At 44.5% G+C, this 72,089-nt stretch overlaps 2 protein-coding genes across 2 annotated transcripts; one reads left to right on the top strand and one right to left on the bottom strand.

The window, feature by feature from the left end:
• Positions 1-63,104: 63,104 nt before the first annotated feature.
• On the top strand, positions 63,105-63,568 carry LOC141126721 (histone H3). The gene has a single exon (XM_073612685.1). The coding sequence runs from the start codon at positions 63,128-63,130 to the stop codon at positions 63,536-63,538; it is 411 nt and encodes a 136-aa protein (XP_073468786.1). The 5' UTR covers positions 63,105-63,127; the 3' UTR covers positions 63,539-63,568.
• Positions 63,569-64,729: 1,161 nt separating this feature from the next.
• Positions 64,730-65,671, bottom strand: LOC141129635 (histone H1.5-like). Its single transcript, XM_073617728.1, has one exon. It carries the CDS (start codon positions 65,541-65,543, stop codon positions 64,881-64,883), a length of 663 nt encoding a protein of 220 aa, XP_073473829.1. The 5' UTR covers positions 65,544-65,671; the 3' UTR covers positions 64,730-64,880.
• Between the last annotated feature and the right edge of the window lie 6,418 nt (positions 65,672-72,089).

Raw genomic sequence — 72,089 nt, 5'->3', positions numbered from 1 at the left:
CTGTTTGTGAGCCTGGGCTTGAGGCCTGAGACCGCGAGCTGCCTGTGGGGGAAAGAGAGTCGCTCCCTGCGCTGGCGCCGTTTTGGGCACGATCGCGGTCTTTCGGCTGGAAGAAATCTTGTAGTTTCTTCAGCTGTGCTGCGTCTTTCCTCTTGCGGGTCATCTGGGCGAGTCGGCGGTGGTGTTATGCAGTCTGTAAAGACAGATAGTGAGTCGGTGTTGTCCCAATAGTCGGTGGTTCCCTCAGCTGGAGCGGAGCTGCGGAGTTACACAACCATTCAGCTGTGCGGTAGCCACGCCCCCCCCCTGCGTTCGATAGGATTCACTGGACGTACCTAGAACAAGTTCTGAACAAATTTGGTTTTCATGGCCAGATATATCAAGCCATTATGGCCCTTTATACCCAACCATCAGCACAAGTTTATGTATCAGGCACACTATCTACCCCGTTCACGATAACAAATGGTACCCGCCAGGGTTGTCCTTTATCGCCCCTAATTTTTAACTTACTGATGGTACCCCTGGCAACCTACATTCGCCAACATCCAAAAATTAAAGGGATCACAATTGGAGGTAGAATGCATACCATTAGCTTATTCGCGGATGACGTCATCCTGATACTTACCGATGTGAAGTCTTCCCTGGCCTCGGTTCACCAAACCCTGCAGTTATTTAACGCGATCTCATATTACAAAGTTAACGAAAACAAATCGTATCTATTGGGATTAGGCCTATCTGACACTATGAAACAACATATAAGTGATCATTTCCCATACATGTGGAACGAGAAAGGTATATCATATTTAGGTATTACTCTCACATCTACAATCTCCAATCTAGTTAGAGAAAATTATAACCCATTCCTGCAATCTCTGAAAGCCAAACTAGATAAACTAAAGCGGTTTGAACTATCTTGGACAGGGAGGTTAGCTGCATTTAAAATGCAAATCTTGCCACAATTCTTATATCTTTTCAGAACTTTACCTATACCGGTTCCTAAACCCTTCTTCCAACAAGCACAATTTGAGATAGATAGGTATTTATGGGTTGGGAAAAAAGCACGATGTGCATTCAATAAACTTACTAAAACCAAACAAGCGAGGGGAATAGGTCATACAATGATTAAAGATTACTATGTGGCTACCATATTGGCTCAGGTGAAGGATTGGTTCCCTTCCCATAATAATACCCTATGGACAGAAATAGAGCAGTCTCAAATCAAAGGAGGAAATCTGTACAATTATCTAATTACCGGCCCACACCAGTTACATAAACCATTTTCTCATTCCCCTACCATTCAAGCTTCGGCCGAAGCATGGCATTATCTCCTTAAACATATAACACATGAAGGAGCTCAAATTCCATTAAAATTCCCAATTAATGCTCTAGAATTCATTATACCAGACATATCATTAGCTAACTGGGGCTCCAGAGGAGAAATACTACTTGAAGACCTTTTAATTGGACCTTCAATTAAAACATTTAGAACACTACAGATCGAATATGATATCCCAGAATCTGATTGCTATAAGTACATCCAAATATCCCATTTATTGGGGAAAAAAAGAAGTGACCTTTTTACTTACCTACCCTGGCGAATTGTTGCCTTTCTTACACATAATAGCACAAAAATCAAAGGAACAGCATTGTTTTACAAATTCCTACAGAATAAACATTCTTTCAGTAAAACCACTAATATAACAGCATGGGAGAAAGACTTTGGGAAAGATTATACAGAAGACCAATGGAAAAAAGCCCTTAATGTCACATATACGTCTACAAGAAGTGCCAACCTATGGGAATTGCACCACAAAATACTTCTGAGGTGGTATCTTACCCCTTATCGCATCTCAAAGTTTGCCCCGGATGCCTCACCGGAATGCTGGAGGAAATGTGGGAAGACAGGCACACTTTTACATGTGCTGTGGTCATGTCCATGCATCCAGAGGTTTTGGATGCTTATATTTCAGATGATAAAACAAGTCACAGGTGTGGAAGTGGCGGGTTCCCCGGGTATGGCACTCCTTTCATTGGAAATTGATTCCATTCCAGCGCCTTTTAGACCACTAGTATCACACTTACTGATTGCAGCTAGACTCACTATAGTACGTCACTGGAAAAATATTGACCCACCTCCCATAACAGAAACCCTACAAATAATAAATACACATAGGATGTATGAAATACAATTCGCTTGGAGTCTAGGTAACCAGGCAAAAATTTCTAAAATATGGAATCCCTGGCTAACATGGTACCCACACAACATGGGTCTCAGATTTTTTGGGAAACGTTAAATAAAAATCCTATAGTTTGATACGCTTATCTAATCTTTATATATTGGCTGCTCAATGGACATACTATATTATTATAGGTTTATCTCAGTTAATATTCCTTATATCTTCTTTCATATTTTTTCGTTTTTTTTTTTGTCAAGTACAACTCTAATATCAACACAATGTCAAGAGGGAATACAGTGTAAACAATTATGGATTTCCATTAATACGACTCGACCCACATGAAAATCTTTGTATACTTCCAATGTCTGTGGCAAAAGAGGAGAAAACAAACAGGGTAGTTTTGTGGCGGAGTGTGACTCCCCGCTTTCCTGGACACAGATAGCTCCCATGTGGGGTGTCCTGGGGGTGGGGGAGAAGCATCCGGTACCGACATATAGAAACGTGGCTACAGTTCATGATGTAATTATAATTGCAAGAATATGTTTACTCATATCTCATGTGTACCCTACTCGACAAAAAATGCTGATTACAATGTACTTGAATATTCTTCCTGTTATCCTTGTAAATCTTGTTAAAACTTGAATAAAAACATATTGCAATTAAAAAGTTGAGTGTGAAATGTGGGACAGATTGCCTGCCAAGGGAGATCCAAGTCCTCCTCTTCCTCCCGCTGTTTTGCCTCAAGTGCCCTCTCCATTATTCCACGAAGCGTGTGCTCCAACAGGAAGACAAGAGGGAAAGTATCACTGATGCATGCACTGTCACTGCTCACCATCCTCGTGGCCTCCTCAAATGGTGGCAGGACAGTGCATGCATCCGTGATCAGTAGCCACTGGTGTGACAAAAAAAGCCAAGCTCCCCTGACCCTGTCCTGGTGCCATACTCACACAGGTACTCATTGATGGCCCTCTGCTGTGTGTGCAGCCGCTGCAGCATTGCCAACGTCGAGTTCCACCTGGTGGGCATGTCACAAATGAGGCGGTTCTTGGGCAGGTTGCATTCTCTTTGAATGTCAGCCAGCCGAGCACTGGCATTATATGACCGGCGGAAATGACCACAGACTTTCCTGGCCTGCCTCAGGAAATCCTGGAAGCCCGGGTACCTGCTCAAGAACCGCTGCACCACCAAATTCAGGATGTGAGCCAAACAGGGAACATAGGTCAAGTGTCCCTGTCGGAGGGCGGAGAGGAGGTTGTGCCATTGTCACATACAACCATTCCTGGCTGAAGCTGGCGTGGCGTCAACTACCTCTGAGCCTGCCCCTGCAGAGCTGACAGTATCTCTGCCCCAGTATGGCTCCTGTCACCTAAGCAGACCAACTCAAGCACCGCATGGCATCTTTTTGCCTGAGTACTTGCATAGCCCCTTGAACGCCTACGGAGCAACGCTGGTTCAGAGGAGAAATCTGCAGAGGAAGAGGCCATAGAGGAAGAAGAAGAGGAGGGGGTGGAGGAGAGAGCTGTGGCAAAATCACCACTAGCATTTTGGAGGCGTGGTGGCGGAACAAGCTCCAACAATACTGAACCCTGTCCTGCATCCTTCCCAGCTGCCAGCAGAGTTACCCAGTGTGCCGTGAAAGCAAGGTAACATCCCTGTCCATGCCTGCTGGACCATGAGTCAGCAGTAATATGCACCTTACTGCTGACTGCCCTGTCCAACAAGACCAAGACATTGCCTTCCACATGCTGGTAGAGAGCCACAATGGCCTTCTGTGAAAAGAAATGGCATTTGGAAACCTGCCACTGAGGGTACCGCACATTCCATAAATTCACAAAAGGGGGCAGAGTCTACCAGCTGGAAAGGCAGCAGTTGCAGTGCTAGAAATTTGGCCAAGCTAGCATTCAGACGCTGAGCATATGGATGGCTGGGGTAGCAACTGGGGTAGGGAAATTTGCTTGCTAAAATCCGATGTTGGTGTACCGCTAGCAGATTGGCCTCAAGTACTTGGGACACCTATTTCTATACCTTCATTCCTCTCAGTGCAGGTTTCTGAAAGGACTGGAGGTATAGAAGGGTTGGATATCCCAGCTGATGAGGAGCAAGGAGAGGTCCACCTTGTTCTTTGATGTGGGTCTTTTAAGTGCTGTTGCCAACGGACTGCGTGGGAGGTCGTCATATGTCTGGTCAAGCATGTGGTGCCCAAGTGTCTGCTGTTTTGGCCACGCTTGATACACTTCAGACATTTGTTGCAAACAGCAACGGTGCGATCTGCTGCACATGTGTCAAAAAAGGCCCACACCAATGAACTTTTCAAAATATGCGGGGAGTCAGCAGTGCCCTGCATCTGCTTAGCTCTTCAGTGTGATGCAATAGTGTGGCTGCCCTTAAGCTGCCCCACTGGAGGGCATCCTACCTCGTTGGAGATGTGCCTCCTCCTCCTCTCTTCTATCAGGCACCCAAGTAGAGTCAGTGACCTCATCATCCCCTCCCTCCTCATAACTGGAGCAAACTTGGCAGTATGCTGCAGAAGGGGGAACATGACTGCCAGTTTCTTGACCTTCTTGGGCACCCTCTCTCTCTAGGTTGATGTTACTCCCTTCCTCAACCTGGGTACCATCATTGGAGCCTTCAAATCACTGTGCATCCTCCTGCAGCATGTACCCGACACTGTGGTCGAATAGTAAGGGGGACGCCTTTGTGCATGATGGTGGGGCTACGGAAGCAGTGACTGTTGACATGGAGCTAATGGAATAGGCCACTTTGGCAGCTGCATTGGCAGGCAAACTACTCTGAGCCTGGGTGACAGAGGACAAGGAGGATGAGGATGGCTTTGTTATCCACTCCACCAACTCTTCTGCATGTTGTGGCTCAATAACACGGCCAGCTGCAGGAAAAAAGGACAAGCGTGCCCCACGGCCACGTGCTGAGGATGCACCGTGTCCACAACCAGCACTGTTGACTGTAGACACAGAGCCTGCTTGCCCTCTTTTAGTGGCCTGTGAGCGTCTGCCTCTCCTTGGTGGCCTTCCAGACATGCTGTAAATTCTGATTACCAAAAAAAACTACACTGTATTGTGTACTGTGTACACCACCAGGAAAGTAGTAGCAACTGCACTAGGGGTGCACAGTACTGTGTACACCAACAAAAGTATAATAACAACTATGGGTACACTGTATGTATTGTGTACACCACCAGGAAAGTAGTAGAAACTGCACTAGGGGTGCACATTACTGTGTACATCAACATAAGTTTAATAACAACTATGGGTGTACTGTATTGACCACCAGAAAAGTATGAGCAACTGCACTATGGGTGCACAGCACTGTACACTGTGTACACCGCCTGAAGTATATTAGAAACAGTACACAGTATATCTGACTGTATATATATATATTACACTGCAGCTAACTGAATAATCTGCCTGCCTGCTCAATATGAATGACGCTCTCTCTCCATCCACGCCAATGATACACTACACAAGGCCGACGTGCAGGCGGCCTTATATAGTGTGGGGCGTGAACTTAGTCCCCCTGAGCCATGATTGGCCAAAGGAACCCTGCCTTTGGCCAATTATGGCTCTCTTAGCTGAGGGTGCTGTGATTGGCCAAAACATGCAGGTCATGGTGCATGCTCTGGCCAATCATCATACAGCAATGCACTGCGCTCCCGCAGTAGATTATGGGCCGTTACGCGCCGCTCAAATTTGGAGCGAATGGCCCATAATGTTCAGTTTTCGACGAACGGTCGAACAGCCATGTTCGACCTGAACAGAAAGCTTATTCCTAAATAAGAAAAAAAAATGCTTTAAGCGCTCCCCGTCCCGCAGAAGCGAGCACATACATGAGTAGCGCCCACATATGAAAATGGTGATCAAACCACAAATGTGAGGTATTGCCGCGATCGGTAGAGTAAAAACAATAATAATAATAATAATTATTAATAGTAATAATAATGGGGGGCGTGGCTTGCCTTGTGAGAAGATGGCTGCTTAACCCACTAGCTCCGACAGACCGAGGCCAAATTCTCAATTTCTCTGGGGTCTTCAGCTGTACACTCTCACACAATTATGGGAACATCTTCCCGCACATCCTCGGCATCTAGATCTCGCTCTCCGAGAGACATTCACGGACCTACAAGCCAGAATATCCCAGAGTTCTTCCAGACACAGAGATCTAACATGGCGGCATCTTCCTCAGCTGCGCCTCCCGCTCAGAATCTCGCAGGGATTACCCTCACCCCCACCGAACTACCTCCCGCTACTTCTGCTGGCACCCAGCCACCAATACAACAGCCGAGCCTAAATGACCTCCACACAGTAGCGGCCGACATTAAGAACACACTATTTGCGGCCATCACGGACCTACGCCATGAAATACAGGCCATAACGGGCAGAGTACTTGAAGTGGAACGCACTGCAGCACAACAACTCACAACTATCCGAAAAGTGAACCATAAAGTGGACACACATACCTTACAGCTTCGGGACCTACAGAGACATGTGGAGGACCTCGACAACCGAGGAAGACGTCACAACCTGAGAGTCAGAGGCCTCCCCGAATCCGTTGCTCCTGATCGGGTGCGAGCGACGGTGACAGAGCTGTTCAACCAACTCCTCGAACAACCCGGTCAAAAGCCCATTGCTATGGAGCGAATTCACAGAGCCCTAAGACCACGCGGCAGAGACTCTGATCCTCCGAGAGACATCGTGTGCCATATAGATGACTTCCAGACTAAAGAAGACATCCTTCGGAAGGCCCGCACCAAGACTCCACTACTGTATGAGGGTCACACTATTCATGTCTACCAAGACCTCTCGGCAATCACGCTCAGGCACCGCAAGGATCTTCGTCCCCCGCTTGATATGCTGCGAGCAAAGAAAATACCATACCGATGGAAATTTCCATTCGGTCTTTCAGCCTCCCATCAAGGTCGCACGGCCCTCCTCCGAGTCCCTGAGGAATTGGAAGACTTCTGCCTGACTCTGGACATCCCGCTCATAGAGGTTCCGAACTGGTACGTGGACTTCACCATCCCTACTCCGCACCGTCACCAAGCCAGAGAAGAAGCGATGGAGACGCAAGACACCCGCTTTCGGAGACGACGCTCGCCATCTACACCCAGATCAAACCCAGCTTTACTGTACCAGCAACAACCTCCGAACACCATGGCGACACCATTACCGCGTAGAGCACGCAGGGACCGCTAAGCAATCCTCCTGTCATGTATGCCTAGGATTAGCAGATAAGTGACTTTGCCTCCTGTTCCCTATTGCTAACCTTCTTTCCCTGCATGCATTCTCCACCCTGTATACTTTCATATCACCCCTGCCTGTCAGTATACCTATTCAGTGCCTTTCTTGAAAAACTACGTAGCACAATATAGACTCCTGTTACATACACGGTGGGGATACCTGCTCCAGGTTAGCTGACTGACCTATTATACGGCAGCCGCATCTCTCCCCTATACTTACACTAGTCTACACCAAGTGTGCCTTTCATCTCCCCATCTATATTAGGATAAGGATTCTTATATCATACTCCTATAGGGTCGCGGGTACACAATCCTCTTGGCATTACTGTACATGTCTCTCTGACTTTTACCTGTCCCCCTTACTGTTGAAGGGCCTATACCCCAGTAGACGGCTTGGCTACCCACCGATCCTTCATTTTGAGACGCACAGGAATCTCCGCTGTACCAATCACAGCGATATTTGACTGTTTCATATGAAACATGTACGGTACACCCTATATCTCCAGGTGCGTGACCCTCGCTCACTATGAGCCTTTTGCAAGAAAAGGGGGAGAAGGAAAAACAAAAAAATAAAAAACAAAAACAAAAAAAACAAAAAAAACAAAAAAAAAAAAAAATTTTTTCTTTATGACCGCCACGCAGGCAAACGTTCATTATATCGAGCGCCTTTCTGAAGCGGCGCCTACATAAAATATAATGTGTCGGTCATGCATAATTTGCTAAGAGGATTATTACCCCCCCTAGTTTCACCTCCAAAGTAACCCCCTCCCTAAGGCTGGCGCTCATACATGAACATTACACAGGCACGGCAACGCTTCCCTAGCTCAGTAATCTATTAGAATATAAATGTCTTTAAGCCCTCCTGGGTACCTTCCACCATTAGTCCCCGGCTTGATTTACATTTATGGTTGCTTGTTACTCTAGAGCTGTTAATAATTTACTTAATAATCTACCTGTTAATAATACTGTTATAAACGACGGGGTTAACTGCTCCAGGTTAGCTGACCGTCCTATTACACGGCAGCCGCATCTCTCCCCTATACCTACACTAGTCTACACCGAGTGTGCCTTTCATCTCCCCATCTGTATTAGTATGAGAATTCTTATATCATACACCTATAGGGTCGCGTGTACACAATCCTCTTGGCATTACTGTACATGTCTCTATGACTTTTACTTGTCCCCCTTAATGTTGAATGGCCTAAACCCCAGTAGACGGCTTGGCTACCCACCGATCCTTCATATTGAGACGCACAGGAATCTCCGCGGTGCCTATCACAACGATATCCGACTATTTCATATGTGACATGTACGATAGACCCTATATCGCCAGGTGCGTGACCCTCGCTCACTATGACCCTTATACAAGAAATGGGGGAGAAGGAAACACAAAACGAAAAAAAAAAAATTGTATGACCGCCAAGCATGGAAATGCTCATTATATCGAGCGCCTTTCTGACACGGCGCCTATATAGAATATAACCTGTCGGTCATGCATAATTTGCTAAGAAGATTACCCCCCCTAGTTCCACCTCCAAAGTAACCCCCTTCCTAAGGCTGGCGCACATACGTTAACAGTACACAGGCACTGCATCGCTTTCCGGGCTAAGTGAAATTGTTAGCATATAAATGACTTTAAGCCCTCCTGGGTACCTTCCACCATTAGTCCCCGGTTTGATTTACTTTCATGGTTGCTCGTTATTTTAGAGCTGTTCCTAATCTACCTTTTAATACTACTGATATCTTTTTGATATGTTGATAGTTTCTGCTCACGATACTAATCTCCGGTATTATGACAATGCAGAATTGAATTTCCGAAATATGATAACGGACTACACAACACTTGACACCCACAACTGTATTCCACTGCTCCCGTGCATCTACAAACCAAGACCCAAACCTCGTCCTACTACCAATAATACGGCCCAAGCCCTATTTCTACACACGTCCCAAACAGCACTGTGCTCCCCACATGCACCTGAACACACACCTGAACTGGCCCTCCATCTGTCGGTTCATCTTCTCACATAGACTCCTCTTCGAACATCAAGCCACTTCCCACACAGTGGTAAAATCTATCACTAGCTATAACATTTTAGTGACCTTCTTTTTACCCCACTGATCTTTTTCGGCTACTCCGCGTTTGCGGAAGATACCCTACTTGGACACGTGAGACGGTTCTCACCTGTCGCCGAAACCTACCCAGACCATTCCCATACCCGCTCACTTGTACCCCTCGATCCTCCACCCCGACTCACAGCACCAACTGACTCTATTCCTCTAAATCCTAAGCCTAATTTCCAGAACCTCTACTTATTGCTCTCCTCGCCCTCACCTCTAGCACAACACTAGAGACCACCATAAACTCAGTCCGAAGGACTCTGGTTACATCGATTACAATGGCTCCCACAAAGACCACTACAGACAAGCTCCCTATCAAGATCATCTCACTAAACGCGAGAGGACTTAATATTCCAGAGAAACGCTCCCAACTACTTCTTACTATGCAACGCAGCAAAGCGGACATAATATTCCTACAGGAAACGCACTTCCGCATGGATGTGATACCAAAACTACACAACCAATACTACCCTACTACGTTTCATGCCACGTCCCAAACATCCAAATCGAAAGGTGTCTCAATACTTATATCGAAACATTGCCCCTTCCAACTCTCAGACACACTGACTGACGTAGAAGGCTGTTACCTCTTCATCAAGGGGGTGCTTTTCGGCAGGAAAATCACATTCGCAAACATATATGCTCCAAACTCTCACCATGTAAAATTCTTCCGTGACATCACCAATACTCTCATTACATTCCAAGACGGCATTTTAATCCTGGGTGGAGACCTGAACGTCCCCTTAAACCCAATCCAAGACACCTCTACAGGTACATCCTCCCTCCCCTATGCTGCTCTGAAAGCCATCAAATCACAACTCCAATTGTTGTTCTTACATGATTCTTGGCGCTTCCTAAACCCCAACGGCAGAGACTACACATTTTTCTCTGCTGCCCACAATAAATATTCTAGGATCGATTACATGCTCATAACACAAAATGACCTAACTATCCTCCAGCACACGTCCATAGATCCGATGTTTCTCTCTGACCACCATCCTATCTCCATGACCATTGCATTTCCAGAAATACACTCTCGCCCACAATATTGGAAATTGGACCCCTCCTTGCTCACAGACCCGACAATACTGGTGGAGGCCGAACTACACCTTAAACAGTACTTTGCAGAGAACAAACCAACTGACACCTCCCCTCTTATCACCTGGGAGGCCCACAAATGCGTAATAAGGGGCGTCCTAATAGCGGCCGCATCCAAACGTCGTAAAGAAAAAAAACAACACCTTCTGGGCCTTTTAAACAGAATAAAGACCTTAGAAAAGGCTCATAAACGATCGCAAGTACTGCACACCTTACAACCCCTTTTACAAGCTAGAAACGAACTGTTAGAACTTTTAGGCACACAAATTAAACGTAAATATATTCTCTCCCAATGCGTATTCTACGAATATAGCAACAAAGCCGTACGGCTACTAGAGAGAGCCTTACAGGCCAAAAAAATGACCACAACAGTACATTCTCTGACAGATTCCACAGGCCGTAAGGTAACCGCTACCCCGGACATAGCCGAACAATTTGTCACTTACTATTCGCAATTGTATAATTTACCACCTGCGTGCCCATCCACAGAAGCGGATTCGAGACAACAAGCTATCAGAGATTTCTTGCAGCAATACAGCCCCGCTCCATTCGCAACTTCCTTAGTGCAGAAACTAAACAACCCCTTGACCCCTGAGGAAGCTGACATAGCGCTGAAACAAATGAAATCAGGCAAAAGCCCAGGCCCCGACGGATTGACTACAGGCTACTACAAAACATTTGCCACTTTCCTTACCCCCTTTTTTTTTCTCACAGCTTTTAATTCTCTTGCATCACCTATTGAACCCCCTCGAGACCTACTCGCAGCATACATAACAGTGATTCCAAAACCAGGTAAGGACCCCTCCGCAGTCACAAATTACAGACCTATCTCGCTGCTGAACGTTGACCTCAAGTGGTATGCCAAAATGCTTGCTAACCGACTGCTCCCTTTGCTCCCCCAATGGATAGATTTGGACCAAGTCGGCTTTATACCAGGCAGAGAAGCGAGAGACAACACGCTAAAGGCGCTCAACGTTCACCACTGGCTAACGACTCAGCAGCGACAGGGTTTTTTTACTATCCCTTGACGCAGAGAAGGCATTCGATAGAGTGGCCTGGGACTACATGTCGGAAGCCCTTCGAATCCTGGGCATTCCCCCACGTATGATGCAATACATACTCGCCCTTTATGCTAATCCCACTGCCAAAGTAAGAGTGAACGGCCACCTATCGAATGCCTTTGCGATCTCTAATGGGACGCGCCAAGGGTGTCCCCTCTCCCCAATAATCTTTGTTCTCACATTAGAACCGCTACTCAGACGTCTCAGATCAAACCCTGACATAAAAGGGATAGATATCAAAAGTCACACCTACAAAATAGCCGCGTACGCGGATGACATTCTCCTCTTTCTTACTGAACCTCTCATCACACTCCCAAACTTACTTAAAGACTTCCACACTTTCCACTACTTAACAAACCTGAAAATCAACTTTACGAAATCTGACGCCCTTAACATAACATTGCCCCCTGACCTATGTACACAATGCCAAACTAACTTTCCATTTAAATGGAACAATTGTTCCATTAGATATTTGGGTATCCAATTGCCTTCTTCACTATCTGATCTATATTCCACTAACTATCTCCCTCTTATACACAATATTGTGAACGATCTGAAAAAATGGTCCACTGGGCTTTTCACCTGGTTCGGCAGAGCTGCCGTAGTTAAAATGAACATCTTACCCAGACTCTTGTACTTGCTGCAAACAGTCCCAATTAGGCTCCCACCAGCTTTCTTTGCAATCTATCGAAGAACCTGTTCAAACTTTATCTGGGGCAGGGGGCGTGGCTAACCGCCGAGCAGTATGGAAGCCTGACTTCACAGCTCCTGCACCGATCGGAGACATCAGCCTCTAAAATTACTCCACCGGATCACAAAATGCATTCCTCTAACCCCCACATAGCGGGGAACCAGACCGGAGCATCCAGAAAGCGGAAAGAATACCGACAACCTAAGAAATTAACAGATTTCTACACAGTCACTCAGGCTGAACGAATCCAAGATGGCGCCCGCGGCGCCTCACAGCCCTCAGAGACACAGTTTACTGCAGATTCTTACACAGATCCGCCTGACGAAAATGATCCCTCAATCCTACCTCAGGAATTCTCATCAAGCTCCCATCCGCCATCAGGATCATCTTCCACCTCAAACAGCCCAGCCAAATTGAGGATGCGACTGGATACAGCTGCACAGGCTCAGGAGGTAAGGCCTGCACTAGATCAGCTACTCGCCCAGACACCACTATCCTCCCCTATAGCGGCCTTCCCCACATCTAATCAACCTGTAATTGACACAATGCTGAAGGAGATGCTGATCTCACTCCATAGCTCCCTCCACAATGACATATCCTCCATGTTCACTGCCTTTAAATCAGAAATGGTACACACAAGCAAAAAGATAGGCCAAATTGAAAAGCAGATGTCTATCATGACCGAAACGGTTAACGATTTAGTGGATGCCCACGATCATACCCGCGATGAACACCACTGGGTCAGAGCCAAAATGGCGGATCTCGAAGACCGTTCGAGACGCAACAATGTTAAGATTAGAGGCATCCCTGAAAACATCCTCCCAGCTGACCTGAATACATATGCGAGGAAACTCATTTCCACACTCCTGCCTGACTTACCACCGATAGAAACCATAATCGATCGAATCCATCGATTGCCAAAGCCGCCACACCTACCCTCAGAAGTCCCCAGAGACACCTTGATGAGAATACACTTCTTTCATGCCAAAGATATGCTGCTGGCACAATCCAGACGCCTGGGACAACTACCAGCCCCATACTCCAAGCTACAACTCTTTCCTGATATCTCCCAATTTACCCGCCAACAACGTCGACAGCTGCAGACCATTACAAAACCGCTTCACAACCACAAAATTCCATTTCAATGGGGATTTCCAACCAAGCTAGTAGTCACCAAAAATGGGGCACGGCACAACATCCACACAGTGGAAGAAGGCATAAAGCTGCTCCGGATCTGGGGCATCATCCCTGAAGTAGACCAGCCAACCCAGCCGTCCCATCCAGGAAACCCCCAAGCCCACGCTAAAGGAACGCATGCTAACTTCAACACCTGAACACCAGGTAGTGATGTTCTTAAATCATCATTCGCACTCCGATCCGGTGCCTGCTCCTTGCAGATAGTTCACGAACTTTACCCTCACATTGACCGGCAGTCCTACAGATTACTGCCGACCCTTCCTCCTTCACCCTACCAGACCTACTAACTGTTTCTCTTATCTCCTTTTTTGTCTGAGACCCGTTCCCTCTCGGAGAGCCTCAGTTCCTCAGAATTCGATCATCTTCAACCCACCATCCAGTCTGATCGACCTCATCAACAAGTACCAAGGATCTCACAGCTACTACGCTGACAACACAAAGAACTGTAAGTACTGACGGAATATACACATCCTCCACATCAATACCATAATGCCCAAATTCTTGTCACTGAATGTGAAGGGCCTAAACCACCCATCCAAAAGAGCTTCTCTGTGGAGCACCGCCCAAGATGCCCACTGTGAAGTCCTTTGTGTTCAAGAAACTCACTTTAAATCCTCTGCGGAGCCCCTCTGTACCAACACAAATTTTACGCACATATTCAAAGCATCCGGTCCAGAAAAGAAGAGAGGGGTCATGATAGCCATCAAGAACTCTTGCTCCTTCACTCTTCACAACAGTCTTATAGACACGGAAGGCAGATATCTAGCTTTAGATTGCACTCTGGACACCACCAGATACACCATCGTCACAATCTACGCCCCTAATCGGAAACAAATCCATTTTCTCACCAAACTGATGAAAAAAATTCACCGCTTCAAACAAGGTCACCTAATAATATGCGGAGACTTCAACATAGTACCAGACAACTCCGTAGACTCCTCCACTGATTCGCACAGACTACCCTCCCCGATGGGATCACTCATCAGATCCAATGACCTATATGACGTATGGAGATGTCACCACACCACAGAAAGGGACTACTCTTATTTCTCACCCCGGCATAATTCTTACTCGAGAATAGACTACTTCCTGGTAGACAAATGGACACTACCCAAAATCTCCTCATCAGCTATAGACACCATCACATGGTCTGACCACGCGCCAGTCTCTATCACCCTAGAAGAATCCCCAACAATCTCCCGAACTCGGCTCTGGAGAGCGAATGCCGCAATCCTTAATTCACCTACCCACGTGACCCACATCAGGACCTGCCTAGAAGAATACTTCAACTCCAACTCAGGCTCTGTACAAGACAACTCCATACTCTGGAATGCCCATAAAGCATTCATAAGAGGGATTCTTATACAAATTGGAGCCAGAGAGAGGAGGATGAGATCACAGCGTCTAAATTCACTGACTTCTAACATCAAAACTCTAGAAACCCAAAACCAATCTTCACCTAACCCAACACTCAAAAAACAGTTAGACACACTCAGACAAGAATTACGATCCCACCTCTTACAAACCTTTGAGAAAGCACATACATACTTTAGAGCGAAACACTACTCCACTGGCAATAAGGCCGGAAAAACTATGGCTAATAGACTAAAAGGTCACTACTCAAAAACAAAAATAACACATCTATTCCATCCTGCTACCAAACAAAAACTTACTGACCCACAATCCATTGCAGACGCATTCAGCCACTATTATAACACACTATACAATCTGAAAGACGATATCTCAGTCAAACAACCTTCCCTACAAGACATAGAATCATTTCTACAAGAAATCAAACTTCCCAAACTGACTGCAGACCAATTATCCGCACTGAACACCCCATTCACGGACTCAGAAATATGCACCATAATTACAACCTTACCCCCTAACAAATCACCGGGACCTGACGGCCTTACAGGCGAATACTACAAAAAATTCAGTACAATTCTAGCACCATATATGTCTTTAGTATTCAATGACGCTGCCTCATCCTCCTCTCTCCCTCCTGAAATGCTCAATGCTCTGATCGTCACTATACCGAAGCCAGGTAAGGAACCCACCCACGCACAAAATTTTAGACCCATCTCTCTTCTTAACCTAGACACAAAAATTTACGCTAAACTAATAGCCAATAGATTATTCAACTTAATGCCACTACTGATCCATAAAGATCAATCAGGCTTCACTAAGGGCAGACAGACATCCGATGCAACTCGCAGGATTGTCAACATCATTCATAATGCCGAGTTGACTCGAACGCCTTCTCTGCTCCTATCTCTGGACGCAGAGAAGGCGTTCGATAGAGTACATTGGAAGTACCTACAGGCTACTTTAAGCAAATTTGGATTTCAGGGTCCTATATTAACTGCCATAATGGCACTCTACTCTGCACCATCTGCTCGGGTGTACACATCAGAAATGCTTTCCAAACCATTTTCCATCACAAACGGCACCCGTCAAGGCTGCCCGCTCTCACCAATCATTTTCAACTTAATAATGGAACCCTTAGCAGAACATGTCAGACAATCTTGTAAGATAACAGGTTTTAGGATAGGGGATACGGAACACAAAATCAATTTATTTGCTGATGACGTTATATTAATGATCACAAACCCTCGCTCCTCCCTGGCTTCGGTACAAATGCTGTTGAAAAAATTTAGCAATGTTTCATATTATAAGGTTAACGAACACAAATCCTTCATACTAGATCTAGGTTTAGATGCGGTAGCCAGCAACATCCTGATGTCTGAATATCCTTACCCATGGGCCGATCATGGAATAAAATATTTAGGAATAACTCTGACGAAATCCACAAAAGGTCTATTTACTCATAACTATGTAGAAGCTAGGCAAATGCTCATTAAGGAAACAACAAAAATTTCTAAATTCGAACTCACTTGGACAGGACGCCTAGCAGCATTCAAAATGATGGCCCTCCCTAAACTCCTATACATTTTTCGCACACTACCTATCCCACTCTCAACAACATACCTCAACTCCCTCCAATCTATCCTGAACCAATTTATTTGGCAAGGAAAGAAGGCTAGATGCAGTCACTCTAAACTCATAAAACACAGATCTAAAGGTGGTATGGGACACATTGATATAAAAGATTATTATCTAGCCACTATATTATCTCAACTCAGAGATTGGTTTCAACCTACACCAACCACCCTGTGGAGCGCCATAGAAAACAACGAAACACCGGGCCCCAACCTCACCGATTGGCTATTCAGTACCCCTGTGAACAACCACTCCTTATTACAGTACTCCCCTCCTATCCAAGCTACCATCAAAGCCTGGAGAACCCTACACCACACCAGATGGTCACTCCTCCCGACCAAACCCCTTCTAATTCCTATCAATACCTTAAAACACCTGACCCCAGATTTATCCTTCCCACAATGGCTCTCTGATAAGATTAAGTACACACAAGACCTCCGCAACATCACGTCCACTAAATCCTACCCACAGGTCCAAAAAGAATACAATGCACCCACTAAAGACTTCTTAACATACTATAGATTAAAAAAATGCCTCACAACCTACCCATCCCTAGAAGGAGCACTGCCTATGAAACTATGGGAATTCTTCTTCTCTGACAACGCCAAGCCCAAGGGAGTCTCCCTCATTTATTTACTTCTGCAGGAAAAAAACACATTTTTCAAATCCAAACCACTCCTAGACTGGGAGAAAGACCTAAACCTACAATTCACTGATCACCAATGGCTAATAGCAATCAACTCAGTATATAAGGCAACTTCCTGTACATCTCTATGGGAATTGACACAAAAAACATTAATGAGATGGTACCTAACCCCGCAAAGACTTGCCAAATTTAATATCCACGCTTCACATGACTGCTGGCGTGGCTGCGGTCAAACTGGCACCCTCCTTCACATCCTCTGGACATGCCCTCACTTACAACAGTTATGGCTTGAGATACAAAACATGTTACGAGAAGTTCTCCATCTTCCCATCACTCTCACTCCACAGTTAGCGATCCTCAACCTGAACATTGATGAGCTACCCACACATCTCAGACAGGTGACTGTACACATCCTCCTAGCAACTAAACTCCTTCTAACAAGAAACTGGAAATCACACACCATTCCCCCAATAGCGGAAGTAGTTAAATTAGTTCATACACACTACACATATGAAACACTTCTATTACAAGGGTCACAACACCACTCTAAAACACTAGACCTTTGGAACCCTTGGTACAAATGGCACGCTACAAAACAATAACCGGTAACAGTCTTACCTTGATAGATACTTCACCATTACTGCTCTCCTCCCCCCTCCTTCCCTCCCCTTCCCCCCTACTTCACCTGTCCCCCCTCCCTCTTCCCCTCCCTCTCTCCCATCCCCCTTCCCATCCCTCCCCCACAGGTTATCACCTTTAGAATTTCATAAGAATACCTTTGTTACATGCTGTTAGTTAACATTAGTTACCTTGAACTAAACTCTCTCAATATCTACAGTTGCATGATTGGTCACCCAGCTCTTGCTATCATCTGTACAGCATGTCATTGCACTTACAACTGTATACCCATGTACTTTATGATGCATAACATGTAACCTATGAAAATGAGAAACTTTTCAATAAAAACTATTGAAAAAAAAAAAAAAAGAATTTCTGAGGGATTCAGGCCTCCCTTCCCTCAGGGCAAAGGATATTACTCAACTTGAAAGTCCCATCGATTCCTCTGAACTCATGCTGGCGATTAAAGACCTAAAAATGGGAAAAAGTTATTGAGCCTTGAGGATGGATCACTGGCCAGAGCTTGCAATGTATGCAATTGAGCTACTGGCCTTTCCTGCATCCAGCGTTCTATCTGAACGCACATTCAGTGCTGCTGGAGGCTTTGTAACCGATCACAGAGTGTGCCTGTCCACAGACTTGGTTGATCGGCTCACCTTCATAAAAATGAATCAGTCTTGGATCACCAGCTACCAAGCACCTGATGCTCTATGTAATTGCTAGTGGAGGAAATCAGATTGCAGAGTGTATGGGGTGCACACATTGTGGTTTGCAAGTTTACCACTGAAGCCCCACACCTCTATATGGAATGTTTTGAAGTAGTAAAAGCCTGACAGAGGTTGTAACCTTTCCTCTTGGTAATACAAAACTTTAACCACTTACGGGCTGCCCGTCCTTGTTATACAGCAGCTGTTTGAAGGAGGATATCGTTGTTATGGCAACAGTTAGCTGCCATAACCCCAGTGTCCCCATCTTCAGCGGGCCCTCCACTACAAGATAAAAGTGGTCTCTGCGGCAAATTCGCCACAAGCTCACTTTTATCGAGAGGGGCCAAAACGTCACTTCCGCCCACAGCACTTAAATGGCTTTTTTTTTTTTTTTTTTTTTATTACAATTTTTTTTTTTTTTTTTAAGTGCATTTTAGTCTAAATATGAGATCGGAGGTCTGATATTTAAGAGGCCCTGTCATGCTTTTTTCTATTACAAGGGGTCTTTAAGGTAAAATAAATAATAAATAAATAAATAAAACATGCCCAGTCCCGATGAGCTTGCGTGCAAAAGCAAACTCATACATGAGTAGCACTCACATATGAAAACAGTGTTCAAACGACTTTTAAAAAAGTTAAAAAAGTATTTTTTCCATCACACACACACACACACCCCCTCCCCCACCGCGGGAGACAGACGGGAAGGTGATGATCGGACAGGAAGGCGGCGATCAGTCCAAACAGGAGTTGCGTCTACTCCCGGCTGAACAGGAAGTGGGTCCTAAGACCTGATTGGTCCTCAGTCTCCCTGGCCAATAGGGTCTCAGTACCGGCTTCCTGATTGGCTGGGAGGAGAAACAGGAAGACATTAGCAAATATTAATTTGCTAATGTCACACAACTGAGTGGGTTCAGGTTGCAATGCTCTGTTCCTCAAGCCCACCTTTTTTTTAAGCCAGTTAGAACCTTAAGCCCGGGTTCACACCTATGCGAATTAGATGCGGCTTACACCGCATCTAATTTGCAGGACATTTTAAAATACATTCATATGAATGCATCTGGTTCACATATGTGCGTTGCATTCGCACTGCGATTTGCACAAACAATGTGTGCGTTTTCTGGGCATTGCGGTGCAGATTCATTGCTTTCTGAACATGGATTTTCTACTTCTCCTCACTACACCTCCCCCTCCCCCTCTCTCTGTTCACTGATCCTGAGCTAAAACGCAGTGATTCCTTTGAACAGGAGATTTTTTTTTTTTTTTCGATAAAGATTTTATTGTGTAGAAAAAATATAACACATACAGAAATTGTACAGAGAATCTTGCACAATTGTCACATAGCTTAAAAAACAAACAACATTGGATTCATACGTTTTCCAACAAAATGCTAGTAGGAGGTTGATCTGGAGAAAGATTTATGATAATGTTGGGAGCAAAAACATGAAACTTCTCAACAGGGTGTTATATTCCAGTGCAGAATTCCCCCCACTCACATCATCTTTCGGCGAGTATTAAGGGGAGAATTGAGCACCGGGCCAGTCCCGGGTAAGGGCCCAGGGGACGTCGAGACCCCTCCGGGCACAAATGTTGAGTGTCCCGAAGTTTCAAGATCGACAAGTGGGTGCCCTCATCTTGGGGCCTAATATATATGAGGCAACTGTACAAGGGTTGCAAACCAAGGAAAGGAAAATAGAGCAGTCTAAGAAGGAAGGAGAAGGGGGAAGGAGAAGAGAAAAGGGAAAAAGGAGGGTAGTGTTTGGAGGTAAGGCAAGTGGGAATAGAAAAGGATGGCTCCGGGGTGTAACCCAACCCGCCCCCCTCATAACCTGAAAGGGAGGCACCAACAGGGATGCCCTCTTGATTAAACGCGGTTATGTTTGTATGGAGGCCCGTGGAAGATACTGGCGGTATCCCTTAGTGGACGTGAAGTGTATCCAACAGGACCATGTAGCCGTGAACTTCTGAGTCCTATCCTGAGAAACATGAATAAGCTCTTCCATGTCTTTTGTTTTGGAAATTCTTGCAAACCATTCACCGATTGATGGAACAGATGTCGATTGCCAATGTTTTGGGATGCATAGTCTAGCAGCATTCACCAGATGCATCGCTAGGGATTTGTAGTAATTTTGTTTGGATAATGAGGTATGGTGTAGGAGATATTGGGCTGGGGTAAAGTCAAGAGTAAATGTGGTAATTTGTGTTATTAATTTGTGAACCTCCTTCCAAAAAGGTTGGAGGATTGCGCAGTCCCACCATATATGGAGCATAGTACCCACTTCCACTCCGCATCGCCAGCAAGTGTTGGGGATAGAGGTTTTAAATTTGTGGAGTCTTGAGGGGGTTCTATACCATCTGGTAGCTATCTTATACCCGTTCTCTTGTGTAGTGACATTCAATGAACCCTTGTGTATGTATTCATGGACCCTATTCCATTCCTCACTAGTTAAGGGTGTCGAAAGGTCTCTGTTCCATGAACTCTGAGAAGGTGAGATAGTAAATGTCAAGGGGTCATTAAGCAAAGTGTATAGAAGAGAGATGAGGTGTCTTTGTGGGGTTTTACGGTGACACAGAGTTTCAAACTGAGTGAGTTGTTTAATCCCGTGGGTTTGATTGATGTGAGATTCCAGGAAATGTCTGATTTGCCTGTAAGTCCAGAAGGAAAATGCTGAGGTTTTGGATATTTCTATGAGTTTTTCATGGGGCATGATTTTCCCGTCTTGATAGAAGTGCATGATTAAAACGTCTTCATGTGGCCATTCTTTCTGCAGGAAATTGGTGTGGGAGCCTGGGGGGAAAGCAGGGTTTCCTCTTAACGAAGTTAAGGGGCCCGGGATTGAGGCTAAGTTCCCCTTAAGTGAAGCCTTTCTGAATGCTAATAGGGATGGATAGATTAGTGGATGTGTCATTATTGGTTGTGGCCAGTGCTTAGGGGATAACCATGGGAGTAAGTGTAAAGGAAGATGTGATATGGCATTTTCCAGGGGAATCCAGGATTTCTTGAGGGAGTGGATATTCCAATCCGCTATCCTCGTGAGGTGGCTTGCGCTATAGTATTTGCCCAGATCCGGCAATCCTATTCCGCCCCTGGATTTAGATAAGGTGAGTCTAGAAAATTTAATGCGGGGGGGAGAATCTCTCCATAAGAATGTTGAGCAGATTTTTTGGTATGTTGTAAAAAAGTTAGTTGGCAGGGCTATTGGTATTGTTTGTATGAGATATAGTAGGCGCGGCAAGATAAGCATTTTAATCAAAGCTGCTCGCCCAAACCAGGAGACATTTAACGTCTTCCATTCTTTGAGGAGATTTTGGGTTTTAAGAAGAGCTACCTGGAAATTCAATGCGTATAGGTTTGATAACAGGGGTGGGATTTGTACTCCTAGGTAGGTGAGGGCGTTCTTTTGCCATGGAAACGGAAAGGATTCTTGACAGCTTGTCACTTCTTGGGGGGGAAGCGAGATATTCAGGGCCTGTGGTTTTGTGTGATTAATTTTTAAGTTGGATATTTTGCTAAAGAGATCAATTTCATGGAGAAGATTTGGGAGAGAGACACGGGGTGCTTGTAGTGAGAGCAAAATGTCGTCGGCGAATGCCGCTACCTTGTACTCTCTCCCTTTTACCATAATGCCCCGAATATCAGGATTGTTTCTTAATTTGTTGAGGAAGGGCTTGAACAGGAGATTTTTATCTCCCCAGTGAAACCTGAGCTTCAATTTTCACTGCACATGTGTGAAACCGGGCTTAGGCTCTAATCATGTGCTTAAAAAAAATGAAATCCATGCGTGCGGCACCCTGCATGTGGATTAGGGGCCGGACGCATGGATTGGGGGGGAGGGTCCCTGCACCCTGCATCAGCGGCCACCACTGGTGAGGGGCTCTTCCACTTCAGGGCATGCAAGCTTTTGCTGCAATAAAGAGGTGACAAATGATTGATCTCTTATGTCTTCTCATAGGAATGTAGAAAAGGAAGAGAGACGGATCTTCCTGTGGTACATAGTCTGGCAATTGTTGAGAAATGGTCCTGACTTTTCACTAGAAGGAAAGCATTTTTAGACAGGTTCATAATACAAGGAACATGGTAACCCTTTTGTGAATGACATCTCCAGAAATCAATCAAGGACATTGGGGTGATATTTGTGATTGTGAAGGGTGATATGGGGGATCCTATACCATCCTGTAAATATTTTGCAATTGTTCCCCTAGTATTTGGAGCAAATCAAGGATTTGGGAAAATGATGTGAGACTTTTCTTAAATTGATCATAAATTGTTGGAGATCCTCTTCCTAGCAGTAAAGGAGCTCTGTATTCTTGTTGTGGGGATGAAAAAAAAAAAAATCAAATAGTAGATATAAGGACTGGAGAATAGGGTCAGGGTCAGAACATTATGTAGTTTCCCATAAAAAGATAATGGCTGTGAAAAGGTTCTTGGGGTTGGGAGAGAAGATGCTAGGGTTTGATTGTAAGATTGGATTTTGCAGATTTCATGCAGGGTTTGAGGAACTCATCACAAATCAAACATGGATATAATAGCTCATCCATGTGTATTATGACATTGATCCAATCCTATAGAACTTCAGTATATGTGCATTGTACATGCGTTTATATACACCTCTGCACTTTAAACCACAAGTTGCAATGCTTTCATAAATGAGATGGTTATAATCCTCATACAAGAGGGATTGTATCTGGTGGTGACCATGGTGCAGGGTAATTCTCAATGTCTTTCTCAGAGGATCTCTGAGAGCTCTTCATCAGGAATTAACAGGAAGGGCAATATTGATAAACACAATATGCTGTTGAGCTCAAATATAATTTCAGAAGTTGTCCTAAAAGAATCTAAGGGGCCACAGGGGAATGAAAGCAAACCAATTGGTTTAAGTGAAGGGATCAAATAATAAAAGAAAAACAAAGAAATGCAGACACATTTTATGATGGAGCAACGGTTTTCACATGTCTGGTGGAGACTGTTCTAGTCTCAGCTGAAGGAGCTTATCAAGACCAAAGCACTATTTGACTTTCCAGCATATCAGGTCTGTGTGGTAAGCTGCTCTATGTAATTGTTAGTGGAGGAAATCAGATTGTAGAGTGTATGGGGTGCACACATTGTGGTTTGCAAGTTTACCACTGAATCCCCACACCTCTACAGAGAAAATTTGCACCCTAGAAACCCTCCATAAACAGTCCTTGACAACCCAATCCGCAACAAACCTTCTTGAGGCCAGAAAGAAACACAAGTAGATCTTAGAATCAAAAACTAAACTATTCCTTTTCTTTTGGAAAAATAATTTACTATGAACAGGGAGACAAGCCTGGCCACCTGCTGGCTAGGGCCCTAAAAACCACCATGGCCACACAGAACATTACAGGAAACCAGAACAAAGGGGGCAAAATTGACAGGCCAACTGACAAAATAGTGCAACATTTTCACAAGTGTTATACCAATCTCTACAATCTCCCAACTCAACACAGACCACCAGACTTACCGGACAATAGGTTCCAGGTGATACAAGAATTTCTGAGGGATTCAGGCCTCCCTTCCCTCAGGGCAAAGGATATTACTCAACTTGAAAGTCCCATCGATTCCTCTGAACTCATGCTGGCGATTAAAGACCTAAAAATGGGAAAAAGTTATTGGGCCTTGAGGATGGATCACTGGCCAGAGCTTGCAATGTATGCAATTGAGCTACTGGCCTTTCCTGCATCCAGCGTTCTATCTGAACGCACATTCAGTGCTGCTGGAGGCTTTGTAACCGATCACAGAGTGTGCCTGTCCACAGACTTGGTTGATCGGCTCACCTTCATAAAAATGAATCAGTCTTGGATCACCAGCTACCAAGCACCTGATGCTCTATGTAATTGCTAGTGGAGGAAATCAGATTGCAGAGTGTATGGGGTGCACACATTGTGGTTTGCAAGTTTACCACTGAAGCCCCACACCTCTATATGGAATGTTTTGAAGTAGTAAAAGCCTGACAGAGGTTGTAACCTTTCCTCTTGGTAATACAAAACTTTAACCACTTACGGGCTGCCCGTCCTTGTTATACAGCGGCTGTTTGCTATTACAAGGGGTCTTTAAGGTAAAATAAATAATAAATAAATAAATAAAACATGCCCAGTCCCGATGAGCTTGCGTGCAAAAGCAAACTCATACATGAGTAGCACCCACATATAAAAACAGTGTTCAAACGACACATGTGAGGTATCTCCTCTTAAAACATGCAACCTGTAGAATTTTTTAAACATCACCTATGAAGATTTTTAAGGGTAAAAGTTTGTCGCCATTCCACGAGCGGGCACAATATTTAAGCATGACATGTTGGGTATCAATTTACTCACCGTAACATTATCTTTTACAATATTAAAAAAAAAATGGGCTAACTTTACTTTATTTTTTTCTTATTTTTTAATTAAAAAAAAGTGTATTTTTTATTTTTAAAAAGTGCACTTGTAAGACCGCTGCACAAATACAGTGTGACAGAAAGTATTGCAATGGCCACCATTTTATTCTCTAGGGAGTTAGAACCCCCAAACATTATACATTTTTTTCTAAGTAATTTTCTAGCAAACAAAAAATAAATTATGTTTTTAACTTGTAAACAACAAATCTCAAAAAGAGGCTTGGTCCTTAAGTGGTTAAAAAAACAAAAAAAAAACAAAAACAAAAAACAAAAAACAAAAAACAAAAAAAAAAAACGTTTGGGCTGAACATTCACTTTGATTGCAATATGCACATCTTGTTTTTTTTTTTTTTTTTTTTACTCAATTGAACCTCTTTTTAACACTAACACTTTACGTTTTTAATCCCCCTAATGATGATAATACAATTATAAAAGCTTTCAGACAATGGGGGAATGATGGGAATAAAATGGTTTCCAGGATTGGCGATCATGTGTAAGTTCACCTATAAATGTGTAGATATTAGTAAAGGTGATAAAAATGTCCAATGCCCTAGGGACAATGTTCTACCTCTACTTGCTATAAAGGACTGTGTGCTGTCCGAGGTGATATTGTCATCAGATTTGTATGTAGCTGATACTTTGTGTTTATTTGTGTCATTTACCTATCAGGCAGCTTAGGGCTTTATCTTTGTACATTGATCTGCTGTTGATGATTGAAATAGATACAAATAGACAAAGATTTGACTGGGCTGATAGAGTAGATACAATGTTTCGTTTTCTTGCTTCTTTCCTCCGTTGTGTTGTGGTTTAAGAACACCACGATTTTTTTAACTTGTCTTTTCAGATAAAGTAACAATGTAAGGCGGGAGATTGTGGATCTTTGATTGTAACAATGTGTAAGTGCGGCATAAGTGTTTATTCAGCTCTGCCACCTTGTGGTGATTTCTGGTAGAACACTGGGGGGTGTGTGTGCAGTGCAAGGCGATGAATAGAAGAATGTATACAGCCAGAAAGTGGAGATGATCTCCGCAATCCATAGAGAATCAGGATGGGAATAGAAGGAAGGTTTATTCATCCCCCTCCCAATCTGACCGACCTACTCCTCATCTAAAGATCCTTGTTATTAGGATTATTAAACTCCCACTGCTCTGATTGGCTCAGATTTCAAATTCCTGGTTTCAAATTTTCCCGCTTGAATAGTGAAGAACGTTACAGACAAATAATCAGCCCCTATTATACCACCAAATCCGACAGAGACCTGAGATCATCAGATGAGACATTTATCCAAGAAATATGATCAATGCTTTATGTCTGAAATGAATAAGAATGGATTCTAAAGATCACTGAATAATGTAAAACATTTCTATATGTTCTCTTCTATTTCAAGTCCTCCGAATGCAGAACATGATAGTGAGATGACTTCTCTCATAGATCTCTACCTTTCTATATGATGATGGGAAATCAAGTATTCCACGTTTCATCATTAGATCTGTATAGGATCATGGAACTGACCTCTATCAGATATGTACCAGTTACAGATCCCCCCCCCCCATATAGTAAAACTAGAATAATAAATAAAAAGGTGAAAGGACTGGCAGAAATCATGACATTGACATTTGTATAATGAATGAATAAAACAAATATTTCATGTCTGAAGAATCAGATCTGTCCCCTCTTAGAAACATGGATAACATTTTGCTGGTTTCTAGTTACAAAGTAAATGAAATTCTCTGCAGAATATTGGATGGCCGAGGCTCCTTTCTATCAGTTTTCCTTACTACCAAATGATAAAATATTCACCAGAAATATATTATAAAATGAAAAGATCGGAAGTGTAGGTCAAAAATGATGTATACAAGACATTATATATGTGTAATCCTTGTACACAGAAAAGTCCACTTTCAGATTACGGTAAAAAGCTCATGTATTCTCTAAGGAGCAACACTGACACCTAGTGGTTATAAAACTGCATGTCTTCTGTACGGGGATGTGGGAAGATCTACAATGTGATTGGATGGTTTGTTCCCACTAGCCGACTAGAATGGATGGGTCTAAATGGAAATACGTGAAGAATTCACAAATAAAGGGAATGTAATAAACTAGCTGATATTCGGATGGATTTATTCTCACTATAATACATACTCAAATGAAGAATTTGCCATCAGATTGTACAAACCTCATTGTATAGATAACCTGTTAATTCTTCATTGATAACGGGTTAAGAATTGTGATAAAATGTGATGACAGCTCATTGATGGAAATGGTGGGTGGCTCTTAGAAGAGCCTTTGTGTCTTGTGTTGGGGTAATGATGATGATGATGGGGGGATTACTTGGCGCTGGTGTACTTGGTGACGGCCTTGGTGCCCTCGGAGACGGCGTGCTTGGCCAGCTCTCCGGGCAGGAGGAGGCGGACGGCGGTCTGGATCTCCCGGGAGGTGATGGTGCGGCGCTTGTTGTAATGAGCCAGGCGGGAAGCTTCGCCGGCGATGCGCTCGAAGATGTCATTGACGAAGGAGTTCATGATGCCCATGGCCTTGGACGAGATGCCGGTGTCGGGGTGCACCTGCTTGAGCACCTTGTACACGTAGATGGCATAACTCTCCTTCCTGCTCTTCCTCCGCTTCTTGCCGTCCTTCTTCTGGCTCTTGGTCACGGCTTTCTTGGAGCCCTTCTTGGGCGCCGGGGCTGACTTGGCTGGTTCAGGCATGATAAGGGTTAATGATATCTTCTCCGCTCTGTGAAGGGAAAATCTGCTGGAGCCGCCCTCATGTGCTGCTTATATAGGCGTCCTATGCAAATGAGCCTCATCCCTCTCCTCACTCTTCTATTGGAGGATTCAGTCATGTGATGGGGAAGGACGTCATGCTTTCTTTCCTCCTCTACAGATTGGTTTAGAGACAAGTCAGGACACTATTGGCTGGATTCGAAGGTTACCAATCACAGCTTGTGACGTCAGAACACTGAGTGTATAAATGAAGGAGGGTGGCTATAGAGTACCATTCTTAAGTGAATATCCCGATCAACCAGTGACAATGTCAGGACGCGGCAAACAAGGAGGCAAGGTTCGGGCTAAGGCCAAGACCCGATCATCCCGGGCTGGTCTGCAGTTCCCAGTCGGTCGTGTTCACCGCCTGCTCAGGAAGGGCAACTATGCCGAGCGGGTCGGGGCCGGAGCTCCCGTCTATCTGGCCGCCGTGCTCGAGTATCTGACGGCTGAGATCCTCGAGCTGGCCGGCAACGCCGCCCGCGACAACAAGAAGACCCGCATCATCCCCCGACACCTCCAGCTGGCTGTCCGCAACGACGAGGAGCTCAACAAGCTGCTGGGCGGAGTCACCATCGCCCAAGGAGGAGTCCTGCCCAACATCCAGGCCGTGCTGCTGCCCAAGAAGACCGAGAGCCACAAGGCCGCCAAATCCAAGTAATCATCCCGACAATTCCTCCACCTCTATTACCCAACACAACGGCTCTTTTCAGAGCCACCCACCTCTTCATACAAAGAGCCCGACATACATTGTTTTGTTGCCTAGTCTCCAATGTTTTTAATGTGATTCATCGTTCACTCTAATAGCAAACACTTTGTATTCTTCTTCACACTTTTTACAGGTCAGTAGTAAAGTAGGAAGATTCAGCCGCATTATACCTCTCCATACAAAGACACACATACATTGTTATCGGGGATCTGATTGTATGTTCTATTTGCAGTTATTTCATGGTAGTTTATAGAACAAAGTGATCTGATTACAGGGAAGGATCTTCATTGCTCTCCTTTAGTTCTGATGGATGATTCGATTTCATTCAATACCAAACAAGAATCCTTCCAACTGAAAAGGAACACAGATCTCCTCAACTCCTTCATCAGAGGAAGACAGACTTCTGAAGGAATCTGCAAGAACTGTGATTGGCTCAACTTTCTAATTTCTTCCTACAAATTGATCTCAGGAATTCAATAGACCGTTAGTCATCTCTGATCCACTTAGCCGACCCTTCCGGGGACATTGATCAACGGCCCCCTTCATTTCAGGGGAATTATTTACCAAGAATAAAAAAATACGTTGGAAATTATACTTTCCAAATTGTGTTTTGGTTTGACATCCGAATACAGAATTCGCCCTGCTATAGAGATGAATGGAAAGTCTACTGAACAAGTGTTTTCTGGGCGGGAAACAGATCTCGGAATTCATTTCTTTGTAGTCCTCGTAAGAAGACTGTATTTTCTGGCTGGTGCAGGAACCGCCCACAGCTGTGATTGGCTCAGATTTCAAATTTGCCCGCCTGAATTGTGTAGATCGTTACAGATAAATATTCATCTCTCTTATACCGCCAAATCCGACACCGAGGAGTTGATCAGATGAGACATTTATCGGAGAAATATGAATAGCACGCTAATTTTCATTAGTCCGCAATAATTAGGAAAGGATTTTGTTTGTTATTGAACCATGAGAAAACACTTCTATATGTTCTTAGAATCCAGGATCTCACCACTGCTACACACAGAATATGATAGAGAAATGTCTTCTATTATAGATCTCTTCTTTTTTTATAGCATGGGAAATGAAGTCATGATCACATACAGATCTAATCATGAAATCTTCATGTTAATGCCTGATATCTATATATTTTTTTTTCTCTTTCAGACGTTTATCAGTGAAAGATGGTTCTCATATCACAACCAGAATATGTATACAAAGAAATGTGAAATAAATAGTAGTAACCATGACACAGCTAAATATGTACAATGAATGCAAAAAAAAAAGAGCCCTTTCCAACTATATCTAGCGCTTATGGATTGGTAAAATAGGAATCAGATATATCTTGGTCATTTATTGATTACTAATCATCTATTAGGTTAAAAAGCCGCTACTATATACAACTACCAAAGGTAGGTATTCTTAAACATATAATAAAATACACAAAAATACAGCGCTAAAAGTATCAAACAATATCAAATTGTGTGCATTGATGGAACCAATTATTATCCTAATTGTGCTATTGGTTGATGCTTTTTTGTGTGCTTTATTATATTTAATGAATAAAGTAAATATTTCACGTCTGAACTGAAGAGCCGGATCAATTTTCTCTTTGTAATACTCAATCTGCCAAAGGTTTAGAAGGTCCCAAGAATGTGAAATTCTCTGCCGAATACTAATATGTTGTGGCCCCGCCCCTTTCCAGTAGTCTCCTATCAGGTCCGCCAGGCTTAAAACAGGGAAGACGGCGTATTTCTATATATGCTTCTTTATCAGAGTAATATTTTATAAACATGACATTATTATTGACAAATTAGTATCTGGTGGTTGTGGTTTCTGCTAAGGAGGGTCAAAAATATATATGTTTTCGTTGTAATCTCCAAGGAATATCTAGAAAACTGTTGAGAAGCAAGAATATATTTGTCTTCTCTATTTTTCAGAACCGCAGAATGTTTAGGAGCCGACATGGAAAAACAAATCTATTCTGTGTAATGAATGGTTGTGACTCCGCCTTTTCTCGGGATGTTTTCCATCAGGTCCGCAAAGTCTCTATAAAAGGAGGGCGGGCAATCAGTCAATTTCAGTTCTTAGTAACAGAGAAGAGTCGTCATGTCTGGTCGCGGTAAAGGAGGGAAGGGTCTGGGGAAAGGAGGTGCTAAGCGGCACAGGAAGGTGCTCCGGGACAACATCCAGGGCATCACCAAACCCGCCATCCGACGTTTGGCCCGCAGAGGGGGTGTCAAGCGCATCTCCGGACTCATCTATGAGGAGACCCGCGGAGTGCTCAAAGTCTTCCTGGAGAATGTCATCCGCGATGCCGTCACCTACACCGAGCACGCCAAGAGGAAGACCGTCACCGCCATGGATGTCGTCTATGCTCTCAAACGCCAGGGCCGCACTCTCTACGGATTCGGAGGCTAAACCCTCATAGACCCCCCTACTACCCACTTCATCTACACAAAGGCCCTTCTCAGGGCCACCCACCTTCTCATCCAAAGGGCTCTCATCGCGAATGTTTTGCATTTAATTATATCCATTTCTAGCATGTCGGAAAGGAAGTTCTTCAGCTGAGCATACACTATACAATCCGATTTTCATTAGATCTAAACCATATAAATGATACATGCTCTTCCTTTACAATACCGTTACCGCCTTTTTGGTAATCTATTACGTGTATATATGTATATACACACACACACACAGGCCACTTTATTAGGTACAGTTGTTCAATTGCTTATCAGCCAATCACATGACGGCAACTCAACCCACCTACTCCTTCTTTATATGTCATACAAAGGCACTTCTCGGGGACATCCACCTTCTCACATAAAGAGCTGTAAATGGTGCCCTCCAATCGGTGTAATATACTAGTCGGGTACATGTAATAAGTTCTCCAGAATTTCAACCCCTTCCGCACCCTCTACTCCCTGTTTCTTTACATTTCTAGTCATACTATTTCTTGCTCAAGAAACTTCCAGAACTGGGGTAGGCACAATATCAGTTTGAACGTTTACATTTCCCATCACGTTCCATCCAGAGAAGCAGAGCGATCATTGCACCGGATCTGAGCAGGAAATAGATGAATGGACGATTTCTATACAATCAAATGTGCACTGATCATTTCTCTTACTTGGGGAATTACAACGTCTCCTGTTATGTGTACGTCTTTCTCCATAGAATCCAAAACATTTAGTATTCTATAGCTCTATTACATCTGGAACTATAGTGACATTGAGGTCCAACATAATGTATATTAGAGATTTACTCCCGCAGACACTTGATTATATACTCGAAATTTGACATTCGAAGTACTGGCCACACACTGCAATCTCGTCTAAGCCTTTCAGTTCTATTTTTTGGAAAAAAACAAAACAAATAACATTGTACAACCGGATTGTATACACGACTAAAAATAACTTTCTTTGCCACATTTATGCTAGAATCGTATAACTCCGGGAGAAAAGTACAGATAATGATATAGACAGCCCTTTGGATGAGAAGGTGGGTGGCCCTGAGAAGGGCCTTTGTGTAGATGAAGTGGGTAGTAGGGGGTCTATGAGGGTTTAGCCTCCGAATCCGTAGAGAGTGCGGCCCTGGCGTTTGAGAGCATAGACGACATCCATGGCGGTGACGGTCTTCCTCTTGGCGTGCTCGGTGTAGGTGACGGCATCGCGGATGACATTCTCCAGGAAGACTTTGAGCACTCCGCGGGTCTCCTCATAGATGAGTCCGGAGATGCGCTTGACACCCCCTCTGCGGGCCAAACGTCGGATGGCGGGTTTGGTGATGCCCTGGATGTTGTCCCGGAGCACCTTCCTGTGCCGCTTAGCGCCTCCTTTCCCCAGACCCTTCCCTCCTTTACCGCGACCAGACATCTCTATGCTTCGCCGTCAGATACACGACCAGTAAAGAGCCGCCGCCCGGCCTCCTCCTTATATACAGCAGGGGGCGGGAACGGGATGGGAGGTGTGTCTGCGAGGTCACAGAAGCCCCGCCCCATCAGTCTGACCTCACAGCCGTTGCTCACTGTGAATTTCCCGCCTAATGATGCTCTTTGTTCTCTAATCAGGAAAAGTCCAACAGGAAGAATAAACTGCCGTGTGTGTAGAGAATGTTCTAGAAGCCGATTTTATAGGAATAGATGTTCTGATCTATAATCCCTCATCTGTATTTGTTGGCGGAGCAGACAGATCCTATTCACTAAACAATGATAAAGGAGAAGGGAGATGGTGTGTGTGTGTGTGATGTCCATGAACTCCACTCTGATTATTCTATCATCTCCTATACAGAGAAGTGACATTATTTCTGATCACTGCCGGCTATAGAAAGGTCAGAGGATGGAAAGCATTAGAGGAGACTTTCTACTCCCTGTGATGACCATGGATGATCATTACTGGGGGGGATGAGTCCATGTCTCTGACGTCATCCGGTATGATCCAAATAGATATCTTTAGTAAAACTTACTCAGATATCGGGACATTCATAGTTGGGGGAAACGTGAACTCAACAAAATAGGACTTGAGCCAAAACATTTACCCCCCCCCAAAAAAAAAAAAACAAAAAAAACAAACAAAAACAAAACAGTGATAATACCTTTCAATTCTTAGTTACAGACGAATACCTGGGATATGGGCACTCTGAAATGTCCATACAAACATCTACAGAGTATAGACATATAAAGTACTCTTTATCCTATTATCTTCCCTCCCACCTCATATATATCCTGGAATAAACAATTGTCTCTGTTCTCCCTGGAGAATTATCAGTTATTCAACATTACAGAGATGTAGCCGACCAAGTCTTATCAGAGATGTTTTCCTCCATCATTGACACTTGTTGCCGTATCTGATGTTCCCCTTTCAGTCATTCCTCCTGGGCATACATTATAATAGGGGTGCCGCCACTGTATCCTTTCACTGGTGACTTTTCTATCATGTCTACTATATAAAGTCCCCACAATGATGCTCCAATGTGTGATCCTTCAGGCCATACACTACACCATCTCTAATCTCCTATTATCTCTCCAGCAGTAAAGTATCTCCGAGAGTCCCGGAACAGATTCCTTGTAATACATTGTATCATTTCTCCACAATCCTCCCAGTGCAGAATGATGGCTCTCTGATCACCTTGTATCCCTTCTACACTGACCATGAGATAGTAGCAGGCACAGCTGCTGCATGTTATCATAGGGGCAAAAAGGCCATTCAGTCCTTCAGTGTACATCCATCCACACAAGGATTTCATGTCATCACTTGAACTGTATCCACATGCTGACAAGGCCTTTTCTGACACGTGTTACTTAGTTGTGTACAAGTAAAAATCAGTATTTTTTGTTAGAAAATTACTTATAAGTGAACCCCCAAACATTATTTAACGATACATACACAATATAGAGAGAGAGAGAGAGAGAGAGAGAGAGAGAGAGAGAGAGAGAGAAAGAGGAGACAATACAGTTATTCTCTACGGTCTCTGCTATGGCAGTTGTAATTTTTTAATGTCACATGTTTTTTGTGCAGCGTTTTTCTAAACACAATTTTTTGGGAAAAATACACTTTGGTTAATTTAAAAGTCATAATAACCTATACCCTTTTTTTTTTTTTTCCTTTTAACTATTTATGAAAAAATGATGTTACGCCCAGTAAATTAGGAAGTGGAATCAGGAAGGCAAACTTTACGATCACATTAAATCTCTTCCCAGATCGCAGCAAGCAATGGGGTTTGATCAAAGAAATGGTGTTTGATTTACTAAGACTGGAGAATGCAAAATATGGGGCAGCTGTGCATTGTAGCCAATCAGCTTCTAACTTCAGCTTGTTCAAATAAACTTGGACAAAAAAAAAAAAAAAACCTAAAGCTGATTGGCTTCTATGCAAAGCTGCACCAGATTTTGCACTCTCCACTTTTAGTAAATCAACCCCAATGTGTCAGGGTTACACCTTCATCTGGAATAATTTGGGGACATTTTTTTAATGAAGATTGAAGCAGAGCCACTCCATACCTCTGTGTCTCCAGCGGAGTCCATCCTTACATCTGTGTCCCAAGTGGAACCCCTCCTTACATCTGTGTCCCCAGTGGAGCCCCTCCTTACATCTGTGTCCCCAGTGGAGCCCCTCCTTACATCTGTGTCCCCAGCGGAGCCCCTCCTTACATCTGTGTCTCCAGCGGAGCTCCTCCTTACATCTGTGTCCCAGGCGCCCCATATGGAAGGGCCGCCACTGCTCAAGAATCTGCTTGACACTTTTATCCATCCCAAATTCCCAACTAAAGGACTTTGCATATCCAACTCTATAAACTGGTGGGTTTTGTTCTTTGGCTTAACCAGATGACCCCAAAACTACTTCACTTTCCCATATGCAGACCCTAGCCTTCTGATGTAAACTTTGCTGTTTTATGTGGCTCCAAGATGTCTGGGATAAATGCTGCATGTTAAATCTTTCTAAACCACTAACAAGATAAGAGAAGACTACCAAGATATCAGATAAACAGATCTACAGTATGGAGCTTGCTGGAAGGTGTAGTATAGACACACAGCTTTCTCTGTGTGTTCAGTGGAGGGGGGGGGGGGGGGGCTCCCGTCTCCACTGAACACAAGGGGCTTAGTCCTCACGGAGGTAACCTTTTTATAGCCCGCCGGAAGTGACTTTGTTCCCACACTGAGAACAAAGCACCCGACTGGGCGGATGCTGCTGGGCACGATTGTTTGCACCAAAAAGCAGCTCCAAACCCCACCAATGAAGCGCCACATCTGCAATATCGTGATTAAAGGACATTCTTTTCAACTTTTTTTTTTTTTTTCTTAAAGGGTCCGTTTTTTTTTTTTTTTTTTTTTTTTTAATTTATGTTTTGTTTTGGTGACTACAGGAGGGGGCATTGCCCGGGCGCCCCCTATGGATGGGCTGCCACTATTTTTTGTTTCAATATTTTTATTGAAGAATTAAGTACAATATTGACAGTCATTGTCATAAGTCGTATTCAAATTGCAATATAATCAAGATAATTACATAGCAGTATTTATTCATTAGTCGAGATTTAAACATAAGAACTATGATAGGTGATGAAGGTAAGATAATGTGTGTGGGTTATTAATCCCATGCACCCCATAAGGGCTCATGCTGTGACATGGGTGCTTAGGGGATCCTTCATTCTCCTTGGTGTAAAGATAGTTCAATAAAGTAAATTATTTACCAACGTATGATAACTTGAACAGTTTTAACCAAAGGATGGTGGTAACATAGAAGTGTAGAATGTAGAACTTTCAAGTGTGAGGATGTGAATGGATCGGTACATGTCCAGAATCCTTGGAGAACTTGAGAGTACTCATGATAGCATTTGTACTCGTAATAAACTGTATGTAACGTGTAAGATAGATTAGTAAAGAAGGTAGTTGGAACAATAATAGAAATAAAAAGGAGGGGAGGGGAGTGGAGAGGGGGGTAGGGGACAAGATGAGTGGGGGAGGGAGGTAGAGAGCAGTGCTATATATTCAGTGAGCAGAGCAACGAGGTTCGAGTATGTGTTAGTAGTATCAGAAAAATTATCAGGTAAGTTTTTGTGTGTACCAGTTCGACCAGGGGTGCCATAGCTTGTGGGTTTTGGAGTATGAGGGTTTTCCTTGTGACATAATTGATTCATACGCGTAATGGGAGTGAACTAGTGTAATGACTTCAGACAGCGTTGGGGTTAAAGTTGTTTTCCATCGTCTAGTTATGAGTAATCTGGTAGCTAGGAGTATGTGTGTAATCACTAGTCTGAAAGGTGGTGGCAGTAAATCAGTAGTTAAGTTCAGTATGGCCAGTTGTGGGGTAAGTGTGATGGGAAGGTGACAGATATCTTGTATAAGGTGTTCCACCTCTGTCCAGAGGTCTTTTAAGGCTGGACATGACCATAGAATGTGGGATAGGGTGCCTATGTGGTTACATTCTCTCCAACACTTGGATGAGGATTGTGGTTGGAATTTGGTCAGTCTTTGTGGTGTTAGGTACCATCTTAGGTGTATTTTATGCATTAATTCCCAGAGAGAGGTGCAGCTAGTGGATCTGTAAATGGCTTGCAGGGCCTTTTGCCATTGATGTTCAGAGAACTGAATCTGTAATTCTTTTTCCCAGTCTGTGTATGGTTTAGATTTGTGGAATACCGTTTTTTCTTGTAGTGTGGAATATATTAGTGAAGTGCCTTTGGTAGGCGTGTTGTTAGAGAAGTAGTAGTTCCATATTTTAAGTGGCACTGCTCCTTCTAATCGTGGGTGGGCTGAGAGGCATTGTTGAATCCTGGCGTAAGTAAGGAAATCTTTGGAGGGTGCTTGGTATTGTGATTGGAGTTGGGTAAAGGGTTTATGAAGTATCATAGACCTGAGTTCTGAGGTGCAGGTATTTTGGTCTGCTAACCATTTGGGGATGTTCAAATCAGGTGTCAGTAATTGTAGGGTTTGTGTAGGTATTGGGATGATTTTGGTGGGTAATTGGGACCATTTTGTAGAGTGTAATATCAACCAGGCTTTAACTGAAGCTCGGATGGTCGGTGAGTGTAAGCAAAGATTTGTGTGTTTAGTTGTAGTGCTGAATAGCCAGTATTTAAGGTTGGGCCCTGGAGTCATGGTATTTTCGATGTTTCCCCATAGTGTGGATGGGTGTGTGTGTATCCATTCCGTCATTTGAGATAGAATGGTGGCTAGATAATAATCTTTAACATCTACATATCCCAGGCCACCCGCTAATTTGTGTTTGGTAGTTTTGGCGTGACTACATCTGGGTTTCTTGCCTTGCCACATGTAGTGGTGTATAATGGATTGTAGCGATTGGAGGTACGAGTTAGTAAGTGGAATAGGTAGTGTGCGGAATGTGTAGAGCAATCTAGGGAGTATGAGCATTTTAAAGGCAGCTAGTCTGCCAGCCCAAGAGAATTCAAATTTTGACAGTTTGGAGGTTTCCTTAATAAGCATCTGTTTCATTTCCAAGTAGTTGCTAGCAAAAAGGTTGCTGGTGCATTTGGTGAGTGTAATTCCTAGATATGATATACCTGTGTCTGCCCATGGATATGTATAGAAGTTACGTAGAAGGTTGCTAGTTATGGCATCTAAACCTAGGTCTAGAATATATGACTTGTTTTCGTTGACCTTGTAATAAGAAATGGTACTAAATCTTTGTAATACAGATTGTATCGAAGCCAGGGAGGATATGGGGTTGGTTACCATCATGATGACGTCGTCAGCAAATAGATTGATCTTGTGTTCCAATTTTCCAATTTGGAATCCCGTAATGGACTTGTTTAATCTAATATGTTCGGCCAGGGGTTACATTACTAAATTGAAGATGATGGGCGATAGGGGGCAGCCCTGACGAGTGCCATTAGAAATTGGAAATGGTTTGGATAGCATCTCAGAGGTATAGACCTGGGCTGAAGGTTTTGAGTACAAAGCCATTATTGCGGAAAGAATGTGGCCTTGGAGACCGAATTTCCGGAGTGTAGCTTGGAGATAGGTCCAATTGACTCTATCGAACGCCTTCTCTGCATCCAGGGAGAGAAGCAGAGAAGGCGTTCGTTCAGACTCCGCAATGTGTATTATATTAATGAGTCTGCGGGTTGCATCAAACGCTTGCCTACCTTTTGTGAACCCGGATTGATCAGGGTGGATTAGTGAAGGCATAATATTTACTAACCTGTTTGCTATGAGTTTGGCGTAAATTTTTGTGTCAACATTCAGAAGTGATATGGGTCTAAAGTTTTGCGGAGAGGTAGGATCCTTGCCTGACTTCGGTAACGTAATGATTAATGCATTTAACATTTCCTGTGGGAGAGAAGAGGAGGAGGCAGCGTCATTGCACATTTGAGCTAAAAAAGGGGCTAGGATGGTACTGAATTGTTTATAGTACTCCCCGGTGAGACCATCCGGTCCAGGGGATTTGTTGGATGGCAGGGATGTGATGGTATCTAAAACTTCCATTGGAGAGAATGGAGCATTTAGCATTGTTAGTTGATCGGGGGAGACTTGTGGGAGATTAATTTCTTTCAAAAAGTTTTCTATGTCTTCTGGGCATGGTTGGCTAATAGTGGAATCATTGTTTAGATTATAAAGTGTTTCGTAGTAATGACTAAACGCTTCTGCTATAGCTTGAGGATCTATCAGTTTTTGTTGTGTGGAGGGATGATGAAGGTGAGATATTTTGTTTTTAATATGATGACCTTTGATTCTGAGTGCCATGGCTTTCCCTGCCTTATTTCCAGTGGAGTAGTGATTCGCTTTAAATCTTTTTTGGGCTCTATCATATGTTTCTAGTAATAGGTTCCTTAATTCTTGTCTGAGAAGTACAAGTTTTTCTCTAAGGGCAGGATCGGGAGTTAATTGGTTTTGGGCTTCTGTTGTTTTAATTTGGGAGGTGATGGTGTCAAGACGCTGTGATCTCCTCCTTTTCTCTCTAGCTCCTATTTGGATAAGAATCCCTCTGATGACCGCTTTGTGAGCGTTCCATAAAATAGTGTTGCTTGAAGTCAAACCCTGATTCAGATCAAAAAATTCTTCCAAATGTTGACGGATTGTGGCTGAATGTTCAGGTGATTGAATAATTGAGGCATTAGCTCTCCATAGCTTCGTAGGTGAAGAGGTAGGCAAAGATGTGATGGTTATGGTCACTGGGGCATGGTCGGACCATGTTATCGTGTCTAAAGATGACTCAGAAATTTTCGGTAGAGTCCACTTGTCGACTAGGAAGTAATCGATTCTGGTGTATGAGTTGTGTCGATGGGAAAGGAAGGAGTAGTCCCTCTCAGTGGGATGGTGGCATCTCCATACATCATATAAATCATGGTTTCTTAGGAACTGTCCCATAGGTGAGGCAAGTCTAGTCGTGCGTGAGGAGGCATCTAAAGAGTTATCTGGGACGATGTTGAAATCTCCGCAGATAACGAGGTTTCCTTGACGGAATTTAGCTATTTTGGGCATCAGCTTAGAAAGGAATTTGATTTGTTTAGTGTTGGGCGCATACACCGTGACAATAGTATATCTAGTATTGTCCAGGGTACAATCTAGGGCCAGATATCTGCCGTCTTCATCAATCATACTATTATGGAGCGTAAAGTTGATTGTATGTTTGATTGCTATTAGGACTCCATTTTTCTTAGTGGGGCCTGGAGCGTGGTAAATATGGGGAAAGGATTTGTTACTGCAGTGTGGTATTGCAGATCTTTTAAAGTGCGTTTCTTGCACACAGATGATGTCGCACGAGGATTTCAGGGCTGTGCGCCATAGTGAGGCTCTTTTTACTGGGTGATTTAGCCCTTTGGCATTCAGTGAGAGGAATTTGGTCATCGTGGCGGATGATGTAAGATAGAGTATGTGACAAGTTCTTACTTACAGTTAGTAGATAAGTGCTGTTACGTAGAAAAGATCGGTGTTCGAGGTACTCGTGTCCTTTTTCGTTCGTGTGCTCTCAGGAAGAAGAGATGGTGGGTAAGGAAAACTTAGGGTAAGGAGAAAAGTAAAAGTTTAGTAGGGAAAAAAAAAAAAATGGTATACAAAAATACAAGAACTGACAGCAGTCAAGTAAACTGGTACTGCTGTGTTATTGTGGGGAACAAGTTCGTGGAGCAAGTTGCAACGAGCAAGGCATCCGACCGGAGTTGTGGTAAAGTGGGTCATTTGTGGGCCCACTATTCAGGTATAGATTAGTGCTTACCGGAGTGACGGTTGTCAGGGGGGTGAGGAGAGTTTTCTTTGCGGTTTATTTGTGCTGTTTTGGATGGATCGGGGATAAGTCCCCATAGATGGAGTAATTTGAGTCCTTCCTCTACTGTGGAGATATTATGCTTGGTCCCGTTCTTTGTGACTATGATTTTGGTGGGAAAGCCCCATTGGTAGGGGATCTTGTGGTTATTAAGTGGTTTGGTAATGGTGTTCAGTTGTCTCCTTAATTGACGAGTATGCTGCGAGAGGTCAGCGTACAGTTGGAGGTGAGTATACAGGGCAGGCAGCTTGTCCAGATGTCTCGATTTGAATAGAAGTTGGTCTTTAGTATGAAAAAAATGAATTCTCATCAGAATATCACGTGGGACTTCGGGCGGGAGATGCGGGGGTTTAGGGAGGCGGTGAATGCGGTCCATTATGGTTTCCATGGGGGTGAGATCAGGCAGGAGCGTGGAAATCAATTTCCTGGCATATGTGTTTAGATCATGCGGTAGGACAGACTCAGGGACCCCTCTGATTTTGACATTATTACGACGGGACCTGTCCTCGAGGTCCGCCATTTTGGCCCTCATCCATTGCTGTTCATCACGTGTATGATCATGGGCATCTACTAGATCATTGACCGTTTCGGTCATTTCTCCCATCTGTTTCTCAACAATATTCATTTTATGTCCCATCTGGTTCATTTGTGAGGAGAATCTGAGGAACATATTAGATATGTCATTGTGAAGGGAGCTCTGAAGAGAGATGAGCATCTCCTTCATAGTAGTGTCTAATACAGGCTGGTTAGTGGTAGGAAAGGCCGCTATGGGGGATGGATGAGCTGGGGCTGCATCAGGCACAGGGCTCACCTCAGACAGTGCTGAATCTGCATCCAGGCGCATCCGCGTTTTTGCTGGGCTGTTGCTGGTCGAGGAAGCAGGGGATGATGGTGAGGCATCCAGAGAGTGAAGTTGTGGGGATATTAGCAGGTCATCTGCATCAGGGAGATCTGTATAGGCCGCCGAAATTCCGCATTCAGGGCCGCGGGCGCCATCTTGGATTTTCGGCTGTCTGTAGTAATCTGTCAGTTTCTTAGGCTGACGGTATTCTTTTCTTTTGCGGTTCATCTCAGATGATGTGTGGGGGTAAGCCAGTGTTCCGGTGGTCTCAGTAGTCGCTGGGGGTTACCAGAATAGCGGGGATGTCGGTTTAAAGTCCGGTCGGTGCAGGAGCTGTGTGATTACACGTCCATCTTGCCCGGCAGTTGGCCACGCCCCCTCCGGCTGCCACTATTTTTTGATTGACCCAGAAAAAATTTCAGCAGTTCTACAGTGGCCCCGACCCATGGCTTTACCTCCTCTGCAGCTTTTTATTTGCTTTGCCAACTATTATCGGAAGTTTATTTGTAACTTCTCGTCTTTGGTCAAGCCCCTGACTGATATTACCAGAAAGGACGGTAACCCACAGAGTTGGTCTCCGGAGTCCATTAGGGCCTTTGAGAGTCTCAAGGCTGCTTTTTTTCTGCTCCTGTGTTGGCACATCCTGATCCTACGTTACCTTGTATCCTTGAAGTTGATGCTTCTGAGACTGGAGTTGACGCCCTTCTGTCTCAACTTCCTACCTCTGAGAGTGCTATGCATCCTTGTGGCTACTTTTCCAAGAAATTGCCACCTGCAGAGTGCAATTACAAGATTAGTGACAGAGCTGTTAGTGATCATTTTAGCCCTGAAAGAATGGAGAAATCTCCATGAAGGTACCACTGTGCCGGTTCTCATTCTTACTGACCATAAGAATCTCACATTCTTGTCTGAGGTTGAACGCCTCTTTCCCAGAAGGGCGCAATGGGCTCTTTTCTTGTCTAGTTTCAATTACATTGTCTCATTCTTACCCGCTACTAAGAATGTAAGGGCTGACGCTTTGTCACAACAATTTTCCTCCACTTCCAAAATGGAGTCGGTTCCAGTTCCTGTGATTTCTTTGTGATTGTATTCTGGCTACGGTTCGCACCAGTCTCACTTCTCCTTTGGGTGACAAAATTCTTGCTGCTCAGGTCCATGCTCCTCCTGAGAAACCTTGTGACCGCTGCTTTGTCCCAGAGAGTCTCTGTACTGCCGTGCTCTAGACTTACCATTCTCCCAAGGCTGCTGGCTACCCTGGGAAGAATCAACTCTTTTGGGCCATTTCATAACAATGCTGGTGGTCTAGTCTACGTGCTGATGCAATCCCCTTCGTAGCTGCCTGTTCCGTGTGTGCTTAGCTTAAGACTCCACGACACCTTCCAGTGGGCCTCCTACAACCCATACCCAATGGAGAGAGGAGTCAGGACCTGGACCCACATGTCTATGGATTTCATTGTGGCATTACCCAACTCCCAGGGAAACACAGTTATTCTTATGGTGGTTGACCGGTTCTCAAAAACGTCCCATTGTATTCCACTTAAGAAGTTGCCCACTTCTAAGGAACTGGCTTCCATTTTTGCTCGTGAGATTTTTCGCTTACATGGGCTACCCAAGGTGATTGTCTCAGACAGGGGTAGTCAGTTTGCTGTGGTAATTCAGCTTGCTTTCTCCTCTGCGTATCACCTGCAGTCTAATGAGGCCGCAGAATGAGCCAACCAGTCCTTGGAGCAATTCCTACGTTGCTATATTTCTGACCATCATAACAACTGGTCAGACCTCTTACCGTGGGCGGAGTTTGCTCACAATAGTGCCTTGAATTCTGCTTCCCGATTGTCAATGTTTATGGCAAACTATGGTTTCCAACCTTCCCTGTTGTCTGACTCACTTGTTCCGCAGAGTATTCCTGTTTTAGAGGAGCATCTCCGTGGTCTTTGTTCCACTTGGGCACAAGTCCAGGAGGCTTTGCAACATGCTAATGACAGGTAAAGACTCCATGCTGACCGCAGACAATTTCCAGTGCCTTCCTACCAGGTTAGGGACAGGGTCTGGCTGTCATCTCGCAACCTCCGACTTTGTGTTACCTCTCTGAAGTTCATATCTCGGTTTATTGGGCCTTTCCGTATTCTTCGCAGGATTAACCCAGTGGCTTATGCATTAGAACTTCCTTCTAATATGTGTATTTCAAATGTATTTCATGTCTCCTTATTAAAACCTTTGGTCTGCAACCACTTTACCACCTCTGTGCCTCGTCCTTGGCGTCCTTGCCCTGTACAGGTTGAGAACCATGAAGAGTATGAAGTACAGTCCATCATTGACTCCTGTAAGTTCTGTGGGCGCATACAGTACTTTGTGCATTGGAAAGGGTATGGTCCAGAGGAACGCTCTTGGGTCTAATCCTCGGACGTACATGCCCCCGTCCTCCTTCGTGATTTCCATAGACATTTTCCCCTCAAGCCTGGTGATCCTCCGAGGGGGAGAGGTCTTTGAGGAGAGGGTACTGTCAGGGCTGGGCTCAGCCCTTCCTTCTCAAAGCTGGCCGCTTGGTTGTCGGCTAATTACCAGCTCCTATCTCTCCACAGTGACTCACATGTTGATGATATCCTGCTCATCAGTCCTGCCTACTTAAGCTGTCCAGTCCAGATGATCTCTGCCTTTGCCTTGGTCACATCTCTAGAGGCACTCCCCTGTGTTCCTGTTTAAGACTTGCTTGGCTGACATTCCTTCTGGCTCCAGATCCTGCTTGCTGTTCTACTACACTCATCTCTGACTCCCTGACATTTTGGTTTGTCTGACTATCCATTCCAGTTCCTGAACTCTGGCTATGTATTGACTACGTTTACCTTTTTTTTTTATTATTATTATTAAACAAGTGTGATTTAACTGTACTTCTGTCTCAGTCTTATTCATGGTTTCTTAAAAAATGGGGCGGGGGGGGGGCATGGCTTGCCGTGCGGTGGAGATGACAGCTTAGCTGAGGAGCTCCGTCAGACCCGTGGCCCAAAACCAGTCTTGCTGCATAATAGAGACTGATGATGAACAAGCAGAACCGTCATCCACAGCACACTCGTTCCCGTTGCTCCACAGCTGCCTCAGCGGGGAGAAATATCTCCGAGATCTTCAATAACCAGGCGGTGGTACAGAGAGTCATGGTGGGAGGAAAGATGGCACCGGTGCAACAAGAGGGAGACTTCAGCGAAGACTCCCAGTCTGCTACAGAGGACAACGGTAGGAGAAATGACCTTTCTGATCACCCTATTACCTACGAAGACATGTCAGGCTTTGCAGCTGACATTAAAGCCTCTTTCTCTGCTGCTATCACGGACCTTAAAACCAACCTGCTGGTCCTTACAGAAAAGATGGCCACTGCTGAAGCAGCAGGGAAACACAGAGGCAAAGCCATTCACAGACTAGACAAAGTCACCTCCTCCCATGCTCTCCACTTTATTGAGATGAGACAACTAGAAGATCTTTACAATAGAGGGAGAAGGAATAATATTAGGGTGCGAGGTATTCCGGAATCAGTTAATGCAGAACAGATAACACCAGTTCTACAGAGGGTCTTTATTAGCCTCTTTGAAAGGCCTGAAGACTCAGAGATTGAATTTGTCAGAGCACACAGAGCCCTTAGAGCCAGAGGCCCGGATACATTACCCCCCCCCCCCCCCCCAAAATCATTTGCTGCTTGCAAAATTTCTCTCTCAAAGAAGAGATCATGTACAAAGTCCATAAAAATGAACAAACAGTGTTTAATGGTGAGCACATAAAACTTTTTCAAGATCTTTCCCAGATTACACTAAAAAAATGCAGGGCCTTGCGACCTTTGTTAGACGTGCTACGGGAAAAAGAACTTTGCTACATGTGACGTTTCTCCCTTGCCCTTCTGGTGACTCACAATAGCAGACAGCACATACTCCGCACCCCGAGTGATCTGCCGGAATTCTGCAGTGCCCTCCAACTAAGCCAGATAGACCTCCCGGAGTGGTATCAAGAGTTCACTCTCCCACCAAGGGAACAAAGTCCGCCACAGTATCCTTTGATGACACCAGAGAAACATCACTCCAAGAAACAGAAGCAGAATCGTCAAGATGGTCAAATGGCCGGCACTCCAGATAGCAGGGCACACTCTGCTAGAAATCTATCGGATGCCTGATCATTGAGACTCGGGGCACTGCAAGTAAGATCATACACATTGACCAATTGTTAACACAGCTTTCTTACTGGTTTAACAGAGATCCTATCGCATCTAGTGTAGGGCCTCATCCTAAGGCTCGCACCTCCATATTTGCCTTCCACATTGGATACTAACTGCGGATGCTTCACCACGCTCACTCTAGCAGCAGAGTAAAAGCAGACTAGCAATAAGGATTTGGTACACACCCTAGTCATCTTCCAAGTCCCCAAACCCCCCCCCCCCCCGCCACAGGCGGCTCTAGGCTTTGTGAGGCCTTAGGCAAAACTTAGACATGAGGCCCCACTGATGCCCTTGAATTACGCAGTAGGCCTTCACAGATTGAGATCCTCGTGCGGTGGATGGGAAAAGTGACATGCGCGGACGCAATATCACTCCTCATTGGCTGGCAGGCAGAACATCAGTAGTCTTAGGTTACGCGAGAAGTGAGTGTAACAGGGCTCTTAACATTGCCTGCACACAGCGGCATTAAGATGTCTTGTCACCTCTAAAATAAAGTGCTGCAGATCAGATGTTCGGCATGCCTAAATGAGACAGGGCTCTTAACGCTGCGTGAGCACAGCAGTGTTGAGGTCCCCTGTCAATCAAAACTGGGGTAATGTTTGTCACACTACCCCTGAAGGAGATGCTTGGTAATTTTGGGTTCTCTGTTCTGTGTCTCAACTCCAAGAACACCCTCAGCCCCTCTGACACACCTGGTTGATTGAATCACTACAGACACACGTAGCGTATAGTACCTTTCACCTTACTGTAGGATATAGGCAATAAACAATTACACACGTGCTTAGTGGTAGACACTATTTGTCTAGAATTAAGAACTTGCATAAATGACAAAAAGTGCAGTTCACAAAGCAGAGTAGAACTGCCCTCGGGTAATAAAGGTAAACAAATATATCTATAAAAGCAGCTCTATATCAATAGCAAAAAAATCAATACGAGAATAGGTAAATCAATATTTAGCTACACAACAGTAATCCAAAGGTGTCTGAAAGGAATAGCAGTTTCCTAGTGGTTTTCGAGTGCACTCGAAAAAATGAGAGAAGGTGGGGTCCCCCTTTAAATGGCAACAACAAACTGCGCAGGGCCGGTGCAAGGATTTTTCTTTACTTATCCCTGGTCCAAGAAGTGACGTCATACAGGGGAGGGCTGGCAGCCTGTCCAGTTAAGTGGCCCATTGAACCACCGAATCAGCTCATCCATGCCCACCTGGTTTTTCAATGCAGCTTCACCAGTGCCGCCTCATCAGTGCCTATCAATGCAGCCTCATCAGTGCCCATCAATGCAGACTCACCAGTGTCCATAAATGCAGGCTCACCAGAGTTGTAGTTTCCTCTGCCCTGCTCGAGAGCTTGAGCGTGGACTACAACTCCCAGAATGCAACAGCGGCCAGCTGGGCCGCCGGCCCAACTTCCTACAGAAGAAAAAAAAAAGGCAGTGGGCAGCGGCTGCTGGCTGTTTTCAACATAGGTTAGAGTAGCCTAGGGGGCAATTGCCACTATGCCCCCCTGGCCCAGCCTGCCCCTGACGTCATACATGACACTTCCCGTTCTGTGTACAGGAGGATGCAGAGTGGACGAAGGTCTGCTGAGCTACCGCTGCCCTTCCCAGTGCCACCCACCATGACAGCACCGGGCCCGCAGGTGGGACAGTGGTGCCTGGTAAACATGGTGAAGGGGGTGTCAGTAGTGAAAGTGATAGGCGGCTTCCCAGCCACTTGTAACTTCCAGATGAAAGGCGACAGTCGGCTTTACTAAAGTACACACACTCCCAGCTGCTATAGGGGCTGGGAGTGTGTAAAAAAAACAAACACAAAAACATTCAGCACTGTAAAAATCAGAATCCCCAGCAAGTGGGAACCCGCAGTGGATTTGCAGGGATCTCACATTGCACCAGTGTGAACCGAGCCTAAGTGTTGGTTCACACATGAGCGATGTGATCGCATTGTGCATATCGCAGTGTGAACTGCAAATTCGGACAGGAATCGGATCACATGGGTGTGAACACCCATTTGTCCTGATTCTGATCAGAAAAGAGGTCCTGTGCGAGTTTGGTCCAAATGCAATTCGAATTCAGTCATACAATCTGTATGGCTGAAATTGCATTGCAGAGATTGCATGTGATTTGCACTGCAGTGTGGTACAAATCACATTCGATGTTGAACTTCGCTGCAGTGTGAACTAGCACTATATCCTAAATCTTCCTCTCTAATCGCTGGTGCATGTTGCAGCTGTGAATAAGGCCTGCGGACAGTATTAGGGTCAAAGAATAACAGGGTGGGCAGTTCCTATAGATGGCAGTAGATAATGGCTGACCAGCCCTCTTACCAGATCCAGGGATACAGCAACACAATGGTTCCTCTGATCAGGAGTTAGCTCATTCTGGGTTGCCTATGGCGACTCCGCTGGGTAGTGCCCAGGTCTGTATTCTGGAAATAACTTCATGCTTTTTTTTCAGAAGGGATGGTGCTAGGCTGTGTGGATTTCTCTCTGGTGTGCAGAGTCCTGGGTGCACTTCCCCAAAATTCTCCCGGGCTTCTGGATCTCTCTCCCTCCTCTTCAGCTGGGCATGCTGGGGGCTGCAGTTTCTTCCCTTCGTGTTGCAATGTCCAGCCCTTGAGACTACATTTCCCACAATCCTCCTCTCTGCTTCATTTTAGTGTTTTTTTTTCCCCCTGTCCAATAAGAAGGAGGGGGAAGAAACACGAGTACAGTGGTGAGAGGAGAAGAGGGGGGGGAGAGCTGGAAGCAGCTTCTCTCTCTCCACACAGATACAGCCGCTCCTGCGATCTTCTTCTGCTCTGCTCAACTCTGGCAGGGGGAAGGAGGGGGAATGGGCAGGAAGCAGAGAGAGAGAGCCCTCCAGTCTTTTAGCGGTGCCTCCAGCAGGAGGGTGAAGGAGGTCTCCTCAGACCCGCTCTTGTCATTTGCCGGTGGCCGGCGGGGAGAGCAAGCAGGATGGGGATCCACGGCACCTGTTTACACATATCAGGCAAATGCAGCGATGGCAAGGCCCCTGTGATTGTGAGGCCTAAGGCGATCGCCTAATTTGACTACTTGGAGAGCCGCCTCTGCCCCCTGCCCTTTATACTATCTTTCTCTGACATAACTACTGCTGCCTGCAATTGCACTAGATTAGTGGAAACATCAGACACTAGACTACAATAGCTGGTACAGACTCATTCCCTTCCCAAGCGAAAAAAAAAAACTTTCTAACACCTGAAGGTTGGCTACCACATTGTAGTTTGATATACTCCTTTGATGGATAGGTCCTACTGGATGATGCCCAAAGTCCCTATACTACTCAATATTCCAGATTAATAATGCCAGTTTAGTTACGACTTACAATGTGTTTGATCTGTTTAGCAGATCTTTTGTACATTTGTTTTTGCCTTTCTAATCCATTTGTCTCCAAGAGACAGGGGAGAATGGGATGGAAGGTAATGTTGCTTTCCTCGCCTCGATCCCAACATAATATCTGTTCTTTACATTTGCTATAGTTAATGCTTGTCCAATGTTGTCGGTCAAAGCTATATATCAATCGCCCAAATGGCAGTGAAGACTTTATGGCACTTATCATTATGTTTATTTGGGCCATGATTTGAATGTTCCACAAAATTTGATACGTTTTCCCCTATCCACTTTTAGATTGGTGGGGGCTGTCATCTCTGTCGGGGGCCTCCCTCGTTCCTACAGTGTGTGACGGTCTGGAGATTTTAGACCCATTCCCGCACACTACGATCTGACCCTCTTGGACGGTATAGTTGTCTAGGAGGGTAGTTAACTCCTCTCTCCGCTCTTACCTCTGTCTACTTTTCATATTCCTGTTCCTCTGCTTTCTACACTCTGTCCATCATAGCTGTTGGTTTAAGTGATAAAAAACCCATACTTGTACCTTATCAGTGTCTCCTGAAGTTGTGGTTACAGGTAATAGTCTCTATCTCTCTCCGCTTCTGAACAATGGCCTACTCTGCACTTGGGCGACTCCCACAGTGGTTTCACAGAATGTCAAAGGCCTTAATATACCGGAGAAAAGATCCACCCTCCCGAGGGAGTTGAAAAAAAGTAGGCCTAAGTTTGTTTTTTTTTACAAGAAACACACTTCAAGACAAATCATATCCCTAGGCTTACCGATTCCTACTTCAATGAGGCCCACCACGCTACTAACAACGTATCAAAGTCTAAAGGGGTCTCAATTCTACTGAGTAAAGATGCCTCGTTTGAAATAACAGACAAATTAGTAGACCCAGGGGGAAGATTCATTTTCATCAAAGGGTTGTGTGGCGGAGTTCCCACCGCCCTAGCCAATGTTTATTTGCCCAACACCTCCCACCTTTAATTCTGCCAAAAACTAGTGAAGGAGTTGGAAGGTTTCAGCTCGGGCCGTTTAATTCTGGGAGGGGATCTCAATATCCCTTTAAACCCGCTAATAGACACCTCGACAGGGAAGACTCTTGTCACCTTTAAGATACTAAAGAGAATTAAATCCCTTCCTCACTCAGTAGAACTGGTAGACACCTGGCACTTTTTACATCCGGATGGTAGAGACTTCTCCTTTTATTCAATTCCACACAAGCGCCACTCAAGTATTGATTATATTTTCATTACACAAAGGGACCTTCACTTAGTCTTCAGAAGCCCATATAGGGATCCAGACAATCTCTGACCATGCCCCAGTTTCCATTACTCTAAATCTTGCAGACCCCCCCCCCCCCCAAAAAAAAAAAAAAAAAAAAATCAGAAATGTGGAAACTAAATTCCTCTCTCTTAACAGATCCTGTCTTGCTCTCCAAACTGAACACATCCTTAAATGACTTCTTTAGAATCAATGTGACCCCAGGTATGGACCCGCTGACGGTTTGGGAGGCTCACAAGTGCTCCGTCAGAGGTGAATTGATCAATTGGGGATCACAAAGAAAGAAAGATCAGGACAGGGAAATTTCACACCTAACGGGGAAAATTTGCACCCTAGAAACCCTCCATAAACAGTCCTTGACAACCCAATCCACAACAAACCTTCTTGAGGCCAGAAAGAAACTCAAGCAGATCTTAGAATCAAAAACTAAATGATTCCTTTTCTTTTGGAAAATAATTTACTATGAACAGGGAGACAAGATTGGTCACTTGCTGGCTAGGGCCCTAAGAACCACCATGGCCACACAGAACATTACAGGAATCCAGAACAAAGGGGACAAAATTGACAGGACAACTGACAAAATAAGGCAACATTTTCACAAGTTTTATACCAATCTCTACAATCTCCCAACTCAACACAGACCATCAGACTTACCAGACAATAGGCTGAAGGTGATACAAGAATTTCTGAGGGATTCAGGCCTCCCTTCCCTCAGAGCAAAGGATATTACTCAACTTGAAAGTCCCATAGATTCCTCTGAACTCATGCTGGCGATTAAAGACCTAAAAACGGCAAACGTTACTGGGTCTTGAGGATGGATCACTGGCCAGAGCTTGCACAGTATGCAATTGAGCTACTGGCCTGTCCTGCATCCAGCGTTCTATCTGAACGCACATTTAGTGCTGCTAGAGGCTTTGTAACCGATCATAGAGTGTGCCTGTCCACAAACTAGGTTGATCGGCTCACCTTTATAAAAATGAATCAGTCTTGGATCACCAGCTACCAAGCACCTGATGCTCTATGTAATTGTTAGTGGAGGAAATCAGATTGCAGAATGTATGAGGTGCACACATTGTGGTTTGCAAGTTTACAACTGAACCCCGCAGCTCTATATGGAATGTTTTAAAGTAGTAAAAACCTGACAGAGGTTGTAACCTTTCCTCATGGTAATCAAAAACTTTAACCACTTACAGACCGCCCGCCCTCGTTATACGATGGCTGTTTGAAGGAGGATATCTTTGTTATGGCAACAGCTAGCTGCCATAACCCCAGTATCCCCGTCTTCAGCGGGCCCTCCACTACAAGATAAAAGTGGTCTCTGCAGGAAATTCGCCACAAGATCACTTTTATCGGGGGTGGGAGAGGGGCCAAAACGTCACTTCTGCCCACAGCTCTTAAAGAGCCATTTTTTTTAATATATATATTTTTTTTTAATTAGATTTTTTTTTATTTTTTTTTTATTGCATTTTAGTCTAAATATAAGATCTGGGGTCTTTTTGACCCCAGATCTCATATTTAAGAGGTCATGTCATGCTTGTTTCTATTACTTTAAGATAAAAAAAAAATAATAATAAATAATAATAAAAAATATATATATAAAATGCCCCGTCCCGACGAGCTTGCGTGCAAAAGCAAACTCATACATGAGTAGCGCCCGCATATGAAAACAGTGTTCAAACAACACATGTGAGGTATCTCCTCTGTAACTTAAAACATGCAACCTGTAAAATGTTTTAAACATCGCCTATGAAGATTTTTAAGGGTAAAAGTTTGTCGCCATTCCACGAGCGGGCGTAATGTTTAGGCATGACATGTTGGGTATCAATTTACTCAGCGTAACATTATCTTTCACATTATTAAAAAAAAAAAAAAGAGCTAACTTTACTTTATTTCTTTCTTATTTTTTAATTCAAAAAAGTGTATTTTTATTTTTAAAAAGTGCACTTGTAAGACCGCTGCGCAAATACGGTGTGACAGAAAGTATTGCAACAACGCCATATTATTATCTAGGGTGTTAGAAAAAAATGTATAAGCATATATATATATATATATATATATATATATATATATATATATATATATATATATATATATGCTGGTGCCATATATCTCTTGTTTTCTGGGGGTGGCAGAATAAAGTAGGAGGGGAGCTTACTGCAGAACGTGAAAGGGCCGTTGTGGGATTGTAGTAAAGGGCTCTTTCACGTTCTGCAGTAAGCTCCCCTCCTACTTTATTCTGCCACCCCCAGAAAACAAGAGATATATGGCACCAGCATGCAAAGAAAATATAAGGGTCCAAAGCAGTGGGAGAACTATCAGGGTTGCAAAGGTTGTCTTGCCACCGGGCCCTGGTGTTCTGCCACTGTGGGGTTTCCCAGCCTCCTCTTGCTGTCCTGCTCCTGCTATTGACAGCGCTGGTCTGGAATCTCTTGGAATTTACAGGCTGGTTCTCCTGTCCTAAGGATTGGAGAAATCAGTCTGTTTTTTTCAGTAACAGAGTCCTGGTGGAGTCCTTCCTGCAACTCGCTCTTCTCCCTGCCAATGAGGATGCAGGGGAAGGAGCAGATCGGGTGGCTGTGGTTGTGTGAGCGCTCGCATTATGCAGTGTCAGCGAGCAGAGGGAGGGGGTTGGAATCAGCCGCAGGGGCTGCCTGGGGATGCTCTCCCTCTTAGACATTTCCTTTTTGTAAAAAAAAAAAAAAAAAATTAATTGGGGGGGGGCACATGGTGGGGCACAGCATAATGTCCCCCCCTAGGGACGCCATTGTGCCTACCCCATCCTCCCCGCTGTATTCTGTGAAATACAGAACACAGCAGGGACCTAAGAGGATGCGCAGCGTGACTCGCGCATGCGCAGTAGGGAACCAGGAAGTGAAGCCGCACGGCTTCACTTCCTTATTCCCTTATCGAGGATGGCAGCGGCAGCAGCGGAGAGCCGAAGGAAGGATCGACTTCGGCTTCCGACATCACGGGCTCCCTTCACAGGTTAGTGTCCATATATTAAAAGTCAGCAGCTGCAGTATTTTTAGCTGCTGGCTTTTATTTATTTATTTATTTTTTCAGCGGACCTCCGCTTTAAGTGGTTAAAAGAAAAAATAAATGTTTGGGCTGAACATTCACTTTGATTACAATATGCACATCTTGTTTTTTTTTTTTTTTTTTTTTTTTTTTACTCAATTGAACTTCTTTTTAACACTTTATGTTTTTAATCCCCTACTGATGATAATACAATTATAAAAGTTTTCAGACAATGGGGGAATGATGAGAATAAAATGGTTTCCAGGATTGGAGATCATGTGTAAGTTCACCTATAAACGTGTAGATATTAGTAAAGGTGATAAACATGTCCAATGTCCTAGGGACGATGTTCTACCTTTACCTTCTATAAAGGACTGTGTGCTGTCCGAGGTAATCTTGTCATCAGATTTGTATGTAGCTGATACTTTGTGTTTATTTGTGTCATTTACCTATCAGGCAGCTTAGGGCTTTATCTTTGTACATTGATCTGCTGTTGATGATTGAAATAGATACAAATAGACGAAGATTTGGCTGGGCTGATAGAGTAGATACAATGTTTCGTTTTCTTGCTCCATTGTGTTGTGGGTTAAGAACACCACGATCTTCTTAACTTGTCTTTTCAGATAAAGTAACAATGTAAGGCGGGAGATTGTGGGAGATCTTTGATTGTAACAATGTGTGAGTGCGGCATAAGTGTTTATTCAGCTCTGCCACCTTGTGGTGATTTCTGGTAGATCACTGGGGGGTGTGTGTGCAGTACAAGGCGATGAATAGAGGAATGTATACAGCCAGAAAGTGGAGATGATCTCCGCAATCCATAGAGAATCAGGATGGGAATAGAAGGAAGGTTTATTCATCCCCCTCCCGATCTGACCGACCTACTCCTCATCTAAAGATCCTTCTTATTAGGATTATTAAACGTCCACTGCTCTGATTGGCTCAGAGTTCAAGTTCCTGGTTTCAAATTTTCCCCGCCTAAATAGTGAAGAACGTTACAGACAAATAATCAGCCCCTATTATACCGCCAAATCCGACACTGAGATCATCAGATGAGACATTTATCCGAGAAATATTATCAATGCTTTATGTCTGAAATTAATAAAAAAAAGGATCCTGAAGATCACTGAATAATGTAAAACATTTCCATATGTTCTCTTTTATTTCAAGTCCTCAGAATGCAGAACATGATAGTGAGATGACTTCTCTCATAGATCTCTACCTTTCTATATGATGATGGGAAATCAAGTATTCCACGTTTCATCATTAGATCTGTATAGGATCATGGAACTGACCTCTATCAGATATGTACCAGTTACAGATCTCCCCCCATAGTAAAACTAGAATAAATTAATTTGGATGGATTTATTCTCACTATAATACATCCTCAAATTAATAACTTGCCATCCGATTGTACAAACCTCATTTTATAGATAATCTGTTAATTCTTCATTGATAACGGGTTAAGAATTGTGATAAAATGTGATGACAGCTCATTGATGGAAATGGTGGGTGGCTCTTAGAAGAGCCTTTGTGTCTTGTGTTGGGGTAATGATGATGATGATGGGGGGATTACTTGGCGCTGGTGTACTTGGTGACGGCCTTGGTGCCCTCGGAGACGGCGTGCTTGGCCAGCTCTCCGGGCAGGAGGAGGCGGACGGCGGTCTGGATCTCCCGGGAGGTGATGGTGCGGCGCTTGTTGTAATGAGCCAGGCGGGAAGCTTCGCCGGCGATGCGCTCGAAGATGTCATTGACGAAGGAGTTCATGATGCCCATGGCCTTGGACGAGATGCCGGTGTCGGGGTGCACCTGCTTGAGCACCTTGTACACGTAGATGGCATAACTCTCCTTCCTGCTCTTCCTCCGCTTCTTGCCGTCCTTCTTCTGGCTCTTGGTCACGGCTTTCTTGGAGCCCTTCTTGGGCGCCGGGGCTGACTTGGCTGGTTCAGGCATGATAAGGGTTAACGATATCTTCTCCGCTCTGTGAAGGGAAAATGTGCTGGAGCCGCCCTCATGTGCTCCTTATATAGGCGTCCTATGCAAATGAGCCTCATCCCTCTCCTCACTCTTCTATTGGAGGATTCAATCTTGTGATGGGGAGGGACGTCATGCTTTCGCTTCTCATCTACTGATTGGTTTAGAGACAAGTCAGGACACTATTGGCTGAATTCAAAGGTGACCAATCACAGCTTGTGACGTCAGAACACTGAGTGTATAAATGAAGGGGAGTGGAGGTGGAGTGCCATTCTTAAGTGAATATCCCAATCATCCAGTGACAATGTCAGGACGCGGCAAACAAGGAGGCAAGGTTCGGGCTAAGGCCAAGACCCGATCATCCCGGGCTGGTCTGCAGTTCCCAGTCGGTCGTGTTCACCGCCTGCTCAGGAAGGGCAACTATGCCGAGCGGGTCGGGGCCGGAGCTCCCGTCTATCTGGCCGCCGTGCTCGAGTATCTGACGGCTGAGATCCTGGAGCTGGCCGGCAACGCCGCCCGCGACAACAAGAAGACCCGCATCATCCCCCGACACCTCCAGCTGGCTGTCCGCAACGACGAGGAGCTCAACAAGCTGCTGGGCGGAGTCACCATCGCCCAGGGAGGAGTCCTGCCCAACATCCAGGCCGTGCTGCTGCCCAAGAAGACCGAGAGCCACAAGGCCGCCAAATCCAAGTAATAATCCCCGACAATTCCTCCACCTCTATTACCCAACACAACGGCTCTTTTCAGAGCCACCCACCTCTCCATACAAAGAGCCCGACATACATTGTTTTGTTTCCTATTCTCCGATGTGTGATTCATAGTTCACCCTAAAAGCAAACACGTTATATTCTTCACACTTCTTAAAGTAGGAAGATTCGGCCCCATTATACCTCTCCATAAAAAGACACACATACATTGTTATCGGGGGATCTGATTGTAAAAATTAGACAACCGAAAAGGATTTTCTTTTACATGTTGATAATAAGATGTGATCCGGACGGGAGAACAATGTGTCCGTAATAAGATAATGGTGAAATATTTGATATAGTAATGTGATCTCATTACAGGGACTTCATTCTCCTCCATCCTTTCTAGTAGTTCTGATGATCACAAATCATTCTCCCAACTGGAAAGGAGCCCACAGATCTCATCCCCTTCTTCACACCCCACAAGGAAATATTCGTTTCACCAAAAAAAAAAAACTACTGGTTGTGGGGCAAAGAGCTCAAATTTTGCCCGCCAGAATTGTGAAGATCACAGACAAAAATTCACCCCTTTTCTACCGCCAGATCCGACATTTTAATTTCGGTTAGACGGGAATGACTTCTGATTAAATACTAAATCAAACATTTATATATGTTTTATTTTATTCCAAATCCTCGGAATCCACTACTACACACACAACGTTTATCTTCCTTTATGACGGAAAATAAAGCATTCATAATGACATACGTCACTGACCGATATTTCTTCTTCTCTTACATGTAGCGGTGACAGATTGTCCTCATATCACACCCCGAATCTGTCTATAGAGAAATGTCAGGTGACTGGCAGTAATCAGGACACCGCCAGATAAATATGTACAATCATTTCACAAAACACATTTTTCAGGTCTGATAAATCAGGTCGGTTTCCTGTTCAGATTCTAATAAGTGACATTGTCTGCAGAATACATTGTCGCGGCCCCGCCCCTTTGCATCCCCCCTCAGCCTTTTATACAGACATGGGGAGGGGGGGGGGTCCCAATAACAACTCCGAGTGACAAATGTGTAAAAGATGAGAACCACAGACAACACCAATCCGTTTGTATCGACTAAGGAAAGTGGTGTTAATTGGTGAACAACCTACCTGAAATATAATAAAAGTGACATAACGATATTGTAAGACAGATCTGTTGTTACATCTAAAGGAAATCATACAATCGGATTGCATGGTGTATGTTTAGCTAAAAGGAACTTCCTTTCACACACAGCAAAAATGTATCATTACAGGAGAAATCTATAGACAGCCCTTTGGATGAGAAGGTGGGTGGCCCTGAGAAGGGCCTTTGTGTAGATGAAGTGGGTAGTAGGGGGGTCTATGAGGGTTTAGCCTCCGAATCCGTAGAGAGTGCGGCCCTGGCGTTTGAGAGCATAGACGACATCCATGGCGGTGACGGTCTTCCTCTTGGCGTGCTCGGTGTAGGTGACGGCATCACGGATGACATTCTCCAGGAAGACTTTGAGCACTCCGCGGGTCTCCTCATAGATGAGTCCGGAGATGCGCTTGACACCCCCTCTGCGGGCCAAACGTCGGATGGCGGGTTTGGTGATGCCCTGGATGTTGTCCCGGAGCACCTTCCTGTGCCGCTTAGCGCCTCCTTTCCCCAGACCCTTCCCTCCTTTACCGCGACCAGACATGGCGACTCTTCTCTGTTACTCAGAAGAACTGAAATTGACTGATTGCCCGCCCTCCTTTTATAGAGTCTGTGCGGACCTGATGGAAACCATCCTGAGAAAAGGCGGAGTCACACCCATTCATTACACAGAATAGGTTTGTTTTTCCATTTGTAAGGCTCCTACACATTCTGCTGTTTTGAAAATGATGGCAAGAGAAATCCATCTAGAGATGTGAAATCTATTCTTGCTTCTTAATGATTTTCTAGGTATTCTTCAGAGATTATACCGAAAATATACATTTTCGGACTCCTGATAACAGAAACCACAATCACCAGATACTATTGTTAATAATAATGTCATATTTATAAAATAGTACTCTGAAAAGGAAAACTATATAAAGATAAGCCCTTGTTTTTCCCCCTGTTTTAAGCCTGAGCGGACCTGATAGGAGACTAATGGAAAAGGGGCGGGGCCACAGAACGTTGGTTTTCTGCAGAGAATTTCACATTCTTAGAACCTTGTAAATATGTGGCAGATTGCATGTTACCGAGGGGGAACCCGATCTGGTTCTTCAGACATGAAATATTTACTTTATTCATTCATTGTACATGTGTATCTGTGTCATGGTTACTAACATGAATTGCACATTTCTTTTTAGACATATCCAGGTTGTGATATGAGGACGATCTTAACTGATAAATGTCCAGAAAGAAATAAAAAAAAAATAATATCAGTCAGTGACATGAACATCATATTCTGTGTGTAGCAGTGGTGAGATCCTGGGTTCTGAGAACATATAGAAGTGTTTTCTCATGGTTCAGTAACAAACAGATTCCTTTCCTAATCATTCCGGACTAATGACATGACAGTGTTAATCATATTTCTCCGATAAATGTCTCATCCGATCATCTGCTCGGTGTCGGATTTGGCGGTAAAAGAGAGATGAATATATATCTGTAACGATCTACATAATTCCGGCGGGCAAAATTTGAAAACAGCTATTTTAAATCTGAACCAATCACAACTGTGGGCGTTTCCTTCTTCATCCAGTAATACTGCCTTCTTTTGAGGACTCCAAAGAAATGTATTGCGAGATCTCTCTATGTTTTCAGCCCAGAAAATACTTGCACAGTAGACTTTCTATTGATCTCTATAGCAGGGCGGATTCTGTATTCTGAAGTAAAATCAAAGAACAAAACAATCTGAAATGAATATTTCCAACGTATTTCTTGGTTAATTAATTATTATTATTATTATTATTATTATTATACAGGATTTATATAGCGCCGACAGTTTACGCAGCGCTTTACAACATTAGGGCAGACAGTACAATTACAATACAATTCAATACAGGAGAAATCAGAGAGCCCTGCTCGTTAGAGCCTACAATCTAGGAGGGAGGGTCAACTTATACAAAAGGGTAATAGCTGTGGGGGATGAGCTAATGGAGAAAATAGTGCAGTTGTTAGATGGAGGCAGGATAGATTTCTCTGAAGAGGAAGGTTTTTAGGGATTGCCTAAGGCTCTGTTTCCACTAGTGCGACTTTTCATGCGACTTGGGACTGAAAAGTCGCATGACAAATTGTTTCCTATGATTTCCAATGAGTACCGTTCATATCTGTGCGACTTCAAGTCGCAGCGACTTCAAAGTAGTCCCTGCACTACTTTGGTCCCACTTTGATGCGACTTGAGGTCCATAGATACAGGCATTGCTTCAAATCGCGGTAAAAAGTCGCGGTAAAAAATTGCGGCAAAATCGCGCGACTTTGGGGACGCACTAGTGGAAACATAGCCTAAAAGTGGATACATTTGGAGACAGTCTGACAGATTGGGGTAGGGAATTCCAGAGGATGGGCGAGGCTCATGAATCCATGAATTAATCCATGGATTGAATAAAGAAATGATGACAAAATTGCAGTATTTATTGTTCCCCTTTCAGTCATTCCTCCTGGTTATACATTTTAATAGGGGTGCCGCCACTGCACTTTTCTATTCCAGTTACTATATAACCCTTTCATGACTAAGCCTATTTTTGAAATTTGGTGTTTACAAGTTAAAATCCATATTTTTTGTTAGAAAATTACTTAGAACCCCCAAATATTATATATATATATATATATATATATATATATATATATATATATATATATATATATATATATATATATATATATATATATATATATATATATAAATATATTTTTTTTTTTTTTTAGCAGAGAATCTAGAGAATAAAATGGAGATTGTTGCAATATTTTATATCACACGGTATTTGTGCAGCGGTGTTTTAAACGCAAATTTTTGGAAAAGGGACACTTCCATGAATTTTAAAAAATCCAAACAGTAAAGTTACCCCAATTTTTTTGTATAATGTGAAAGACTATGTTACGCCGAGTAAATAGATACCAAACATGTCACGCTTTATAATTGCACGCACTCGTGGAATAGCGACAAACTATGGTAGCTATGAATTTCCATAGGCGACGCTTTAAATTTTTTTTTTACTGTTACCAGGTTAGAGTTACAGAGGAGGTCTAGGGCTAGAATTATTGCTCTCGCTCTGACGATCGCGGGGATACCTCACATGTGTGATTTGAACACTGTTTACATATGCGTGCGCAACTTTCATATGCGTTTTCTTCGCTGCGCGAGCTCGCGGGGACGGGGGCACTTTAATTTTTTTTTTTTTTTTTTTTTTTAATGTATTTTATTTATTTTGTTTTATTTTTATTTGTATTTTTATAGATTGTGACAGGTACTCTTTATGGAGGGATGGGGGGGTCTAAAAGACCCCCCATCCCTCCTTTACACTTCAAAGTATTCAGATCGCCGAAAATGGCGATTCTGAATACTGTATATTTTTTTAAATTTGGCACCATTGGCAGCCGAGTAAACGGGAAGTGACGTCAAGACGTTACTTCCGCGTTTACATTGAGAAGGCTGGAACGAAGCCGCCGACAGCTTCGTTCCAGCCCGCCCACAGCCGCCGGAGGCACCCGATTGGACACCGGGCCTCCCGATCGCACGGGAGGCCCGGTAAGAGCGGCGGGAGGCAGCAGGAGGGGGGATGTCCCCTCCCGCTCCTCCGGTATAACAGCCAAGCGGCTTTTAGCTGCATCGGTTGTTATATACGGATAGCCGATCGCCCACTCGAAACAACGGTACCGCAGTTGCAGGCATCATCCCGGTATAACCCCGGAAAGCCGAGTACGCATATCTGTGTACGGTCGGCGGGAAGGGGATAAAGTCCCCACAATGATGCTCCGGTGTGTGTTCCTTTAGGCCATACACTACACCGATGTATTGCAACATCTCTAATCTCCAATTATCTCTCAGCAGTAAAGTATCTCCGAGAGTCCCGGAACAGATTCCTTGTAATACATTGTATCATTTCTCCACAATCCTCCCAGTGCAGAATGATGGCTCTCTGATCACCTTGTATCCCTTCTACACTGATCATGAGATAGTAGCAGGCACAGCTGCTGCATGTTATCATAGGGGCAAAAAGGCCATTCAGTCCTTCAGTGTACATCCATCCACACAAGGATTTCATGTCATCACTTGAACTGTATCCATTTCCGAACGCAATTTCTTGGGGAAAAAAAAAAAAAAAAAAAAAACTTTGATTAATTAAAAAATGATAACATATACCCATTTTCTTGTTTTAAATATTTTTGATAAATGATGTTACACCCAGTAAATTAGGAAGTGGAATCAGGAGGGAAAACATTACGATCTTCCAAGATCTCCGTACAGAAGCAATGTGTCAGTGTTACACCTTCATCTGGACTAGTCTGATCACTTGGGGATAGTTTTTATTCCTTTGTATTGAAGATTGTCAACTATAACAGTAAATCTCTAGAGGGTCACTTCCAGGCATTGAGGTCCCTGGTATAAAACAACTTATTACAGGGTTTACAAAACAAATCTAAATGGTTCATGTATAGTGTTTGAATACAGTAAGTATGGAAAATTGAGCAACCACTCCAGTCCTCGAAAGGGCAAAGTTGGATGGGAAGTTCACAGCAACATGAACAGATAAGGAGGAATGGGCCTTGATTTTAGAGTATAGAGTATAGGGATCAACATGGTCGCAAATCAGTTGTATTGTATCCAGATATTTAGTTTGGATACACATGGACCCTCTAGATCAGTGGTTCTCAACCTGGGGGTCAGGAACCCCTCAGGGGTCGAATGATAATTTGCCAGGGGTCACCGAATCCTGGGCTGTTCCTGAAGCCCACACTGCTCTCCCAGCCTTTTTGCGGCTACCCAGCTGGGCTGTCCCTGGAGCCCGTGGCCGCCCACTTAGCCTATTCGCAGCCGCCCATTCAGTTCACGGCATGGCTGGGGGACAGAGACTAGAGGCTAGAGGTCAGCTGACTGGTGAGGAATGTGAAGTAGGAGGGGCTGGAGGAGACCCTATCTCCTGATTTTGGCATAGGTGCCACTGTTACGAGACACCACAAAGTCAGAGACATAGTGAGTAACCTGTGATTATGGTTGCCATTAAAAGTGCCCCCTACAGTTCTCAGATCAGCAGATGAGCTTGATCAAGAGCACCTAAGTTGGCTGATCAGAACTCCCCACCAGCACTGCCACTCATCCCATTCCCCCCACTCCTCACCAAGGAGTAAGAGAAGGAATAAAAATAGAGAATACATGGAAGGGAGAGGAAAAGAGGGGGAGGAACAAAGAAAAAGGGAGGGAAAGAATAAGAGAAAAGATGGCTAGAGAGAGGAATGGGGAAAAAAAAATAAGAAATTAGGATGGAGAAAGAAAGGGAAACAAAGAGAAAGAGTGGCACATCCTAAAATGTACCATAAGGGGTTTCAATACTGTACGAATGGAAGGAACTCAGGGAGCGCTGAATGTCCATTAGGGGCGCAAATTACTTGTCTTGCCTTGGGTGCTGACCACCCACGCTACAAAAATAATTTTACTGTTGGGGTCCCCACAACTTGGGAAATTTTATCAAGGGGTCACAGCACTAGCAAGGTTGAGGACCACTGCTCTAGATCGACCTAGGTGTCTTCTAAGCAGTACCTATAGATATTTTAGCTGCCCAAAAACATAACATTTAGGATTCTGTGTATGTTTAGGGTTGCTGTCAACCGGTTTGTAAATTAGGAGACCTATTTCAGCTTTTTTTTTAGGGAATGTTAACCATTGTTACCGAGTACATTAAGGTGTGCACTCTCACCCAAAAGTCTTCCAGGTGAGAAACAACGTTCCCCCCCGGCCACAGCCTCGAAAGCACACGAGGGACACTTCAGGGGACTCCTCCATCCGCCTTTATTGTGTCATTTAGTCATCATAACATAGAGAGGATTTCAGTGACAGACATCCTATGGGTTCTATAGTGGAGCTGTCCACAGAAGACAGTGAAGGCGGAGATGTTCCCGGAATGACCTCTAGGTGGCAGAGTGGAACGATAGATGTGATGGAGTCCGGAGAGCAGAGAGCCTCAGCCCCCCACAATCCCCCTGATCCCCATTACAGGGGACATGAAAAGTGTTCTTTATAAGTCAGATGTATACCGTGATCGGTGACCTATAAGAAGTGAGCATGGACGGATCCCCCTGATCCCTGTGCTGTGTATTTGGCGGAACAGACAACAGCTGCTCAGTGTGGAATTCCCGCTCACACTTTATATTCTAATTAATAATCCACATTGAAGGAGTTCAGAGATCTCCGAGTATTGTGTGATGTGCGGAGATTTTACTTTGGATTTGGGAAAACAAAATAGCGATTTATTGCAAAAATAGAACGTGCAGATCTAGGCGGGCAATTTGAAAAAAAAAAAAAAAAAAAAAGGCGCTTTTCAATGAGGAGGAGGAGTGTGCTCTCATTGTCCAATCAGAGGGCTGGAGATGTGTATAAATAGCGCTGCAGAGCGGCATAAGTTCACGTTCCTTGTATCAGCGAAGCACTGAACAGTCATGGCAAGAACCAAGCAGACAGCCCGTAAGTCCACCGGAGGCAAAGCTCCCCGCAAGCAGCTGGCCACCAAAGCCGCCCGCAAGAGCGCCCCGGCCACCGGCGGAGTCAAGAAGCCTCACCGCTACAGGCCCGGCACCGTGGCTCTCCGAGAGATCCGCCGCTACCAGAAATCCACCGAGCTGCTCATCCGCAAGCTGCCCTTCCAGCGCCTCGTCCGAGAGATCGCCCAGGACTTCAAGACCGACCTGCGCTTCCAGAGCTCCGCCGTCATGGCTCTGCAGGAGGCCTCTGAGGCTTACCTCGTCGGACTCTTCGAGGACACCAACCTCTGCGCCATCCACGCCAAGAGGGTCACCATCATGCCCAAAGACATCCAGCTGGCACGCCGCATCCGCGGGGAGAGGGCATAGAGAGAGACACTCCGAACTACTACTAATCCCAACACAAAGGCTCTTTTCAGAGCCACCACATCCTCCTATACAAAGATCTATATACTCCATCATCATCACACCGACTATGACAGGGAAACTCGTACAAGACATCCACACATCTCCCCACCTCCTTCCTCAATAGACATCTACACCCACTACATACCGATTATGTTTTACACTACTCATTTTTTTTCTCTAATCTTTTCCTCTGGACTGCTCCATGCTGTGATAGAACTTAAGTCACTTGTACAATAATCCTGTCAGTCCAGCCAAGGCCCCCCCGGGACACTCCGCCCCCCTCTTTCCCTATCCATCACTTCTCATCTCTCCAGAGACCCGTCTGGAAATATGAAGGCTGACTAGGAAAAAAAACTGCCAAGTCCCTTTTCTCATTTTATTTCAACACTACCGCCTTATATCGGTGAACATTTCTTCTACTTTATGGTTTATCTGAAGGGATTATGAATGTTTGGCCGGGGGGACCATATTTGTACAATGGGGGGCTCATGAGAATAAGAGAATTATCTTTGAGTGCGGTGTTAGATTGTCATTTATTGATACAATTATTTCCAACATCAATCCATCACAAATGGAGAGACTAGAAGGAACAATTCATCCAGTATTGTGTGAAAAAATCCGGGGAACTCCCTTTTTTGTTCCATTATTCTCTACCGCCCATGGATGGGGGGGGGGGGGGGCTAATTGTTGCATAATGGAAAACTGTGAAATTATGGCGGGCAGTTTGAAAATTTCCAACTCCGCCAATCATAACAGCCTGTGCTTCATCTGTCAACCAATGAGAGCGTTTATAGTATCTTACAATGAAATTTCTGACATGGAACCTGAAATGTATCCGTTTCCCTCCGAATGTGATATCGGGGCCGCTAGACCTGGGGATGGTAAATCTGTAACTGGATATTTATTTAGCAAAGAGTGCATTGCCCACATAACACAATGATCTTGTCGCTGATCATTCTTACTCCACCTCCCTGGGGAGATCTCCCAGTGCGAAAATTGTCTCCAATCCGCACCACAGAAGTGTATATGTATATATATATTGGGGGGGGGGAGAATACCTGAAGCTATCCTTTGTATCAATGACGGATGTCATGTGAAGAGTCCTGTGATCGGATCTCCCGCTGTATTCTATATTATTCTATAGAGGGGATTGGGTAAGGTGGTCACATTGCTCTGTATGGAGGACTTCTAATGCGGCCCCCCCTGGTCGCTGTGTGTATGTAGAGCTCTGTCAGGAGGAGGTGGGTGGCTCTGAGAAGAGCCTTTGGGGGGTGTAGATGAAAGGAGGTCTCTCCGGTGGGGATTATTTCTTCTTTGGAGCGGCCTTCTTGGGCTTGGCTGCTGTCTTGGGTTTAGCCGCCTTCTTAGCCGGACTCTTGGCGACTTTTTTCGGCTTGGCTGCAGCTTTGGGCTTCTTGGGGCTCTTTGTCACCTTCTTGGCAGCTGCAGGCTTTTTTGCGGGTTTCTTGGCGGCCTTCTTGGGGCTCTTGGCTGCGGTGGGGGCTTTGGTGGTGGTCTTCTTCTTGGGGGACTTGGCTGGCTTCTTGGCGGCCGGCTTCTTGGGGGACTTGGCCGCAGCCGATGGCTTCTTGGTGCTTTTCTTGGCTCCTGCCGCCTTGTCCTCCTGCTTCTTGTTGATCTTGAAGGATCCGGAGGCTCCATGTCCTTTGACCTGGACGAGGGTCCCCTTAGTCACCAGCCCCCTGATGGCGATCTTGAGGCGGCTGTTGTTCTTGTCCACATCGTATCCTCCGGCGGCCAGGACCTTCTTGAGGGCGGACAGGGAGACCCCGCTGCGCTCTTTGGAAGCGGCCACGGCTTTGACCAGGAGCTCGGACACGCTGGGACCGGACGGCTTCTTGCTGCCTTTCTTGGCTCCTCCGGCTGCCGCCTTCTTGGCCGGCTTCTTCTTGGCGGCGGGCTCCGCAGGAGGAGCGGCGGCTGGGGCGCTCTCAGTCTCCGTCATGATTCTGCAAATATTAGCACTGTAATAGATACATAGAATTGCATTTGTCGCTTTGGCTTATATAGAGACGTTCTGCACTGCTATTGGTCGGCAGAAAGCTTTAGTGCCTACTGCTATTGGTTGCAAATAAGACACGCCCACTGACTTTCACTCCCGAGTTGGGGAATCTTCTCTCTCTTGTTGTGTTTCCCGGGCAGAGAGAAAAACGACTTTTATTTGGAATAGAACGATGTCCGATCTTCATCGGGGACCCGATCTGCTCACTGGACTGTCACTTATCGGGGGGTCACTTACAGCTGTCAGGAGCTGCTGAGGAGGCTGAACACAGAGGCTGCAAACACAGCCATCCTCCTGAGTGTGTGTCCCATTCTTCCTTCTATCTTGTTTTCTACACAAATTCTACCCAGAAAACAATCTTCTCACATCTCCCACTAGAATGATCTTCACATTAGATGAGTGAAGAGTGACCATCAGGAAACATTTCCCCCTAATACACAACTCTGCTCATCTATAGCTGAGTAGAAGGAGCCTGGAACAAAAACATCAGCCGGTGACATGAGATCCTTGTGTGATGTGATGGCAGATATTGTTATACATACAAATGTCTCAGCTGATTACACAATGTCATGTTTGATGTGCTATGTATCATTATCTGGTCATCATGATACATAAAGTGTTATCCAGATACTTTGAGTAAGCCGATTGCTACATTTTGCTAAACAGCTACTCAGGAGGAACAATGTTTGTTTTGAATTCTTGTATCTCAAATTTCATTTCATGAGTTTATTGATCAAAGAACCAATCCATCAACATTTCATTCCCCAATTTAAACAATCAGTAATAAGAACTTTGCTGGTAATCATCATTTTAGCTATCTTATACAATCCGTACCCTGGAAGAGGGCCTATGCCTACTGAGAAGAGTGGCATATACAGCCTACAACTGAACAAGCATCCTTTCCATCATGCTCATGTCCAATGAAAACTGACTGGTCTCTCCAAAATACTTGACCAGGATCCTCCTGATGGCTGTTTTTGCTCCTATGTACCCACTTTAAGCTGGGAGACTGCGGCATATTGTTTGTCTTTCTTTTTTTTTTCTAGCTACCTACCTACACATTGTTGTCCAGATCCACACCGTACTGATCTGGAATGTTTCTTTGCACCCCAATTATTTAGCACTTATATTCTAACAGTCCATAGTTCTCAATTTTATAAGATACTTTTTTTTATCAACCCACGGATACCCTTCAACGACCCCTCTAGCCACTTCTGGACCGCCGCACGCCAATATACATCCTAACTTTGAAGAGGAATATTGTTGTTATGGCAGCAGCTAGCTGCCATAACCCCGGTATTCTCTTCTTCGGCCGGCGGCTCGCTTTCCGATAATAGTGGTCTCTGCGGCAGATTTACTTTTATCGGTGGCGGGAGAGGGGCCCCCCTCCCGCCACGCTGGTGCCCTCTGTCGGCAGTGGTGGAGGCGATCGGATGCTGTCCCTTGTGTGCCATGGAGATGAGTGAGGGGAAGATGAACCCCACCCGTCTCCATACTATTGTAGGGTGGAAGCGAAGTCAAAACGTCACTTCCGCCCATAGCTCATAAAAGGGACTTTTTTGTTCTTTAAGTGACTTTTTTTTTTTTTTTTATCGCATTTTTGTGTAAATATGAGATCTGAGGCCTTTTTGACCCCAGATCTCATATTTAAGAGGTCCTGTCATGCTTTTTTTTTTTTTTTCTATTACAAGGGATGTTTTCATTCCTTGTAATAGGAATACAAGTGGCCCCCCCCAGTTCGGGTTGCAGCAGAACATGCAAACAGACCTAAAATGTGTGTGATCACACAAACCCCGTTAAAGTCTATGGGACTCGAACGTGAAACATCAAAAGTGCTAATTTTAAAGGCTAATATGCAAGTTATTGTCATAAAAAAGTGTTTGGGGACCTGGGTCCTGCCCCAGGGGACATGTATCAATGCATTTTTTTTATTTTTTTTTAAACGGCAGTTTTTTCGGGAGCAGTGCTTTTAATAATGCTTAAAGTGAAACAATAAAAGTGTAATATTCCTTTAAATATCTGCCTGGGGGGTGTCTATAGTATGCCTGTGAAGTGGCACGATTTCCCTGTGTTTAGAACAGTACCATAGCATAATGACATTTCTAAAGGGAAAAAAAAGTCATTTAAAACTGCTTGCGGCTGTAATGTAATGTTGCCCCCCCCCCAGCCCATTACCAGGGCCTTTGGGTCTGGTATGGATATTAAGGTGAACCCCGCTATCTAATTAAAAGAAAAAAAAAAAAAAAAAAATTGTGAGTCCCACAGGCCCTATATACTCTGAACAGCAGCAGTATACAGGCGGTCCCCGGGTTACAAACAAGATAGGGACTGTAGGTTTGTTCTCAAGTTGAATCTGTTTGTAATTTGGAACAGCTACATTTTGTAAGTGTAGCTCCAGCTAAAAAATCTATTTTTAAGCTTTTTGAATAACATGGGGAAGGGTTATCATCACCCCTGTAACATTTGTTTTGCTGTCTGTGCCCCTGTTCAGAAGATTTCACCTCACTTTCTGTCCCAATGACAATTGGATTTTGAAACTTTTGGGTCATTAGGGAAACAAGGATTGGTGATAAAGCATGAGTGGTGACACCTTTTTCCCATATTAATTCTTACAGGAGAGAATTTCTCTTCCTAGGGGTAGATTTCCTCTCACTTCCTGTTGTCTCATTCCATTTCTAAGTAGGAGTTGTTTGTAAGTCGGATGTTTGAAAACATGGGACCTCCTGTATATACTATACGGCCTGCCCTATACACGCTGCAGAAATTTGGGCCTTTGGTGCTGGTGGTACCAGAACATTGTAAGCCCTCACAGTTACTCCTGGTGGACGCTGGAAAGGGCCCTGCTGTGAAATATTATATCAATAATTGTAATTACATGCCCCTGTTAAACAGGGGCAGAAAAATTGGGCCTTAGGCAGTGGTGGTGGTGGTGGTTGTGGTGGTACAACGCTGTAAAGCCTCACAGATACTTTTGTTGAGCGCAGGTACAGGCCCTGCTGTGAAATATTAGATCAAAAATTGTAATTTTTTGCAAAGTAGATGTAACAATGACAATGTATACATAACATACAACACAATACTCCTCAATGACTAAGGCAGCCAATGGAAGGAAATACATTGGATGAACAAAATATCTCTTACAAGGGGGATATAACAATGCAGCCCTGGTACATTTAAAGACGTAACCTTATAGTGCACACTATGCACCTTCCTCTTATGTAATTGGAAGATCTTGCTAGGAAGAAGAGGAGATAGGAATACCAGGGGCCCTAGATAAGATAAAAATAAATAAATCAATAATTCACAGTGTGTAGAACCTTTAATCTCAGGGTATAATGTTACTCTCAGGACATGCATTATAACTTATACTGTCTGTTAATCCTTCCGAAGAGGGTTCCCCCAGAATAAATAAGTCGCCAGGCAGGAGGGGGCAAAACGCTCCGACCTCCCGCGCCTGTTGTTCAGTTTGACTGGGAACCTAAGTATTTTACCACATAAGATGGACAGCCTGAGAGGAATTTCAACAGGGATGCTCCTCCCGAGCAGTCCCCCAAGATCATCACCCCACCCCAATGGGAACACACTGTGGGGTGTGAGAGCACCAGGAGCCCTCCCGGGTGAGGCAACCCCTTATCACCCATCGGTTCCCCTGGGGAGCCGCTCCCGCCAGGAAGATCCCCAGGCGTCGCAACCCCAGGATGGAGCCAACGGTCTCATTGCCCGGGTTAGAGAAATAAAAGTGACTGGCTGTCCCCTATGCTAGGTTACCAAACTAACAGTTGAGGACAATCTATGTAAGGCTTATGGAAAGATCTAAGCCTTGTAAAACTCAAATCTGATGTTAGAGAGTGTGAGGAAGAAGAGGGGAAAGAGAGTGAAAGAGGAGCAAGAAGGAGGAAGAAAGAAGAGGGAAGAGGAAGGGAGTTGGGGTGAGGTATGTGAGGAAGGAGTGTAGTCTCGTTGAACTCCCCCCTACGTTAGCAGATGACCTGGGTAAAGTGGGACTCGGACATACTTGGCCCAAGGTTCCCAGATCCCTTCAAAGCGTTGGACCGTATCACGCAGTTTTGCCACCATTTGTTCCTGTGACATTATCCACAAAATCTTCCGCTTGGTGGCCGAAATGGACACTGAGGGGTTTTTCCAGGCTTTCGCTAGTGTGATTTTGGCTCCCAAACACATAAAGAAGATAAGTTGTTGTGTGGTTTTAGGTGTGTTGTGTACTTTGCGGTTTAGCAGGATGTATGTGGGGTCCTGTGGTACATCTATCCCAGAGACTCTCCGCAGAAGATGGAGAAATTAATTCCAGTAGCTCCGTATGCGGGGGCACGTCCACCAGATATGATGCATCGTGCCCATATGACCACAGCCTCTGTAACATAGAGGGGAGGAGTCTGGGAATATCCTAGAGAGCCTGGCTGGGACATAGTACCATTTAGTGAAAACTTTAATGTTAGCCTCTATCAAAGCAATATTTAAGATACCTTGATCTGCTGAAGGCTTGGAACCACATGTCAGGATCCCACTGGATGTCCAGGTCCAACTCCCAGGATTGTGCGTATGCCGGGATGTCTGTCCTATCTGCCAGGGAAAGGTAGATAATGGAGATCCCACCTTTTTGTGAGACTATCGAGGAGCACCATTGTTCACCCATCGTGACCTTAGGAGTGTTTAATTTGTCAGTCCAAAGAGAGCAAAGGAAGTGCTGTATTTGCGACAGTCTGAATGTTTCTGAGGCTGGCATTTCCAGTGTACTCAGGCAATGGCCCAATGAAATAGGGCCGTTAGGTGTAAAGAAATAGCCTATCCTGAAGAGGCCTTTGTTCAGCCACCAATGAAATGCATATATATTCATCCCAGGGGGAAAGTCGGGGTTGTGAAACAGGTGTGTGAGAGGCCTTAAGGGAGATATCAAGTTGGCATTTTTTGTGTAATTGATCACAGAGGGTTAAGGAGTGAGTTAAGGTAGGGGCTAAAATAGCCAGTCTATGTTTAGGAGGTCTCCATGCTAAAAAGTTGAGTGTGGGGGGCGGAGCTTGCCACGGATGAAGATGGACGCTCACTAATGGAGCCCCACAGCGCTCGGGAACACACCGGAGCACATCGCCTGGCCAAACGAGCTAATCCAGCTCAATACACCCAGCGGACCTGCAGCACAGTCCGGGGACCCGATCGATCACGCCCCGACGCCAAAAAGACAACCGGAGGCCGCAAAAACTCACGGAATATTATCCGCTCGGGCCTAAGCAAGATGGCGGCGGCGGGTCAGCAGCGCGAGGTATGTCCAGTACTCCCTTATACGATCCAGGCAAGGGTAATCCCTTTCAGCTGTTTTCTTTCTATGTTAACCGTTATGTATGTCCACAGCAGCAAAAATTACTAAACACCTATCTACCCGCTCAAGACCACCCTCAGAAGAACTACAGACGCAAACGACCCATCCTACTTCGGATATGGCTCAGCATCATCGATCCTTGGACCACATGTAAGTGTTATCAACACATTCTACCTAACACTCTTCAATCTGATCTTATACCATGACCATTACCTTCTTAACAATTAATGCCAGGGGTTTGAACCACCCTGCAAAGTGCAGTTCCATGTGGAGAGAAGCCAACCAACACAATGCTGATGTCATATGCGTGCAGGAGACACACTTCAAAAAACAAACCCAACCCCTTTGCTCTCACCCCAAATTCCCATATACCTTCTTTTCAAGTTCAGAAGCAAACACTTCTTTACGGTATTTACAACAATAAAAGACACTGTAGCCTTTTGCCTTCATAAGGAAGTTCAGGACACGCAAGGTAGATACCACATTCTGATTTGCGATCTCAATAACACTACCTATACATTGGTGAATGTCTACGCCCCAAACACCCATCAAATCCGCTTCCTACATAAACTTATGAAAAAGATCTCACGAGTGCAGAGAGGCCACTTGCTTCTATGTGGAGATTTCAATCTACCTCCCGACCCTGAAATGGATTCTAGCTCACAAAACACCAAGAAAACTCAGATCCTACAACCAATACTGAGAAGTTATGACCTATACAACGCATGGAGATGTCTTAACGCTACAGAAAAGGACTTTTCTTTCTTTTCAAATAGTCACAAAATTTACACACGACTTGATCTTTTTTTGATAGATAAAGGGTTACTAACCAAAGTCAAATCCTCTGCGATTAATGGTATCACTTGGTCGGATCATGCCTCGGTGTCGCTGCTGGTGGATGATGCTTCTAAAAACAACCCTACTTATATCTGGAGATCCAACCCGCGGCTATTCCAGGATGATTCGTCCAAGGAGATATTGCAGAAGGATTTCATTGAGTTTTTTGAACATAATGTGAATTCAGTTACTAATCCATTTGTGACATGGAACACACATAGAGCGTTCATGAGGGGTCTCCTCATCAAAATGGGGGCAAGGGCTAAGAGAATGAGGGGGCAGCGTATATTGGATGTCTCTAGACAAATTCAAACACT

This window comes from Aquarana catesbeiana, linkage group LG02 (assembly GCF_042186555.1).
Source record: "Aquarana catesbeiana isolate 2022-GZ linkage group LG02, ASM4218655v1, whole genome shotgun sequence".
In the NCBI taxonomy this organism is placed as follows: domain Eukaryota; kingdom Metazoa; phylum Chordata; class Amphibia; order Anura; family Ranidae; genus Aquarana; species Aquarana catesbeiana.
The sequence above is the reverse complement of the archived record's forward strand: the minus strand, read 5'-3'. Positions and strand labels throughout refer to the sequence as shown.

Excerpts from the sequence above, each read along its gene's own strand:
- LOC141129635 (XM_073617728.1), bottom strand. The coding sequence starts at position 65,543 with ATGACGGAGACTGAGAGCGCCCCAGCCGCCGCTCCTCCTGCGGAGCCC.
- LOC141126721 (XM_073612685.1), top strand. The coding sequence starts at position 63,128 with ATGGCAAGAACCAAGCAGACAGCCCGTAAGTCCACCGGAGGCAAAGCT.